Source organism: Monodelphis domestica, chromosome 2 (genome assembly GCF_027887165.1).
Source record: "Monodelphis domestica isolate mMonDom1 chromosome 2, mMonDom1.pri, whole genome shotgun sequence".
Classification (NCBI taxonomy): domain Eukaryota; kingdom Metazoa; phylum Chordata; class Mammalia; order Didelphimorphia; family Didelphidae; genus Monodelphis; species Monodelphis domestica.
In genome coordinates, this window is record NC_077228.1 from 106,465,990 (window position 1) to 106,537,703 (window position 71,714).

Genomic DNA, 71,714 nt, shown 5'->3' on the forward strand with positions numbered 1-71,714 from the left:
AGCCCCTGGTATAACTACGATAGCCTCTAAAGTGTGTGCAACCTGCCCCAACTGCCAAGCATATAACCAACATGTCTTTCATGGCAAAGCCTTTGGTGGGCACCCTCTGACTTACACCCCTTTTGAACATCTACAAATTAATTTCATTACAATGCCAAAGGCTGGACATTATAACTTTTGTCTGGTCATAGTAGATCAATTGACCAGATGGCCAGAATCATTTCCTATTGCCTGAGTCACAGTAGCTTTTATTGCCAAGGTACTCTTGAAAGAGATTATTCCTTGCTTTGGCCTGCCAGCACAAATTGATTTGGACAGGGGAACCCATTTTACCAATTCGGTCTTGTCCCAGATTTATTCCTGTTTGGGGATAACTCCTAAATTCCATGTACCATATCATCCCCAGAACTCAGGCCAAGTTGAAAGAATTAACAGAGAACTTAAAACTGTAATTGGCAAATTATGCACTGAAACCCATTTTAAATGGCCTGAAGCTCTCCCTCTAGTTTTATTTTATCTCCAAAGCAGGCCTATGAGAGATCTACACATCTTACCATTTGAGATGCTTTTTGGACATTCCCCCTTAGCCTTTTTCTCCTGCATATACATCACTTTTAGGTGGGGACACTTCTATTGCTTCCTATATACAGGAGTTGCAGATAAAATTGCGAGAAATCCATGAATGCAGAGCTACAGTACAAGCAGGACCAATAGACTTTTCACTTCATGACCTAAACCCAGGAGACAAGGTGTACATAAAGAATTTCCAGTGCACTGGAGCAACTCAGCCTGCCTGGGAATGTCCATTTCAAGTTCTGTTAACTGTGAACTTTAGATTACTCTACCCTACTTAATCTAACAAAATCAGGAATGTCTACACTCATGCTTAAGGATTAAGTATTTAGGAGGATGGCCCATGACAGACACGTGACAAATGACAATTTTTTCCCAAAGTTTAATTTTTTCTTCTATTTGTTTTTCCTTTTTTATGATTTTGATTTACTTTTGACATGATTTATACACCCTATAACTCAACCATGTATCCTGAGTTGATCTGGGTGTTGGTCAACACCCTCCTCAGGAGGATTGTATAATTTTCATAAAATCCAAAATTAAAAAAAAAATTTTTTTTTGAGAAAAATTTCAGGAAAAAAGTTTGCTGACTCCTTGAATATAAAATGAACTGTTTGGAGAAAGTGCCACAAAGAAACCTCCACTGCATCAGAAGATCCAGAATGAACTTTGTGATGCAAATTGACTGAACTGAAGGGGGCTGAACACATTTATTCTGAATGTAAACTCTTGTGCCAAAAGGGACTACCCCCAATTGACTTTTTGTCAATGTACCTAGCAAACATTGGTTCTGTTCTTTCTCTTCCATTTCCCTCTTATCTCTAACTATTGTAGTTTCCTCAGAAAAGTGCAATATTGTATTCGCCTTTAGTTAGAAGATTTTTAGAGATATAAGATAGTTATGTTTAAATGATCTATTGGGGAGACTAGTCTCCCAAAGAATCACAGGAGTGATTGTGAAGATGGGATTGACTCTCCCCTTGCCTACTTTAAAATTTAATCAACCAAAATCATAGACACTTCTACTTAACACTAAGTAGGGAAGGTCTGCAAGCCACTTACTAAAGTGGGTGGCAACTCCAGAAGTGATCCAGATCACCCCCTGGATAGTGCTAAGCAAATTTAAAGACTGCAGTTGGTCCCCACAAAGTGGAGGAAGGTACAGGAAGTGACATAAAAAAGGACTATAAAAGATGATGAACTTCCTATGCAAGGGATCTTTATCCTGAATTTTAGGGTTGAAGGAGCTTGGACTGGGACTGAGGCTCTTGGATTGCTTATGGTAAGACTGCTCCTGGACCTTCTCCCTTTGGATCTCCTACTGGTGAATAAAAAGTTGACCTTCCTTTCCTGGCTTCTGGAGAGATTAGTTCTGGAGAGCCCCCCCCCCCCCTTCTTGGAGAAGGCCATGTGGGTTGAACCCTTGCTTAATTCAACACCAAGTCCTCTTGCTGAGAAGTTAACAAGCCCTGTGTGGGTTAAGCTGGAGACCAGAGCAACATTTAGGGTGATAAGTGAGACTTCTTACTCTACCCTCTCTTTCATTTCTCTACTTTCACTCTCTCCACCTTTTTTGTAAATAAAAGCTGCTAAAAGTCATTTGACTTGGGTTTTATTAATTTTAAAATCAGCGACCACAGTATTATCTTAAAATTCTTATATATTTTAGTAAAACCCTTAATTAAATTCCTTTCAAGGGACAATGGAAAGGCACATAGTAAGTGTGAGTAAGTAGCAACATATAATCAATGAAGAAAAGTAAGAGTGAGTGATGTAAACAGAAAATGTTATGACAAAAAGAGGAAAAATGTCTGATCACATGGTGAGATCACAGGGTGACAGTTGGACAACTCAAATGCTCCACTGGTAGCCTCATGATTTGGGGAGAAATTGAGAAATACTTCCAATATTGTGAGTGAACCCCCTTTGGTGAACTTTTGTAAGGATATGTATGTATATTGCATAGAATGGGTATGCATGGATTGGTTGTGATCTGTAATTGTTTTTAAACTCTTACCTTCCATCTTGGAATCAATACTGGGTATTGGTTAAAAGGCAGAAGATTGATAAGGGCTAGGCAACGAGGGTCAAATGACTTGCCAGGGTCATACAGCTAGGAAGTATCTGAGGCCAGATTTGAACCCAGGATCTCCCATCTTTGGGCCTGGCTCTCAATCCACTGAGCCAGCTAGCTGCCCCTGTGATGTATAATTATTAGATGGAACTCTTAATGAAAACACAGGTCCATTTGAGAATTGAATATTTGAGTTGAGTATATGAAGAAGAATAATGTGTAAATAAAAGCCCTTGAAAAGTAGGCTGCATCCAAGTTGTAAAGAGTTTTTAATACCAACAAGAAGAGTTTGTATTTTGTCATAGAAGCTATAGAGACCCACTGGAACTTCAAGCAAAACTTCTAATTCCAACTGCTCCCCAGGGCTTGAAGGAGGCTAGATGAGCCTCAATCTTCAATGTCTATACACAAAGCCTCTTTCTAATTCTTTTCTTTCGTCTTACCTTTGGGTAAGGACATATACTTGTGAGAAAGTCCAAAACCATACTGGAAGAATGCTCTAGTAGAGACAGAGATCACATGGTTTATTAAGGGCAAGGGTCTGACTATTCCAGAGATCATACACGAAAGGGGTCAAACTTTGGCATTAAGTGTAATTTTGCTAGTTTCATGCAGACATTTTAGGTCTTGTCCTTGAGTTGATTTGAAAGGTCCCTTGGACTATTAGGGTGGATGAAAAGAATTTCCTAGTTTTAGTTTCCTTTGTAGTTTTATTATGAATAGTTCCTGAAGTGATTTGAAGGGGACTTGGGCTAATCATCCAGGTATATTATAATAGTTAAAAGGAATTTTGAACCATCATTCAAAGAAGAAATTGGGCTGGTAAAGTCTGAGCAACAGCAAAGCAGTAAGGCAGTAAAAAGGGATAAGAATTTTTCTACCCACATAATTGCTGGCTGGGTATAGCTGTCTGGGGGCAACATCACAAAAGAACTGAAGATAGTCCCTAGTATTATAAACTAAAGAATCTGTAAATATCTTTCTCTTCTTGACCCCTCCTTCCCTAATGGTGGGAAGAAGCACCATCACAGTTGAAGACTTACATATGGTAAGAGAGAACAGGAGCAGCTCAGCAAAGAAACCACATAGCAGGTATCCAGCAGGTGGCAGCAGAAAGCACCTTAGTAGAGATACCCTACAGGGATCTGCAGAGAACCATTTGACAGAGACACACAGGAGAAGGTAATGGGGCAGTTAGGAAGCACTGGAGACATGGGTTGCCTGGGTCACTGGTATTTGCCAGCCACATGTGTCCTCCATGTGTGTATACCCATCCTGTTTGGCCAAATATTAGCTATACCTGTACTCTACCCTGATAGTGTGGTAACCTGTAGGAAAACATACTCCTATTTTTATGGGGAAGGTGGGGGGAATCTTCCTCCTCATTTATTTTGCTATCTTGTTGGATTAAATGTTTTGTATTTGAACTAATGTGTCATCTCACTGGCCCATCAAAAGTAAACACATGGAGGTGCAGTGGGGATTATGTGGAGGGGCAGTGCATGAGATAAATAGATTAGATGATGACCATGCCTTGTCCCTAGGACAGCTTTATGGGGGTCCATTATGAGAAGGATCTGGAGTACTTCATAGAAAAAGGAATTGGATCTCTGTGGCACTTCTAGCTCTAACATTCTATGTTTCTATGAGTGGTTCTTTGGAGAAGATTATTTGAATCCTGAAATTAATAAAATGTGGTCAAGGTCTCATTTGGGGAATTTACATGGTGGCATTCACCTAGTAATTAAATTTGTGTGTGTTTGAAATGGGATGAGCTTGTGGAGAAAGTGTTGTTGACAGAGAGCATTCATTGATATCCACTTGGACTCCAGAACAAGGAGTTCAAATTTTGATGCTACACTGTTTTTGCTGTATGACCTTGGAGAGTGTCTTGTTCTCTGTGTGTGGGTCACAAACTCTTTGTCAGATGACCTGATTTCAGTACACTATCTCTTAGCTTCTATTTAATTTATTTAGTCCATCCTGTCACCTCTTCAAGAACATGACAGCAATTGCTATCCCTGTTCAGAGGATACATGAAAATCCCAGTTGCCTTGGGCTGGCCAAAAAGAAAGCAATTCTTTGAATCAGAATTAGTTAGTCTGGCTAAGAACCCAGCTGTCTTGCTCATGCTCCTGCCCAGCCTATGGGTGAGGTTTCTTTGCATGCTTCTTTCTTCTTGTAATTCAGTTTGTTTTCAAAACATGGACCATGCATGGTCTCTCCAGAACCAACTACAGCAGAAGGAAATGTTATTAAATTTGGGTCCGTTAGAAGGCATGATGTGTGAGGATTAATTCTTTGGAAGTTTTGGCTGCCAAATAAAGACTTTATTGTTGTCATTCCCCCCATTTCCTAGATCCCTCCCTCCGTGCCTTCTTCCATCCTTCCCTCCCTCTCTCCTTTCCTCCCTCCCTTCTTCCCACCCCCTCCCCTCCCCAATAGGATCAGGAGGAGTAGAAACAGGGCAAACACACGAAGAGATCAGAACTTCGAGCAGGCAGCTCACTGCTCCGAGCTCCGCTGAAGGGTGGGGGAGGAAAAGGAGGAAAAAGACACTTTCCTGGGATTTATACACAGAGCTAAGAGGAAGGGCGGGTGTACACAGGTAAGACCCAACAGGTGGACCACGGGGTGGGGGGAAAGGGAACAATTTATAGAGCAGTCTCCCCTCTAGCAAATTTCCTGATCTTTCCAACTTGGTAACCCAAGATGATAACAGTAATCTCTAACCTCTTTTTTCTTCCCTGATTCCTTCTTTCTATCCTGCCTTCAGCCTTTCCCCTTCTCTCCTTTTTTCTTTCTTTCTCTCTATTATCCTAAAGTTTAGTTTCCCTCATTCCTCCCCCCACAACTCTCCCTACTTGTGTTTGTCTCCCTCTTCCTCACCCTACAATCATTGATCTGTTTGTTTCAAAAGTAAAGCTTTCTTGGCACAGTGTGTGTGTGTGTGTGTGTGTGTGTGTGTGTGTGTGTCTCAGGGCTCCATGAAATATTTCTACAAATCAGGTGTTTCCATAGAAACATGGCTAGAAAGCCTGCTTCCCTATACCTTCCACACATTCTCTCTCTCTGTCTCTGTCTCTGTCTGTCTGTCTCTGTCTCTCTGTCTATCTCTGCCTCTCTCTGTCTCTGTCTCTCTCTGTCTCTGTCTCTGTGTCTCTGTCTCTCTCTGTCTGTGTCTCTGTGTCTCTGTCTCTCTCTGTCTCTGTGTCTCTGTGTCTCTGTCTCGTCTCTGTCTCTCTGTCTCTGTCTCTCTGTCTCTGTCTCTCTGTCTCTGTCTCTCTCTCTCTCTCTCTCTCTCTCTCTCTCTCTCTCTCTCTCTCTATTTCTCTGTCTCTGTCTCTCTGACACACACACACACAGAAGCTATACTTTCACCCACCCCCACCCAAGCACATACAAAGTCACATGTATCTTGTACATCCACCTTGGTCCTCTGATTTCTCTTGACATTCTGAGCTGGGCTATATAGCACACACACACACACACACACACACACACACACACACACACACACACACACACACACAGAGTCTCCCTCACTCCTGAACACACACCCACATTCTCTGCGTCTGTCTGTCCATCTTACACTTGTACACTTCTCTTAATCTGTAAAAGCAAAAGAAAGAGAGGGAAGAGAACCTTCCCACTGAAACTCAGGACAGAGAAGAAAGTGGGGGAGTCTTGAGACCAGGCAGAGCTGGGAGGAGATGAGCTGAGTGTCTAATTATGGAGGAAGAAGGAAAGAAAGTCCTCGGAATCTTCACAAATTCTCGCAGTCAGCCCTGCGACTTTACCTGCCTCTCTTTTCCAAACTACTTTTATTCTGTCAAAAATGAAAGTGACTTCCAAGCCATGGCTCACTCCTGAATTCTCTTCTTTCTAGCTCAGGAGGGATTAACCTTTTCTTACCTGGTAACCAGAAAAGGCAATATTGGTTGTTGCCATCTACCCCACACATCTACACCGAGTTCTCTACTGGTCTAGGTGAGTCTCAAGATAGAGAAAGAGGACAGGCAGAGAAGGGAGACACTGGAATGAGGCACTGAGGACCTCCCCTCCCCCAGCCTTAATTAATATCATAGTTTCATGGATTTAGAGGGGATTTCAGAGATGACATAGTCATCTAATCATCAAGCTGGAAGGGTCCTTAGAGGCCACTTAATCCCCTCACTTACAAATCAGGAAACACTGAGGCACATTACAAAGGAACATTGGGGAGAAGTGCTAATCATTTTATAGGCGAGAAAATGGAGGCCCAGAGAATCAGTCACTTATTCAAAGCAAATCATATATGAGATTTGAATCTGGGTCCTCTGATTCCAAAAATGAAAGAATATATAGCTATACATTTTCTTGAACGTTTAAAGGTTCGTCTATTGAGGTAACTTAAATGGGGCTCTTTTGAGAGAGAACAGCATAGGCAAACCCTCAGAATGGGGCTCTTTGAGAGGAGGGGAGAAGGAGAATTGATTCCATGATGGGTGGGCTGTAGCCAGAGGGAGAAACTGGGATTTGCCACATGCTTCCCTGCCCAGTTCCACCCAAGCATTGAAAGCTAGTTGCTTAGCCACAGTAAGTAAGAAAGCCCTCCTAATTCAACTCTATAGAACTGACTTCCTTACACCTGCCAATCTTCTCTTCCCCAGCCCCCAAGGGTTTGAGAACACAGAGAGGTCCCATCCCTTCCCCTCCAATTACAGCTGCTCCAAAGGGTTCTTGTAACCTACAAATGGTGGCTTATTGAGCACCATGTCTTTAGCATTCATGAAATGTTCTGCCATGGGAGTGACCAAAGGGATCCTGTCATTCAATGGTAAATGATTAGGGTTGGAGGGGAGGGACAGAATCTCTCTACCATTCCTTAAGAAGAACCACAAAATGGTATCTAATGTACCAACATGGGTAGGGATCAGAGAAGGGGTACTCTGGTAAAAAATAGTAGGAATTGATGGGCCAAGGTTGGGAGGGGTCTCAAAAGAACATAGTATTCATTCCCTTGCTACAGGATAGACTTGTCCTTTAACCATCAGTAATATGCAAGAAACAGAATATTAGTAGGAGTATTAGAGGAGTAAGAAGACCAATTTTCTCATCCTCCCATAGTTGTGTGATCTTGGGCAAGTTCTCTTCCTTCCTTCCTTCCTTCCTTCCTTTCTTCCTTCCTTCCTTCCTTCCTTTCTCTCTCTCTCTCTCTCTTTCTTTCCACCCCATCTGTCTCTCTGTCCCCTTCCTTCCTTCCTTCCTTCCTTCCTTCCTTCCTTCCTTCCTTCCTTCCTTCCTTCCTTCCTTCCTTCCTTCCTTCCTTCCTTCCTTCCTTCCTTCCTTCCTTCCTTCCTTTCTCTCTCTCTTTCTTTCTTTCTTCCTTCCCACCCCATCTCTGTCTCTCTGTCCCTCTCTCTGCCTCCCTCTCAAAACTTTATTTTCTGACTTTTTAAAAAAAATTTAAGTTTATTTATTTAATTTAGAATATTTTTCTAAGGTTACATGAATCATATTCTTTCCCTCCCCTCCTCCAACCCCCCCTCCCGTTACCTCCTGTCTTAATAACAACTCTAAACCCAAAGGGCAAGGGCCAGGCAAACAGGGTTGAGTGACTTGCCCCGAGTCACACAGATAGGAAGTGTCTGTGGCCACATTTGAATCCATTTCCTTCTGACTCTAGGCCTGACACTCTATCCATTGGGCCATATAGCTCCCCTCTTGGGCAAGTTCTTAACATCTCTGAGCTTTTGTGTCCTAATCTGTAAAATGAGATAATGAAGCCCTACATCCTTGGGCTGTGTTAAGAATCAAAGATAATATATGAAAGTGCTTTGAAAATTATAAAGTGCTGCACCAGTGCAACAGATTGTTATTACTACTACTACTATTAATGACAAGATCATAATAATAACCACCCATGAGAAAAAGAATAGAAGGAATTAGTGCTTTGGAATCTTGCTAAATTCTTCTAGGTTTTCACAATTTCTTCTGTAGCCTTGAAATCTAGGGGGATGGGAAGACAAAAAGGTGGCCTGGAAAGATTGACAAAGAATGTTCCCCTCTTAGGAGCAGCTAGACTGGGGAGGGCAAAAATAACCCACAGAACTATTAAGTGTTTAAATGCTCAAAGGACTATTTCCAAAGCTTCTCCCCATCTCCTCCATCCCTCCACAAGAAAAACTTGTCATTGGTCCTATGCCACTGTTCTTAGGCAAACTTGATCCTGTTTACAATTCTCTCTGGCAGGCCCAGGGAAGAGGGAGAAAATGTCTCCAGAATCATGTGTATTTAGGGTCGAATTTTTTGCTCTGCAATACATAGTTAGAGCTCTAATCTCGATTGAGCCACAGCAAGTGAGATAGAAAGGGAAGCTTTAGCCCCATTTTTTTTAAATTGATAAAGCTGCAGGAACTCCAAGAAGTGAGTTAATTTGTCCAAGGGCTTATAGACTAATAAGATTTTGAGTTAGAAAGAGAAATCAGAGAATATGTAGTCTAAGTCTTCATTTTACATTATAATAAACTGAGACCCAGAAAAGATCCAAAGTCACAGCTTGGGGTTGAAACCAATACAGGAACCCAGGCCTTAGGATTTCCAGGTTAATGGGTTTTCAAAAAACAAACAAACAAACAAAAAACAAACCAAAAAAAAGTGCTTCCTCCTTTAGTTGGGGCTAAGCACTTACAACACAATTTAGCAAACCCCTATTAAGTACCTACAAGGTATAAGACAATATTCTAGGGATATAAAGAAGAGAAAGAAACTAGCATTTATTATATGCCTACGATGTGCCAGGTACTGTGCTAAGCACTTTTCAACAATTGTCTCATTGTTCCTCACAACAACCCCAGGAGAGAGGTGCTATTATTGTTCCCATTTTATAATCAAGGGAAGCAAGATGAACAGAGATAAGTGGCTTGCCCAGAGTCACACAGTGTCTGTGGTCAAATTTGAACTCAGATCTTCCTGACTTCAAGAAGACAAAATGAAAATAATTCCTGACCTTGTGTATTTTATATTCTGCAGGGTTAAATATTGATTCATTTGAATTTGTTTTATTAATAGAAGTGATAGCAAAGCCACATCAAAAAATGTTATGGAGGCAGCTAGGTGGCTCAGTGGATTGAGAACCAGGCCCAAGGATGGGAGGTCTGGGTCCAAATATGAACACTGGCATCCTTGATATGTGACTCTGGGAGAGTCATTTAACCCCCATTGCCTAGTCCTTACTGCTCTTCTGCTTTGGAACCAATACACAGTATTGATTCTAAGATGGAAGGTAAAGGTTAAAAAAAAAAAGAATATGTCATGTTCATGGAACCCTTCGCATCAGCTCCTTCTTAATTCTTCCAGTTCTGGCTGGAGTTATAGTAGACTGATGGATAAAGATAAATTGATACACCCATCAAATATGCAAATAACACAAAACTGCAAAGGCTAGCTAACACAGCAGATGACACGGTCCAAAGAATCTTGATAGGCTAGAGCCCTGGGCTGATGGCATCTTATAGAGATGAATGTAGACTATTATTACGTTTGGGCACCAAAAAAAAAATCAGTTTCACAAATTTAAGATAGAGAAGGCATAGCTAGACATAGGTAGACTTCATGCAGAGGACTGGATTCAGTTCCGGACCACATCATTTATTTTATTTTTTGTCCTCAAAGGGCTTACATTTTTTTTTCAAGACCCATTTCCATGCACTAGGATGATCGTTTATAGTCTATTTTCCCAGTCATCGCCCCATCCACCAACTGGACCACATCATTTAAGGAGAACAGTTACAAGTCAGAGGATGGACCTACTAGATAATTGCTTATCTAAATTGTTATAATTGGGATTCTTTGGGGGAGGATTTTAGGGGTTGGACAAGATGGCCACTAGGTCCCTTCTATTTTTCCAATTCTGTGAGGGTGGTATGAAGGTGTGAACGGATGCCATTGCTGCCAGAGGCTGCTGGAGGCTGATTGCCATGGGCTGAATAGAGATAGTCAATAAATAAAACTGTCCATTTGGCAGCCATTCTTTCTCATGGATACTTTAGAGAAGAAGGTGAAAGGACCAGGGTGGATCCATACATATTTGGGCAATGAGGCTTGGAACAGAGAAGCTGGGGCTGAAAAGAGAAGGAAAAGGTCATTCAGATCTCCTCTGGGGCAAGCTTCTTGGATGGAGAGAAGCTGGATATTCTCCACTAGAGAGGAGTTGGGTGTGTTAAACAGTGTATTATAGACAGATTCTAACTCAACGGTCATATAAGTTATGCAGGCACGTGAATAAACAACTTGGTAGAAACATAGCCTTTACCCTTGCAATAACCTTATTTCCAACAGCCCACCCTAGACTAAAAACCCAGCCTGGCCCCTGACACTAATGCCCATCTCAATATTAACTCAAACCAGAACCTCAATCCTTTTTTTTTTTATTGAAAAATTTTTATTTAATTAATTTAGAATATTTTTCCATGCTTATATGATTCATGTTCTTTCCCTCCCCTCCTCCAATCCCCCTCCCATAGCCAATGAGCAACTCCACTGGGTTTTACATGTGTCATTGATCCCAACCTATTCCCATATTATTGATATTTTCACTAGGGTGATTGTTGGAGTCTACATCCCCAATCATATCCCCATTGACTCATGTGATCAGTTGTTTTTCTTCTGTGTTTCTGTTCCCACAGTTCTTCCTCTGGATGTAGATAGTGCTTTTTCTCGTAAGATGCTCAGAATTGTCCTGGATCATTTCATTGCTACTAGTAGAGAAGTCCATTACATTCGACTGTACCACAGTGTATCTATCTCTGTGTATAATGTTCTCCTGGCAGAATCTCAATCCTAATGCCAAATATAAGATCAAATCCAAGTCTCAACCTAAAGTCCACTCCTAATTGCAATCCAAAAGTTTCCACTGATGCTTAGTAACTGTGTCACCTTGGGCAAATCATTTCCTCTATGGTTCCTCCCAGCTCTAGATCTGCTTCTCTGATCCTTTGATCTTACAATGCTTTGGCATTAGGGAAACAGGGGGCCCAGAGTTAAGCTTTGCCATAGTTTTTAAATGTATCTGAAAGTGTCAGATCATCCTAGTCTTCTGACATCAAGACCAATGCTTTTTTCTACCATGCTGCTTTAAAAAATAAACAAGAAACCATACCCTACCCTCTATCCTTTATTTCAAACCCATCACAGCCTTAACCCAAATCCCATCTGTCACCTTAGCCCTGGCCCAAGCAGTCAGACAAGGTCAGAGAAGAGAGAGGTTCCCCCCAATCCCAAAGCTGGTTTGGATTCCAGACCTCTCTAAACGGACCGAATTGAACATTTTAAAGTACCTATTATGTGTTAGGGTACTTCCCAAATATATTTCATATGATATATTTCAAATATATATTTCATTTGGTCCTTGAAGCAACCCTGAGAGGTACGTGCTATTATTATTGCTATTTTACAGACAAGGAAACTGAGGCAGAATTGGGCACTAGTATTTGAACTCAGGTCTTCCAAACTGTATCCCAGTGTTCTAGTCACACTATAGCTGCCTAACTGATATTGGATTTGAAAGATTTTTTTGCAAACTTCTTTAAAGGGGTGAATTTAAATCTGGAGGCTACTTTTTCCCCCACAAAAACTGACTGAATGCTTAGTGTGGGTCAGGCACTGGGGTAGGACTTGGGGATATAAGCATAAAAACAAGATCATCTTTGTCCTCACGGAGTTTATAATTACATTTAATGTAAAGAAATATATTGTATACATATATAATAGCAAATAGAGTATGATAGGAGCAAAGGATAAAGAAAAGGTGCTGCTATAGGAAAATCTGAGGAAGAAGAGAGATTGTTTTTAACTCAGATAGCAGTTTTTTACTTGGGATCCACAGATAAATTTAATGAACTTAAATGAAAAAAAAACAAACTATGGTTTTCTATTCCACTAATGTTGAATGGAAATTTAGCATTTCCTTCAATTATGAATACAGGTAACAAGTATTATTCTGATGAATCTATGGGCTTTGTAATATGCCTAGAATATAGTAAGCTAAGTGTTTATTGAAAGACACAAAGAAGGCTAAGAATTCCTGAACTAGGGAAGCAGACAAGATTTCAAGTGACATTGAACTGGGCATTGAAAGAAAATGTCAATAAATGTACAAGAGCAGGGGAGATATTCCAGGTAGGGGAAACAGTCTGTACAAATGAGGTGGGAGACTGAAGGAGGTGATGAAGGGACAGTTAACAGCATGTGGCTAAATCATAGGTTACATGAAGGGAACGAATAGAAAATAAGGCTGGGCATCAAGCCAAACCAAGAAGCAGTTATTAAGTGCTTACAATGTAACAGATACTGCTAAGTACTGGGAGCACAAATATAAATAGAAAGAAGTATATAGTAGGTCAGCTAGATGACTTGGGGATAGAAAGCCAGCCCTAGAGACTAGAGGTCCTAGGTTCAAATTTGACTTTGGTTAATAACCAGCTGTGTGACCTTGGGCAAGTCATTTAACCCCAATTGCCTGGCCCTTACCACTCTTCTGCCTTGGAACCCATGATAAGAAGATAAGGATTTTAAAAACCGGTTAGGGGTAGGAAATGGTAAGAGATGTACAGAGAATAGTCAGGAGAATGAGACATGGTTTGCCTGGATATTGTTTTTAGTCAATTAGTCATGACTCCTTTTGGGTTTTCTTAGCAGAGATCCTAGAGTGGTTTGCCATTTCCTTCTTCAGATCATTTTGCAGATGAGGAAACTGAGGCAAACAGAGTAAAGTAATTTGCCCAGGGTCATACAGCTAGGAAGTGTTGGAAGTCAAATTTGAACACAGCTCCTCCTGACTCCAAGACTGGCACTTTATCCATTGAACCACCCAGCTGCCCTGGTTTGCCTGCCCAACCCTCCTTAAATGGAATTTCTGAGAGTAGTTATTCAATCAGAGAAGGAGCTCTCAGGAGAAAGGGACTTCCAAAGTACAGAAAGGAAGGTTGGATCCATATTGAGGAATTCATTAAATGCTGGGCTAAGGAGGCTGAAATTTATTCTATAGGCAATAGGGATCCACTATAGGTGTTTTAGTAACTAATGAAGCAAAAGGGTCAGATTTGTCTGAACACTCCTCTATTGCCTGTAAAACACTCCACTGAAATCTTTATGATCCTTTAAGCCCTTGATGAAATGCAACCTATTCCATGAAGCCTGCCCTGACCACCCCTGCTACAAGTGGATCCTTTTTTTCTTACATTATCCTTAAGCACTTGGGCTGTTTTCCTTTCTCTCTTATTACCACATACTTGTCCTATCCTCACCTCTTTCTAAGTGCCCATTAAATCTGCAATGAATGAAATTCTCTGAAGGCTATATTTTTAGTTTAAAATATTAATTTATAAATCTGCTGCCCAAAAAAATCCAACTAGGTAATGAACTTCCTTACAATCTAAACAATTGCCACAGACTCAAATCGTGTGTGTGTGTGTGTGTGTGTGTGTGTGTGTGTGTGTGTGTGTGTGTGTGTGTGTGTGTGTGTGTGTGTGAGAGAGAGAGAGAGAGAGAGAGAGAGAGAGAGAGAGAGAGAGAGAGAGAGAGAGAGAGAGAGAGAGAGAGACTGGCCAAAAAGCCAACTTCCTATAGTTCAATATATATTCCTTCTGGTCATCACTCAGACCTTCCCTGGGATATCTGGTTGGAGAATAGTCATGAAAGGAATAGTTTTAGACACCTCAACTCCTCCCTTCAAATTTCATCGCAGGAAAAGGCAGGTCTGGAGAGGACACCAAGAGGACCTCTTCCTCCCTGCCAAGCAGCTACAAGTACATACTTCCCCCAATGTGGAGGCTGCCTAGCCTACCTCTTTACCTAACCAAGTCTTGGTTTACAGAAAAATAAGGAGCCAGTGTCTACTCTGCCAGTTTTTACATCTAGAAGAAAGAAGGGCAGACCCAACCCAGTGACATAGGCTGAGGCAGTCAGAGATGGTTTTGTAGTTTTTAAAATGATGTTCTCCTTGGGGAGGAGGTGCCAAAGTGGGAACCACTTCTCAAAAAATAGCCCAATTCATGATGACTTTTCCCTAGATCTCAAGCCCCTTGAGGGGAGGGACTGGACTGTTTTGCAATTTTTGTAATTGCCAACACCTGGCAGAATTTCTGGTTCACAATTGGAGCTTGTTAAATGTTGATTGACTCTGAATTGGGAAGGCAATGTAAAAGCTGCTAAATGAAAAATAAGCTAAAAAATTTGGAAAGCTCAGTGAATTAGGTCTGATGGAAAAAAATCAGAACAAAAAAACTACTGCAAGCAGCCAACAAACAACTATTGAGCATTTAGTGCATGCAGAGCTCCATAGGAAGCACAGGGTGGGACAGCAAGGGGGGAAAAAAAGGGCATCCTTGGCCTCCAAAAGCTTATCTGCTGAACCAGAGATTCTTAGCCATTTTCCCATGGATCAAACCCTTGGGCAGTCTGGTATAGTTTAGGGACCCTTTCCTCTCAGAATAATGTTTTTAAGGATAAATAAAATACATAGGATTACAAGGGAAATCAATTCTACTGGTATATAAATATAATTTTTCACCCATTGAAGTTCACAGACCCCTTAAAATGTATAAGAACCCCTGATCACGAAAAAAAAAACCAGGGGCTTTGAGTCCTAGGGAGAGGGCTTCTTGGTCTTTAGGGAGCCATCTCATTGCCTCCTCCTCAGAGTCCAGCATCTGAGATTTAGGGCAGTAAGCTGACGTTGCCTCTGAAATGTCTGTCTTGTCAGATAATTCTCCTTCTAGAGCCAAGCTGGAGGAGAAAGGGGCGGTGACTTGCCAGAAAAACCTCAGGAGGGAGCAATGTGTCCTGAGCAAAAGCAACAGAAATAATGGGTCTAATGGGACCTGGAGGGATGGGAGAAGGGGAGAGGATAAACTCTCAGGTTCCCATGGTTAAGAGCAAGAGCAGCTTTTCCCTCTGTAGGCAGCTTTTCCTGGGAGGCATCCCATTTGCTCTGGGAGGACTCAGGAACCTTCTGGAGTGTGGAGATGAGAGAGAAGGAGAAGGATTATAAAGGAATCTAGGCAGGGAAAATCTGGAGCATCATTCCAATACTCTCGAGGTTGCCTAAGGACTGGTGGCATTGGGAGAAAGAGATAGGGAGGACACCCCAAAAGGGAGAATTGGAAGTAATGAGTGGAAATTTGCAGAGGCCAGTTTTGACCCAATGTAACAAGGAGAGCTCTCCAAAAGGGCAATGGGCTGCAAGTTGGAAGGCTGTCCATTTGGGGAGGTATTTAAGTACAGGGGATGGATGCTTTTCAGAGTTTTGGGCAAGGAATTCCTCTTTAGGGATGGGTTAGGTCAGATGATTTCTGAGTCCTCATTCAACTTTGAGATTCTAATATTTCTATAAGAGGGTCCAATAGTTCAATAGCTCTGGGCTGTGGCACAAAAAAAGAGAGAGTAATGAAAACCTCCAGCCACACTGGTGCTGAGGTTTGGGTGAAGTGCTGGCCTCCTTTCTGTCTCAGAGCTGAGATGAAAATGTGACAGGGTCCCAGGAAGGCAGAAAGATTCTGGAGGTTAGAATAGAAATAAAAAGCAATTTGAATAAGGCTACATCTAAGAAGGACTGCTGGTTTCAGAATTATAGATTTGGAGTGGGAAGGAGCTTTCAAAACCGTCCAGTCCTGCTCCTTCATTTAAAAAAACTGTTTTTAATTTAAAATTTTTTAACCCTTACCTTCCATCATAGAATCAATACTGTGTATTGGTTCCAAGGCAGAAGAGTGGTAAGATCTAGGTGATGGGCATTAAGTGACTTTACCAGGGTCATGCAGCCAGGAAGTGTGTGAAGTCAAATTGGAATCCAGGACCTCCCATCTCTGACCCTAGCTTTCAATCCACTGAGCCACCCAGCTGCCCCCAGCTCCCTCATTAAAAACAAAACAAAAAACCTGCCCTCTCCTTTTGTCTTAGAATCCACACTAATTATTAGTTCTTAACAAGAGTGGTAAGAGGTGGGCAATTGAGGGTAAGTGACTTGCCCAGGGTCATGCAGCCAGAAAGTTTCTGAGGCCACATTTGAACCCAGGGCTATCCATCTCTTTGTCTGGCCCTTTGTCCACTGAGCCCCCTAGCTAGCTGCCCTTTAGCCCTCTCATTTTACAGATGTGAAAACTGAAGCATAGAGCAGTTATGGGATATATTATTTTATATGGGATTACTTAGCTAGTGAAGTTTGCAGGTTTTCCTCACTCTGAATCCAGGATCCTACCATCCAAGAAAGTTAAATTCTTTATCTTTGGCAATGGACCACTTTGGCAGTCTAGTAGAAGAACCTGTGATCTTTTCTCACAATAATTTTTTAATATAATTTTATTTTTAAAAAAAATTTTCAGTGGCTACATAATTCATTTTCTCTCCCTCCCCTCTTCCCTCCCTCCTCTCAGAGCTGACAAGCACTTCCCCTGGATTATACACATGTTATCACTCAAAACCTATTTCCATATCTTAGAATAATATTTTAAAAGCATAAAATAAAGTCCGCACAACTATAAAGGAAACCAATTGTAGTGAAATGCAATTATCAAAAGATTTTTTAAAACAAGTTCATGGATCCTGGGTTAAAAATGGCTGCACTGAGCCAAACTTTAGCCACATTAATCCTACCAATCATTTTACTTTATAAATAAAGAAACTGACGAGAGAAAGGAAATTGCATTTACAAGTGGGCCCATGATTCTCCTCCTGGTTCCCATCCTTCCCATCTAGTCAATAGCAGGCCTGATCAGATAAGGAGCTGCTGAGAGGTTGTCAGACCTGGAAGGGCAGTTGGAGGCTGTCAGAGATGACATGCCAAAAGCAAAAGGTCACAGAGAGCTGGTTAGTTCCAGCCATGAGACAAGAACCCTTCCGTTTTCTGATGTCCGCCCAGGTCTTTCCTTTTTTTGCTACTCCATATAAGGATTCCAGATGCCCAAGTTACCTTGGCTCATCCTCACTTTTAAGTAGCACCTGTCTGTCAGCTCAGTTTTGTGTGTTTTGCCATAATCTTAGAAGTATAGCAACAATAACTGTCATTTACATGGCACTTTATTTATTTACAGGTTACATTGCCTCTTTAGTTGTTTATTTGAGTGGGGAATTCTTTAAAAAAAATTTAAAAGTTTCATTAAAATTCCCAGATATCGTTTAAGAATGCAGAGAACTTTTCATACATTGATCTTATTTAAGGCTCACAAGGCAGTGATGAAATTGGTACTCCAGTGTTCATAGGAGGACACCTTAGAGGTATGAGAGACTTTAGAAGGTATCGAATTCAACTTCTTCCTGAGAAGACCCAGAGAGGTTAAGTGATTTACCCTTGGTCACACAGCTGGTAAGAGTCAGAACCCTGAACTAGATCTCTTTGGACCTGAAGGGATCTTCTAGTCCTAATCCCTCATTTGATAGAGAAGGAAACAGAAGCCCAGAGTAAGGAGTGATTTGCCCAAGTTACATGGAGAGTTACTATCCTTTCACATGCTTGGTTTGGTACCTAGGGCTTAGTGAAAAAAAATGTTGGTGGCAAGAGAATGGAGGGGAAGTAGGGAAATGATCACCAAAGATGGGGACTCGTTGGGGGGTGGGGGGAACACTTTGAAAGAAGCTGAAGAAATTATCCTGGAATCCAGAACATGCCTTCTCCCTCTTACTTAGACATATTGTGTATGTTCGTGGACATTTATGTATATATGTGAGAATGCATATGTGCCTGTGGGGGGCATATGTTGGGGTGCACATAGATGAGGAGGGTGAGTCAATGCACGTGGTTATGTGGTAGGAGAGTCTGTGACCCCAGCCTTGGAAGCGGGGCAGTGCATCTCTGGAGTCACCATGTGAGTGGCCAGTCATTCCTTTGATTACAACCAGCTGGAAGACATGTTATAGAGAAGGGGAGGAGGAAGAATGATCAGATGGAAGCTGAGAATTAAGAGGAGAGGAGAAGAAAGAAGTGGGGGGATGAGGAGAGAGACAGAGAGAAAGAGAGAGAGACAGAGACAGAAAAAGAGAGGGGGGGAGGGAGGGGGAAGAATAAGGGAGAGAGGAGACAGAAAAGAGATTAAGAGAAAAGAGTCAGAAAGAGAGGAAGAGGAAGGAGAGGGAAGGGCAAGGAAAAGAGAAGACAAAAAGAAAGATAAAAAAGAGAAAAGTCCACTGCTAACAGTTGTCACCATGCCCAGGAATGATGTAGGGACTTACACAACTCTGCCCCCATTTTTAAAAAAAATTATTTTTTTCTGCCTAACCCTTACTGCATTTCTCCCTTGCACTGATGTTTAGTCTCAATTCTAAGGCAGAAGACAAGAGTTTAAAAAAAAAGAGGGAAAGGACTTTCAAAGACTTGGTTCAAATCTTGATTCTGCTACTAAATTTGTATGACCTTGGGCAAGTATGTTAACCTTCATGAGTCTCAGCTTCCTCACCAATAAACTACATTGTTGTACTAGAAAAAAAATTATTTTTTTTTCAATGAATAAACATTCATTTCTTTTCCCTCCCATATCTACCCCTCTTGGGGGGGGGGGCGGGTCGAAGGAAGGAAGAAAAACAAAATCCTTTTAGTGAATATGCATAGTCACGTAAATTCCTAACGACCAGAGTTGGTTTTAGCCTTATTATATTCCAAGGTATAGCAGAGATAGCAGAGACTCTCCACTGTACCTGTGGCTCCTCAAGGACCACAGACTAGAAAGGGGTTTTGGAGGAAACTGGCAAAAGTTGAGGTCTGTCTGGGGAGCAGCTAAATGGTCCAATGGATAGAGTGATAGGCCTGGAGTCAGGAAGACTATATCTTCCTGATTTCCAATCTGATCTCAGACACTGACTAGCTGTGTGACCCTGAGCAAGTCACTTAACCCTGTTTACCTCAGTTTCCTCTTCTGTCAAATGAGCTAGAAGAGTAAATGGCAACCCACTCCAGTATCTTTGCCAAGAAAAATCCCAAAACATGGTCACAAAAGTTGGGCAAACCTGAAAAATGACTGCACAACGAGAAAGAAAAAAGGAGATTTGGATAGAACCCTTGACTAAAGGAGGGATGCTCTAGGGTCTGTACAAAGAAGCAAAAGGGAATAGAGCATGGAATGGACTGATGGTAGACATCTGGGAAGAGATTCTTCATGTCCTTTTCCAGATACCTCATCGATTCTGGGAAAGTTTCTCAACTCAGGCAAGGAGGAGAGAGCAGGGAATGTGGGTTGAAAGTCTGCTGTTTTACCAGTACCCTCATCCTTATTGACATTTCCCCACCATCTGTTGGACAGAAGCCACAGGGTGTTCTCTGGGGGGTTGTCTGGGCATTCAGAAGCAGCTGCCAGCTGGCAGGAAAAACCCACAGAGCACTGGCGGCACTCCTCTCCTCTCTTCTGTGGAGCTCCTTTCTCTTCTCTACCATGGCAGCCACCACCAAAACTGGGTAGCTCAGAGGTCTGGCTTGTGGAGGAGCTAGTATATGTGAGCAGCCTTGTAGGACTAGCCATGGTGGGAGGAGATGATGGAGAGGGATGGCCTACTTGCATAGGTAAGCTCTTCTTTGGGCTAGTCTTGGCACCCGAGCAAAGAGACCCATTCTTGGCTCTGCCACCCACTTTTCTGAGGTCTCCCAGTTGGTCCCTTCTTGGAGGGATCCTCTGTTGGTCTATCAATAAGTTTTTCAGGGCCCATGAAAGGGGAAGGATGAGTTTGGAGAAAAGGCCTTTTGGGAAAGTTAGAAGGATGTCATGAGTGCTGATGGAGATAATCAATAACCAGGTCACCAAGCCTTTGAAAAACAGCCCTTTTTCCTTACAGCTCCTGTATTATGAGGCAGCCAACACTCCTAAGATCTTCCCTTGTTATTCCTGTTCTAATGAATACTATTTGGCCACCTTCCTCCAGCTCTTTTCTTTGTTCCTCCCACCTCTGCTCCTCCTAAACTTCTGAGCTTAAAGAGAAAATGCACTGGAGGAGAGGCAGGACAGGAACCAATGCCAAAGGAGGCAGTTCAGTCCTTGAGGGGGCTTGCATCTATCATCCCACTGGATGGATAGCAGGACTGATCCTACAGAGAAATCAACCCAATTCAATCCAAGAAGCATTTATCAAAGTTATTAAGACAAAACAAAAACAATCCCTCCACTTGTATCCTAGGATAGATATAATATGCAAGTTGATAAGCATAAATACCATAATGAGAAGAGAAAGCACTGCAAGTCAGAGGCATAATTGGCATAATTATGAAACATACTCGTTTCTCTGATTGGAATTAAGCATCAGCTACTCAACTTCCTTTTTTTTTCTTTCCCTCAAAGAAGCATTTAATAGTTTAGATGCAACATGACTTTCAAGAGGCTCTTGGGTAAATCCCAGTGGTTAGAGAGGGGGAGAAAGCAGGGCTAGGAATCCTAGAATCCTTAGGCTAGTAAAAACCTCAAGGGTTCAGTCAATTGGCCCCTCTCTCTGATTTTAGACAGCACCAGGAGCCTTTCTTGTATCAAAAGTCCATTGGTGGAATGGAACTCCCACCTCTCCTCAGGCCCCCAAGCCTATGTTCTTCCACTGCTGATGGCCAGAAAGTGTTTTTCATGACATCTACCTTCATTTCTCCTGCTATAATGGCCCATTTTCTCTTTCTTTTCCTTGTAGAGATGTAGCACAGCAATCCCAGGTCAGAAGGATTGAAAGGACCTTTTCTATCTCACATCATTCTGTTTGTTTTTCCTAGGAACATGATGTCTGAAGGAAATTGTGCGTCTGTGTGCTACGGGCAGAGACTGGGGCTCTGTGAGCCAAGTGGGAGGGGAATAGAGCTGCCCTGAGCAGTGTGGTGGATGGGTAGATTCCTACAGTACCTTTTCCGAGGGCCTGGGAGTCAGGAGACCCAGAGTCTAATTCCAGTTCTGTTAACTAATTCACTGTGGAACTTTGATAAAGTCATCTCCATTCTCCAGGTCTAAGTTGCCTCATCTATAAAAGGAAGTGGTTCGCCTTTTGTTTTTGTATCATGGACCACTTGATAATCCATTGTCATGGATGCCTTCTCAGGATGTTTTTTTTTTTTTAAACCCTTACCTTCTGTCTTAGAATCAATACTGTGTAAGGGGTAAGGGTTAGGCAATGGTAGTTGAGTGACTTGCCCAGGGTCACATAGCTAGGAAGTGTCTGAGGCACAGGACCTTCCATCTCTAGGCTTGGCTGCTCTCTATCCACTGAATCATCCAGCTTCCCCATCAGAATGTTTTAAGATGGTTTTTGTTCAGGTGTGACCCCATTTGGTGTTTTCTTGGCAGAGATACTGGAGCAGTTTGCCATTTCCTACTCCAGCTCATTTTACAAATGAGAAACTGAGGCAAACAGGGTTAAATGACTTACCCAGGGTCACACAGCTAGTCTGAGGCTGGATTTGAACACATGAAAATGAATCTTCCTGATTCTAAGTCCATTACTCTAGCCACTGTACCACCTAGTTGCCCATGTTTTTAAATGTGCAAAATGAAATATATAGGAGTCCAAAGGAAATCAAAGGCTAATGAAGATAAAGATGTAATTTTTTTCTCATTGAAGTCCACAGACCCCCTGAAATGTATCCACTTACCCCTTGGGGATCCAGGAACCTCAGGTTCAGAACCTTGGAGTTGGATGACCTTTAAGGTCTCTGGGGGTGATCATACCTTGTGATTCAGAGCACTACACACCACTCCTCTCTCAGGGGGTTGGGAGGGAGAGACGATTTTCCTATGTCACAGATAGGCAGATAGAAGATTAAATGATATTTATGGAACTTTGGAGAAGAGCAAAGACTCCTGATTCCTAATGGGCTAATACCAACCACCCCAGAGCAAACCAGGAACATTCCTAGGAGGTTAGAGTCCCTGGTGAGGGTCTCCAGGGCCTCAGGCTCTTCTTCTTTTTTCTTTTCTGTAGAAAATGCAGTTTCCCTTCTGATCCCTCGTTCTGCCTTTGGCCAGTGCTTCACTATGGGATGAGTCCCCTCCCATTGTCTTCTAGACAGCTACAGAGAAAAACACGTTTGGAGGTCTTTTGGGCTAAGCTGCCTTAGTCTAGCCTGTTTAATTTGCCAGTGACCCTTCTGTTTCTCTCTCCTGCAGGTGAATGCCCTGGACCATGAAGCCCTCTCTCTGCTGGGCCCTCCTTCTCCTCTTCATCTTATTCTTGGGAGCCCATAGCCAAAACAGTCCCCCCAGAAGGCGGCCTAAACCCAGGCCCAAACCCAGGCCTACACCCCGATTCCCTCCTGCTGGTTTCAAAGAGCCCTCTGAACCAACAGACCTTCCTCCTCCCCTTCCCCCGGGACCCCCGTCCGTCTTTCCTGATTGCCCTAGAGAATGCTTCTGTCCCCCAGATTTCCCTTCAGCCCTGTACTGTGACAGTCGCAACCTCCGAAAGGTGCCCGTCATCCCGCCCCGAATTCACTATCTCTACCTTCAGAACAATTTCATCACAGACCTCCCCATAGAGTCCTTCAGGAACGCCACCGGCCTGAGATGGGTCAACCTAGACAACAACCGCATCCGCAAGATAGACCAGAAGGTGTTGGAGAAGCTGGAGAGTTTGGTCTTCCTCTACATGGAGAGGAACCAGCTCCAAGAGGTCCCTTCAGCCCTGCCCCGAAAGCTGGAGCAGCTGAGGCTCAGCCAGAACCAAATCAGCAAAATCCCCTCCGGGGCTTTTAACAAGCTGGAGAACCTGGTGCTCTTAGACCTGCACCACAACAAGCTCAGCGATGGTGTCTTCAAGGCGGATACCTTCCAAGGCCTCAAGAGCCTCATGCAGCTCAACCTGGCTCACAACATCCTGAGGAAGATGCCGCCCAAGGTCCCCACAGCCATCCACCAGCTCTTCCTGGACAGCAACAACATTGAGAACATCCCCAACGGCTACTTCAAGGGCTTTCCCAACCTCTCTTTTATCCGGCTCAACTACAACCAGCTGTCTGACAAGGGGCTCCCCAAGAACTCCTTCAATATTTCCAACCTGTTGGTCCTCCACCTGTCTCACAACAAGCTTAGCCATGTACCGGCCATCAACAACCGGCTGGAACACCTGTATCTCAACAACAATGAGATTCAGAGTAAGTGATGGATGACATGAGGGGAATAGGCATGAGTGATGAGGGTGGAAGATCCGACAATAAGCAATTATATGTCTACTATGTGCCAGGCACTGTGTCGAGGCAGGCAAGTTTCATATTAAGGACTTACTGTGTGCCAGGTATTGTGCTAAGGCTGGCAGACAACAAGAATTTATTAAGTGTTTACAACGTGCCAAGCACTGTGCGAGGGAGAGAGACAGAGACAGGGACAGACAGAGACAGAGAAAAACAGAGACAGAGAAACAGAGTGGGGGGAGTCAAAGAAGAAACAGAAACAGAGACAGAGGAGAGAGAGAGAGAGAGAGAGAGAGAGAGAGAGAGAGAGAGAGAGAGAGAGAGAGAGAGAGAGAGAGAGAGAGAGAGAGAGAGAAACAGAGAGAGAGAAACAGAGAAAGAGTCAGAGACAGGAAAGAGACAGAGGAGAGAGAGAGAGAGAGAGAGAGAGAGAGAGAGAGAGAGAGAGAGAGAGAGAGAGAGAGAGAGAGAGAGAACAGAGAAAGAGTCAGAGACAGGAAAGAGACAGAGGAGAGAGAGAGAGAGAGAGAGAGAGAGAGAGAGAGAGAGAGAGAGAGAGAGAGAGAGAGAGAGAGAGAGAGAGAGAATCCAAGATTAGGGAGGTGATAGTCCTATCATACTCATCTCTAGTCAAACTATTTCTTGAGCATTGTGTTTATTTTAGAAAGTAAATTGATAAGATAGAGAATACCCAATAAAGGCAGTCAGGATGTAAAGGGTCCTGAGATTATGTCCTATGAAAATTGATTGCAGAAACTCCAAATGTTTAGTCTTAGAGATGGAAAGATTTGACCCAGGGAGAATGTCTATCTTCAGCATCTGCAGAACTGTCATGTGGAAGATGGATTACAATTGCTTTGCTTGGCCGTAGAGGGCAGAACAAGGAACAATATGGCTAGAAAGTGCAAAGGAGCAAAGTTAGGCTGGATGCCATGAAAAACTCATTGACTATTAGAGCTGTCCAAAAGTAGAGGTAGCTTCTTTACTTGTAGTTATAGTCCCCAGAAAGTAGTGGATTGCTTCTCTCAGCATTCTAGAGGTAGTCCTGAGGGATCATGGCTTCTAACACTGAAGCTCTTGAGCCCCCACCAGTGTGGTCCCCATAGTCAATTTGCTAATTGAATTCCGTTAACTTTTGGAGAGGGTATATTAAGAAGAATTGGTACAAAAAAACATTCTTTTATAAGTTATTTGTCTCTCCTTGCACTCACAAAGTACTTGGAAGCTTTTTAAAAAATCCATAACGAGAATTTTTATGGTTTCAAAGAGGCACAGTTCCTGAAACTGTCATTTAAAAAATCTGTCTTCAGGTGTTTCCTTTACATCAACAAACACAACTCTGGTAGCCATTGCTACCGCCTTGAGTCCTCTCTGGGTCTTCCAAATTTACCAGGTCACCTACACTCCCAGCTCAGAATACTCATTCACTTAAGATCAGGAAATAATAACCACAAAACAAACAGAGACAATATGTGTTCAAAGCTGCATCAGAATTTTAGGGCAGTTCTCCTCCCTTCCCCTAGCAAAATAGTTTTCCTTGTGCCAAGTCACCAAGAAAAAAGGAGACTGGGAGAGCAGCGGTTTTTAACTTGTATGTGCACATTCAGTTCTGCCTGCTCTCCTCCTGAGTTATCTGTTCTCCTGGCTCCACAGCCAAGTGGCAGACTTTTCATCATAACATAATACCAGCCTTTCAGTCACTCATGACTGCAAGTAGGCTTACCAGTTTCTACATGATTGTTTAAACTGAAATCTGGCAGAGGATATCTGCTGAGGATTCAAGGGCTAGATGGAACTAAGCAAGGCATCTCTGGTCCTCATATGGCTAGATGGTTAATCTACCTGTGCAAGGTAGAGAAATTAATGGGGGCACCTATTAGGGGAATCAGGAAAGGTTTCACTCAAGACTTTGACTTTGAAGAGAGAGAGAGAGGAGGAGCAGAGGTGAGTAGAGGGCATATCCTGGGGTGCAGTCTAGAAAAAGCTGCTGAGATAGGGCACGGAATGCTGTGTATGGGGAATGGCATCTCCACTCCTTCGGCTGGAACTAGATTGGAGAAGGGAAGAACCATTTATAGATACCTATTCTTTGCCAGGCACTACTTTTTTTTGTGATTGATGTTGTTTTTTTAATAAATATTTTATTTGGTCACAGCCCCCGCCCTAATTCAGATTCTAATCACCTCTTGCTTGGACTTATTACAATATCTGGGTTTTTTTAAACCCTTGCCTTCTGTGTTAGAATTGATACTGTGCATTGGTTTCAAGACAGAAGAGTGATAAGGGTTAGGCAATGGGGGTTAAGTTACTTGCCCAGGGTCATACAGCTAGGAAATGTCTGAGGCCAGATTTGAGCCTGAGTCCTCTTGTCTTCAGGCCTGGCTTTTTATCCACTGAGCCACCCAGCTGCCCCTGCACTACCTCTTCATTGGTCTCCCTCCATTCAGTATCTTACCTTTCTAATTCATCTTCCATAGAGCTTAATTTTATTTATTAAAATTTTTATTAGTTATTTATTAATACTATTAATATTAGTGTTTATTAATACTCCTAAAGTACAGTCTGACCATGTCACTCCCATGATCAGGAAGCGTAAAAGGCCACTCTATTATCTCTAGGATAAGATATAAACTTCTCTGTACAAGGAATTTATATTTAAAGTCAGTATGACTCCAACCTCTGTTTCCTGACTGATCTCACTTACTTCCCCTCAGGCATTCTACCTTCATACACACATTTCAGCTCCCACTTCTGTGTCTTTGTATAGCTGTGCCTCTTTACCTCTGCCTCATAGAATCCCTCACTTTCTTCAAAGCACAGCTTATCTGATGCCCTCTACAAGATGCCTTTCCTTATCTTCCATAGTTATTCCTGCCCTTCCCCTTCAAATGCATTGATTTATTCCATTTGCACTTTGCGTGATACTTTTTGCATTATATGGTGTGTTCTTGTTGGACTATGTGTTTCTTTTCCCAGTCAAATGCAACAACTTGAGATCAAGGACTAGTTTGTTTATGCCTTTGTGTCCCAGCAATGAGCATGGTGGGAGCTCCATTAATGCTTGTAGAACAGAATTGAAGGCAACAACTGTTGTCCAGGAGCCCTGCTGAGAGTATCGAGACCCTCTCCTATTCTGAGATTGCCTTGAGGCAGCATGTGAAAACCAGGACAGAAGGAGTCTCTGTGTTGCTGTTCAAGCTGGCCCATTATACTGTAATTACAGAGCCAAGAGGATTGGAGCCAGGAGAGCAGATGAAACTCCTGCTTAGCCAAGCAGGGAGGCCCTTGGGGTCTGGTCCCTTCCAGGTAGCTTCCCTTATGTGTTTATACTTGTGTCCTCCTGTGTTGTTTAAGTCCCTTGAGGAAGTCCATACACTAGGTCCTACTCTAAGCTGTTTGAGGTCTAAGAATCAGAGAACGTCAAAGGGATGTCTGACGATAACTGTCATAAAGTCAGCCCTAGTGATGTCCATGATAATATCCACTGAGTCCTCTGGTAACCAAATGATGCTGTGAATAGAGCACTGGATCTAGAGTCAAGAAGACTTGAATTCGGGTCTAGTCTCAGACATTTCTTAATTGCGTGACCCTGGGCAAGTCCCTTAACCTGTGACTGCCTTAATTTAATCATCTGTAAAATGGAGATAATAAAGCTCCTACCTCACTGGGCTAGTGGGAGGATCAAAAGAGATATATTTATAAAGTACCTGGCGCAGTGCCTAGCAAATAGTAGGTGCTTAATGAATGTGTATTCCCAACCCCCTTCTCTTTTCTTTCTAATGTGCCTAGATCAGAAGGTATAAGACCCTGGCAATAACACCCCATGAAATCTGCTTCGCCTCCTCTTAAGGTCTTAGTGAGTACTAACCAGTGCGAGGGCGGAGGGAACTCCTAGGTTACACTCACTAAACCCTCTCATGCTTTCCCCAGCAATGATGCCATTGCACCCAAGCCTGTGATTGTATCTCCTCCTACATTCTTGGGAAAATGGAGTACCGATTTTAACTTAGGGAGGGGAGGCTCTGCCATCTGATCTGACAGATGAATCCATGATCTTCCATTAGAACACAGACCAGTGATATTTATTATTAGAAAATTGGAAGAAGTTGTAATGATAGAGCAGCTCCCTTGATGCACGAGGACTACCATGAACAGAGAATTCCTTTCTGTTATACTCAGTCATTCAGATATGTCTGACTCATCATGACCCCATAGATCCACTTTCTATGAGGTTTTCTTGGCAAAGATACTGGAGTGGTTTACCATTTTCCTCTTCAGCTCATTTGACAGATGAGGAAACTGAGGCAAACCCATTTAAGTGACTTGCCCTGGGTCACATGGCTAGTAAATGTCTGAGGCTGAATCCAAGCTCATTTCCTCTTGACTTCATGCCCAGTGCTCTATCCATTGAGCAACCCAACTATCTCTAGTTTCCTTCAGATCAGGACTCAGATACCAGCCCTTACAGGCCTTTTCTCACCTCTATGATTATGACTATCCTCTCCTCATCCAAATGTATTCTATTTACTCTGTGTACATTCTGTATGTACTGTGCTTTAAGGCCATTGATGCTTGTTCAAATTTGGAATGCCTCCTAAGAAGCAGGGTGCCAGAGACGCCTAAGTAGCATAGTATATAGTGTCAGGCAGACCTGGGTTCAAATCTGACCTCAGACACTTCTTAGCTATGTGACCCTAGCCAGTAACTTAACCCCCATTTCCCTTTCTTGCTCTTCTGTCTTAGAACTGATACTAAGTCCAAAAGTAAGCTTTTTTCTTTTTTAAAGAAGAAGCAGAGGGGGCAGGTGGGTGGCTCAGTGGATTGAGAGTCAGACCCAGAGACGGGAGGTCTTGGGTTCAAATCGAACCTCAGACATTTCCTAGGTGTGTGACCCTGGGCAAGTCACTCAATCCCTATTGCCTAGCCCTTACCCTCTTCTGCCTTGGAACCAAAGCACAGAATTGATTCTAAGATTATTATTATGTTATCAAAAAAAGAAGAAGAGTCCTGCAGATTCAATATAAAGCATAGGTTGGGATTCAGGGCTGTTACTCATGTCAATGAATGATTCCTATTAACAAAGAAACAACTAGATCTGAGAGGAGGCCATGCTGATAGGAATCTTTAAAAGGAATTAAATTGGCATCTCTGAAACTGGCAAGGCACCCCAATCCAAATAACTCCATGGGTCTGATGCACAGACAGGATGTTCATGCAGTTAAATCAATGGAAGAAGTAGCAAGCTCTGAAACAAAAAGAGTAGGAGGAAGGAGCTGTAGATGAATGAGCAAGAAAATCCTGAGTCCATGTAGCTAAGGGTCAGCCATCAGTTTCAAGCTTCTCAGAACTAGTGACACCAAGTCCACCACAGGCTATCTTTCAGGTGTAATGTCCCTGATCACTTAACCTTTGGGCTGTTGTCAGATCCAGGGTTAGAGTCAGTAGAAGGGAATCCTGGGGAAAGTATGAACCATTTGGGTTTAGTCATATGAATGGCTCAGAGATTTCTTTACCTCTGATTGTGGCTCTACTGGGCCCACTAAGACCCATAGTTTTAGTGTGGCACCCTTGTCATAGGGCAGCTAGGTGGCAGAGAGTGGATAGAGTGCTGGACCTAGAGCAGGAAGACTCATCTTCCTGAGTAAAATTTGGCTTCAGACACTTGGGAGCTGTGTGACCTTAGGCAAGTTACTTAACTTTGCTTGCCTCCATTTCCTTATCTGACAAATGAACTAGAGAGGAAAGGCAAACCACTCTATTTTTTTTGCCAAAAAAAAAAACACCCCAACCCAAATGGGATCACAAAGAGTCAGACAAAGAGTCAGAAAAATGACTAAACAACAACAAAGTCTAGATGAAGTCAGCTGAAATAAAGAAAATATGTCATTAGGAGAAAGGTGCCTAATTCAGAACATCTAGCCCTAATGCTCTCAGGTCAATAGTAGGGATGATAAAAGTAGACAATATCTCTAGAATCAAGACTATTTCTGATCAGATTTAGCCCAGGAGCAGATATGTTGAACAGAGGGGAACTAGTGAGACAGGTAGACAGTCAATGGTCTACAAGAGAAAAGAGCTAGCCACCATAGACTATCTTTGGGGTACTATGCTATTAGAAACATGTACAGGGTGTAAGGATAATTTTAGTGTTGTGACTTGAAAAATCTAAATTAATTTGGTCGCCAGGGAAAATTCCCAAATAATAAAGTACCCAAGTCAGTTGGAAATTATGGTGATTTAATTAATATAGAGAGAAGGAATTAAGGAAAAGAGAGAGAGAGAGAGAGAGAGAGAGAGAGAGAGAGAGAGAGAGAGAGAGAGAGAGAGAGAGAGAGAGAGAGAGTTAATTTAAACTGCTCTGGTTCTGGCTGAGCCAGGCAGTTGTTAAAGGCCTTGGCCAAAGTGGCCTCCCTGAGCCCAAGGGAAAGGGAGTCAGTCTTATCACTCACCACTGTCTCAAGGAAGCTGTCTGAGGGAGATCCTCCAGGCTGAGTTTCAGTCCTGAACTGAACTCACTCAATTCCGAACTGAATTGACTCAACTGACCTTTCTAGCCTCCTTGTAAAGAAATTTTCTCTTATGTCACCTCCCCTAAATTTTCACGTCTACCAATCACAGTAGAAGCTTTTCTCCAGGACTGCCCATTCTTTAGTTCTCACCTTCTTTGATTAGATTTTCTCCAGGACTATCCACTCTAGTTCTCACCTTCTCTGGTTAGATTATATCTTCTGAGCTACTTCACACTTTTTTGTTAAGCTTACCTTTTGTGAGTTACTTGACCTTTTTGTGATTAATTTAACCTTTATAGATACTTAACACCTTTTTGTATTAGATCTAAAAAGACTTAGCTTAAAGTTCTAACTTCACTATAAGGTATGAGTTAAGTACTTTCATTGTTCAATCAGGAGTTTACAACTTTATCTTCCCCTAAAGTACTGTCTAAGTAGGGTGGAGTAGTTTTTAAAATTCACAAGGGGGAGCTAAGGTGCAGAACCTTGAAGCATATGGAGAAGTAGCTCTTCATAGCCTATTCCCTTTTGCCACTTTGTGTCGGAGATAATATTATAATATGGAGTCATCGTTTCCTAACTTTAGCCCTCAGTCAACTTGCCATATATTCATGGCACTTCACCAGGGACATGGATAATAGGGACCACAAACACAAACACACAAAGAAAGCTACCCATCCTCATCTTCAAGTCACTCAGTTATCCTTATTGCATCAGTTTTTCTACTGTAATTATTTTCTCCATTTCAGTCCCAATCCATGCCTACTATCTTCCTCCCTCAACTTATCCTCTTGTCCTCTCTCTTTTTCTCTCCATAGAAATCAATGGAACCCAGATCTGCCCCAACAACCTGGTTGCATTCCATGACTTCTCCTCTGACTTGGAAAATGTGCCACACCTCCGCTACCTTCGATTAGATGGGAACCAGCTGAAGCCTCCTATCCCACTGGACCTGATGATGTGCTTCCGGCTCCTGCAGTCTGTGATCATCTAACTCCCACCTTGATGCCAAATGGACTTCTCTGAAGAGACTTGAATACATCTCAGTCAGGGGCAGCTATGCTGCCACTTCCTGACTTGTTCCATTGCCTTTTCTACCTTCTCTGAGCTTATCCTTTTCCACTCATGTAGGGTACCCTTTGGAACAAAGGAGGACAGCTCCACATCCCTTGTATCTCACTTCCCTTGTGTGGGAATATGAAGTCAAAGAACTTACTGTTGTTCTATGAGGTTCAAAGAACTGTCCCACACACATAAACCCCAACCCCAAATTTCTTGCTAGATGTAGCCTCCTTTTTTCTAGGAGCTTCTTCCCCAACCTGGAAATATCAAATTATATATGCTTTACTAACCTCCTTCTGCCTCTCCTCTGGTCTCACTCCCTTCCTGACCTCATCATCCCAATAATGAACTGACTCATGAAAATGGCATCCAAATTATTAACCTTGACCTAGGAGAGAAGATGTGTCTTCCCAAGCAAGTGTAGATAACATCTTTTATAAATGTCCATCAATCAGCTCTGGCCCAGAAGAGAGAAGAAATTGTTATCATATCATCTCTTCTATTGCTTCCTTCTTTCAGGATTATGTAGGGTTTCTGCAGCCCCACCTATTTCCTTTTCCCCTCCCAATTGGCATCAAGCCCAAAATGAGAAGGCATTTGCCACATTGCCAGAGCCTCTTTTTTAATGGAAAAAAAACATGAAAAAAATGGCTAAGAACTTCTCCTAGAAAGAAGAAATAGCAAGAGCCAGGCTCAGGCAATTTTATATCTTTCTGGTTAATTTTTGCAAAGAGCACACAGTGTCTGTCACGATGTCAGTTGAGGATCTGTTTGCACTTTCTGAGAACTGTAGACTAGAAGCTCCTTCCTCCTCCCATATGCATATACTTTCACACTTTAAAGGGTGTTGAGAAAGCATAAAAGCAGAGAAAGAGCAGTAGAGGAAAAGGGAGGTGGGAGGAGAGAATTAAAAAGTATTTAGATGGAATGGGGTGGTGGGGTTGGGTAAAGCAGAGTACAGGAATAGAAGTGGGATTTATATAAGAGCAGAGTTCCAAATCCCTTTTGACCACCCATGGAGGGATGTCTAATGCCTTTAAAGCATTTTTCAGTTCTCACAATATTGGGCTTGGTCATTCACCTCTGCCAGTTTTATCATCTGGTATCTGTCTATGTGGTTCTGTATTAGCCAAATTAGCAACTGGAGACTGCTACCACCAACCCAATATTTCTACTGCTCAGAATATAGCAGAGAAACTAGGGAGAAGGGGAGGGACAACTGGATACCTCCCAGAAGCCTCTTCCATCAAGTGGAAATGCACCTCCCTGTCTAAGCTGAGACACATTACTGACACCTAGTGGCCAGTGGAGATCAGCTCTGTGAGTTTCATTCTTCCTTGACTTGGTGCACTTGGTCTCTTTCTTGTTCTTTGTCATGGTCAGTATAAACTCTGGTCATGTGTTGGTTTTTTTGAAAGGTCCTAGCCAGGGACAATTTCTGACTTCAAAGTGACAGAGGGGCATATGTATCATAGCCTCCCATCGTGCCCACCTCTTGGAAAGACATGGGAATCTTTGAGCATTTGCTTTTCCTGTTTATGATTGTCATAAAAGACATCATAGAGAAATGGTGCCTAAAATTAGCCAGGTTATGACAACAACTTCCAGGTCAGGGGTACCTGAGCAGCATGGATTCTCTTTTTCCAGCATTGATCCTATAACTCAAACTGTGAATCTGAGACCTCCAGTTTGGGATCTACTTTTTCCATCTGTTTCAGGATCTATTTTGAGAACTTATTATAAAAATCCAATTGGGATCAGGAGGAAACTAATTAAAAATCTCCTCCTCCTCCTCTAATGACTGATTTTTTAATGGGATAGGTCCTAAGCTTCCATCCCCCTTCTTAGTAATTTATTCCCTCTTCCCTTGCCTAATAGCCATCTTCTACTCTGAGGGCCTCCCCCCTTTCTTTCCCTCCCATTCCTTTCTTCTTGCCTGGCATTCAGGTAAAGTCCTTGGCTGGTCTTCAAGGTATACCTGGGATGTTGACAAGAGTACCTCAGTCTTCCTTCCTTTGGAGAAGGTCCTTCTCTCCTGGTTGTTACTATCTCTCCTAAGTTTCCTGTTAGATGATCATGCTCTACTTTTTTTTTATTACAAAGCTATTACCCATTTTGTCACATTGCTTCAAATAAGCATAGTTCATTCTGCATGTGGATCTCTTATTTTCCCTATTCTTCCACTCCCACCATCTCCTGAGCTCCTTCTTTCAAATGATGTCCCATGCACACTTGGAAAATTCTCTTCTACTCTTTTATAGGTAGAATATTTTTAATCTTCCAGGACCAAACACTACCAGTTATTAATTCCTCCCATATCTATGTCATTGCTCACCCAGAGTCATTTTTTATCCCTCCTTTCTCCTCCATTTGATAAAGGGAAGATTACATTTTAAATCTCCTCAGTGACTTCCTATCCACTGAAAGATCCCATCTGTAAAGCTTGTGGCAGAATTATCATTTCAAATTGCTTAGGCAAAATATTTTATCTCTTCAAGATTTGTTTTAATAAAACCCATGAGTTGAAGAAAATCAGAAAGGTCCTCCAGTCCAACCACTATGTCAAGATCCCCATAACCTCTGCTGTAGGAGCACCTCAAGAAGATGTTGTCAAGAAACTATCTGTCTCTGACCTTATAAAAGAGCCATTATCCCTCAACTTTGTCTTTTAAAGAGCTTGAAGAACAAACTGATGCACGATTTCATGAAGGAATGGATCACAGACATAAAGGGGAAACAATTTAGGAAACACCAGACCTATCTTCCATCTTCAAGTTATACTATTCTTCCACAGAGATCTCACTTGATGCTCTTCGACTCTTTCTTTTCAAAATAAATTTTCTAGTCATAGTAGTAAGACTATTCATTTAGGAATACAAGTCCTGCAGGCAGCCTCAAAGTTGAAAAGAGCCTAATTAGAGCTACTCACTTAATTGGCATGCATTTCAACCACTCCACCTTCTTGATTATGGTGGTTTATTTTACTGAAAGATAAATACCTTCTTTAAGAACCCAGGTCCGTCTATCCTTTGCTTAAATACATCTGGTGACAGAGAACTAAGTACCCACTTTTTAGATAGCCCTAATTGCTTGGAAATTCACCTTCTATTGAACTGTTCTGCTCTTCATAATATCAGTGGAATCCTAATCTTGCTCTCTAGGACCAAAAAGAATAAGTCCAATCCCTCTTCCCCATGACAATCCTTATAATATTTGAAAATGGTTATTCCCCCCTCCCAAATCATCTTCAGTCCAAACATCACTAATTTCTTCAAGCTTTCTTCATACAATATCATTTTTAATCTTTCTCCCATCCTGGGTACACCTCTCTGCACACACTATAGTTTGCTAGTGTACCTCTTTAAATTTATCACCCAGAACTGAACCTATTGTTTCAAATGTGATCTGACAAAAAAAGATTAGAGCAGGAGTTTCACTATCCCTCTTCTGGGCCCCATCTCCTCTTGAGGCAATCTAATGCCCTATTTGCTTTTTGGTTTCTGAATCATTTCATTGACTCTCAATGAGTTTGCCATTCACTAAATCTCCAAATCTTCATGCAAGCTGCTCTTCACATGCCTGCCACATTTTGTATGAAAATGTAAGACTTTACATTTTTCTCAATTAAATTTCAAGTTAGAGTTGATCTGTTATCACAGTGTCTTGAGGTCTCTTTGTCTCTGATTTTTTAATGCAATGCATTTGCTTTCCCTCTCAGCTTCATAAGAACCTCAGCAAATTTGGTAAGCATGCCATCTATGCCTTTCTTCTTATAAAACTATTGAACCCAACAGCACCAAGGGCAGATCCTTCTAGCAAGCTACTTAAAAGATTTCTTCCTGTGTTGACATCAATTCATTAATCAACACTCATTAGGTCTGGTCTTTCAGTCAGTTATGAATTCACCTAAATGCTCTTTAGTGAGCCCAGATATTTCTCAATATTGTCCACACGAATATCATCAGACCCTGAAATCCAGATATGTTGTAACTAGTATATTTTCCTGATCTCTCAGTCTATTTAGTAACACTTTCCAAAAAGAGAATGATGTGATTTGTCCTTAGTGAATCCAAACTTGGTTCAACTGACAGAACAATCCATTTAATAACCTGTTCTAGAATTCTGTCACTGCACTCATTGGCCTATAGTTTTCAAAGTCCACTTTTTGGAAAACTGAGACATTTGAGCATCTCCCATTATAGCACTTCTCCTATCCTCCTTGATTCAAAGACTATTATTGACAGTCACACACACACACACACACACACACACACACACACACACACGAAATATAGAGATCCTCTGGGATATAACTATGCAAAGCAAATCTATTTTCTTATTTGTAAAATTATGAGATTGCAATACATTGCCAATATCTACCCATTCTAGAATCTTCTTTGACTTTGGGTTTTAAATATTCCTTTGGCTAGATCTGTAATATAGGATGATGGGGTTTGAAAATTCTACAACATATATAATGTTAGAACTGCAAGGAACCTTAGAGGTCATCTTGTCTATCTCCATTTTTTTTTACAGATGAGGAAACTAAGAGATGAAATGTCCTACCAACATAGCTAGTGATAGAACTAGGACTGGAAACCAGTTATCCTGACTCCCAGTCTAGTGCTCATTATTATACCACACTTCCATTTTTCCATCCCCTCCTGCCACTGTTAGGCATTTCTTGGTAGCTTTGGTATAGGCAACCCACATTTTCTCATGATGGGAGGATAAACTTCTATAATAGTAAATCTTCTGAGCTACATCCATGCCCGTTCCTAGTGTCTACACAGGGCACCCCCAATTCCTTTCACTTCTTTTGTCCTTTCTGGCTTGGTACTTTAGGAATTTACCCAAAGTGGGACCAAGGAACCATACTTCATAATTCATCCAGCTATTGTGCTTTCCTGACATATCTTCAACCTTGCTGACAGTAGGTACTTAATAAATGCTATGGATTGAATTTAGAGTGAATTGAGTGTATCCTAGCATCTGGTTTTCTTGCTTCTTATCACAGAATCAGGAGGCAAACCTGATGTCCAACTACATTACTGGGAGAGGATGTAGAAAACAATATGGGAATGGGAACTATAGGCTTTCAGCATACAGTCCTCTCTGTGTAACTTGTGAAAAATGTTTCCCAGTGATAAAAATGCCTTATTCTCTTTCACCATCATTCCATGGTGTATCCTGGGTGACATTCATCCTAACCCCCAACACTGTTGTCCAATAGGGCCCTACCCTGAACACTAGTATGGGAATGGAAAGAGCCTGGTAGAGGAGAGAATAGGCTATGAAGGAGAGGGGTGTCACTGTTCTGTGAAGCCCTAAATGTGATGAAGAACATAGGCCACAGAGGATGGGGACACATCAATACTGAGTTGTCTATATAGAACATGTCTATGACAGAGAGAAAACAAGTGAAAGTTAATGTTGTGAATAATCTCTCTTTAATCAATATATTTATCATAAAGACCAGCCACTGTATTCATGTCACTGAACTGAACCCTAATAGGATAATTAAAGAGAATTCACAGAATTTGGTCCCTGCCTTGGAGAAATTTCCAAAGTATCTCCTTTCTCTCTCTTCTTTTTATCTCCATCCCCTGTCCCATATGTCAAATCCAGGTGCCATTTCACAGAAGATTTCTTATCCTGGCTTCCCTTTGTAGATTCAAATCTATTCTTCTGCCTCCAATGAGTTCATCCTAGACTCCTGCTTAAAGTCAATTTAATACTGAGCTTATCAGCAGCCCGATGCTATGGTTAGGTCAAGATCCTTCCTTTTTATATTCCTTGAAACCTCTTGCCCTCAAGTAAAGCACAATTCCCATGGTCCCTGGGGGGGGGAGGGAAGGAGGGATCTCTGCATGCCTCATGCAAATCAGAGCTGATTGATTTGGGCATAAACATAAGCCTCATGGCACTGTGTTTCTCCTTCTCCTCCTCCTTCTCCTCCTCCTTCTCCTCCTCCTCCTCCTCCTTTTCCTCTTCCTTCTCCTTCTCTTCCTCCTGAATCTATGCCCTGTCTCCCAATAGCAGTAGTAAGTTGGACAGCTTCAGAGATAAGCAGGCTCTAGAGGCAATCACATCTATTGCTTTCCCTCAGATACCCTTAACTTCCACATCCTCATTGACAAAAGCCTCTGTGAAGTAAATATACAAATATAACACATGCATGTACTTATCCATTGTACATGTATCTACTCTTGATGGTCTTGCTAACTATGTGAAGTTATTTTCCCTTCTCAGCCTCCATATGAGTGAAAATAAATCTGTATGAAAGGAATCCTGCCTGAGGTTGTTGGTATTGGTAAGTCATATCCTGCCTCTCATGTCTTCCAGGGAGACAATAGGTACAAAAATCCCAAGTTTGAAGAGTCCATAGAAATAAAGACACATGGACATGATAGATAAGAATAGACTCCTGACCCTATATCTATTAAGTCACCTTGCTGTCCCTCTATACAGTCATTTCTTCACAAATAAGGCCCTAGTTAAAGAAATCAATGAACAAAACCAGCAGGATATTACTCAATGCTATATTGTTTGGTATGGATTTGTAGTAATTAAAATAGTGGAAGACATAAACTGTGGCAGTTAAAAAAGTGTTTTGGCTTAAATTGTGACCACAGAAAATATGGTTTCAAGACAGTGTCTTGTTTTAAATCAAATATAAGGTGGTTGCCAGGGAAAAATTCCCAATTATTAAATATACCCAAGTCAGCTGGGTTTTATAGAGATTTTAATTCATACAAATGAGGAATTAAAGAAAGGGGGATGGAGAAAAAAAGGAAATAATGAGAAAAGAGCTATACCAGCCTACGTCAGCATGAGCTAGCCTAAGCTGAAAACCCTAAGAGAGGGATCAGTCAGTCTTTTATCAACTCACCACAAGATCTCTGAAACAGTTCCTGAGAGAGTCCTGAGAGAGAGAGAGAGAGAGAGAGAGAGAGAGAGAGAGAGAGAGAGAGAGAGAGAGACAGAGAGAGAGAGAGACAGAGAGAGAGAGAGAGAGAGAGAGACAGAGAGAGAGAGACAGAGAGAGAGAGAGACAGAGAGAGACAGAGAGAGAGAGACAGACAGAGACAGAGACAGAGACAGAGAGGGAGAGAGACAGAGAGAGAGACAGAGAGAGAGACAGAGACAGAGACAGACATAGAGAGAGACAGACAAGAGAGACAGACAGACAGAGAGAGAGACAGACAGAGAGAGAGACAGAGACAGAGACAGAGAGAAAGAGAGAGAGAGAGAGAGAGTCCAGAGGGACAGAGTCTCCTCAGAGGGAGCTCCAGCAAGAGAGCCCTTGCTCCCAGTTTCTCGGCTCCTTTTAAAGGGAATTTTCTCCTATGTCACCTCCCCTAAGTTCTCACATCTACCAATCACAGTAGATATTTTCCAAAGGACAGACCATTCTTAATTCACACCTAAGAAGGCTAAACTTTTGAGTAATTCAAGCCTGAGTAAGTTCTCACCTCTGCTTTTTGCAAGTTCACAAGTTGCCTGACCTTTATAGGTACTTAGCATCCTTTTGTATTAGATCTAAAAATATGCACAGCTTAAGAACTTTTGCCTTACTATAAGTATGGGTTTAAGTATTTTTCATTGTTCAGCAAGGAGTTTCTTCCCCTAAAGCAGGCTTAAGTAGGGGTGGAGTAGAGATCTCACATTCCTGATCTAAGTTCCTTCATTGTTTAAATGGGAAATGGTCTTAATCAAACCTTATGAAGTAGGGTCTAAGACTTTTTAAGGTTCACAGATTACAAGCGAGGTCCATCCAGTGACCTCTCTGAGGACCCAGGGTTATCTCTCTGCTCATATGTAATGACCCAGTTAGATACAGGAGATGAGAAACACCATGTATTCAACTCACATATGCAAGCATCACACACAGTGATCTGCCATAGTGCCGTGGTTCATTTATTATATAGGTTTTTTGGTACATGCTTCTTTGACACATAATCAGTCTTCTACAGATGTGACATTCTACATTCTGATTGGATATTATCAAATTACCTAAACAACACTCTTGTGATGTTACTACAATAAAGAATTTGGTGATCATTTACTACATTTCTACAACACTCTGTAATAGATAGGAATAATGTGAATAAAGCCATTTGTAGATTAGTACCTCTTGACCTGCTGAGAGAATCATTGTGCTTTTGATCAACTTTTACTATTAATCACAATTGCTTGGGAGATGAATAACAAAACATCTCCATATTTAGGTGTGAGGACTTAAAGCAGACCAGTTTGGGGGTTTTCCTCAATTTACAAGTTCTGTTTTTCTTGTGTTAATTTGAAGTGCCTAGCAACATTGCCTGGTTTCTGTTCATCAACAAATTCATTGGAGTGTGATAACTGTAGGAAAAATTTATTATGGTGCTCAAGCATTTGGCCAGTGTTTATTGTCAGGCTTTGAAGTGTATCTTGTGCTTGAGAAAGGAGGGGTTATGTGAAATAATCTTTGGGCTTTAATTCTGTCATTGCAACCTTTTGGGGGTACTAATCTAGGAGGATTAAAGTGGGGTATATATTTATTGATCCTATAAGTATGTGCTCTCATTATTTCTCCTGTATTGAGGAGAGATTAGTAATCATGGCAAGTCCATTAGTGGGGGAAGTTGGGGAGAGAAGTCACAGAGGGGGATCAGTAGGGGCCTCATTCTCTGGGGGCTGCTTTGCAGACCCAATTTCCCCAGACTGTGATCTTGTCAGCCAGTCAGGGTATGATGGCCTCTAGCAGATTACAAATGCTATCAAAGTCTAGAAAAGGAAAAATCTCTTTGGCTTGGATGTTCTGGTAGTGGAAAGGACCCTTTCAAAAAGACAGGAGACTTTGATTCTTTTAGAAACACAAAGCAGAGGAGATGAATACTTTCTGTAGAAGACTAATGGAATTCTGGGATTAGACCAAATATGTCTGTCCTATTTTCTCTCTCCCCTTCCTTTCACCCTCTCATCTCAAGCACATGTCAGTGTCTGTCTTTATATTCTTTTCTTTTAAAATAAATTTATATTGTTTACTTGTTACATTAAAATACCCAGATAACTCCCCTTTCCTCTCTCACATTGGAGAAGGCATCATATGAAAAAAAGAAATATGTATGTAGAAAAATACATCTTGCTTGGTTTCTATTTATCAGTTATTTCTCTGGAGGTGGACATACACAAATTAATTCTTCGTTATTTCTATTGTTGTATATAATGCACTTGTTTCTGCTCATTTCACTCTTCATAATTTCTTGTAGGTCTTTCCATTTTTTTAAACCCTTACCTTCCATCTTGGAATCAATACTGTGTATTGGTTCTAAGGCAGAAGAGTGGTAAGAGGGGCTAGGCAATGGGGGTTAAGTGACTTTCCCAGGGTCATACATTTGAACCCCAGATCTCCCATCTCTAGGTCTGCTCTCAATCCACTGAGCCACCTAGTTGCCCCCTTTCCATGTTTTTTTTTTCTAAAATGAACCAATTCATCATTTCTTATGGCACAGTAGTATTCCATCACAATCATTTGCCACAACTTGTTTAGATACTTCCCAATTTATGGTCATTCCCTCAGTTCCCAGTTCTTTGCATCACAAAGAATGCTGCTAGAAATATTTTAGAACACAGTTTCATTTCCTTTTCCCCTGATCATGTTAGGAAATAAACCTAATAATGATATTACTGGGTCAGAATTTTATCAGTTGCTCATATAGAGATTTCATATCTAAACTATATAGAAAACTTGGTCAAAGTTGAAGAACAGGAACATTCCTCACCTTTACAATAGCAGAGAATGCCTCTATACCATGCAAAGGGCAGGAAGGATCTCAAACATTCCTCCCCATCCCCATTTCAAGTCAAATTAAATCAATAAGCATTTATTAAGTGACTACCATGTGCTGTGTACTATATTATGTGAAGCCTTGATTATACAAAGAAGAGTAAAACTCATCCTGGCCCTCAAGGAGTGCATTATACTAGAATGAGAGACAGTAGGGAAAACAATTGTGCATAAACAAGATATATGGAAGATAAAATTGGAGGTGCTAACATGAAGGAGAACAAGGAAAGGCTTTCATGGAAGGAAGGATTTTAGGTGAGATCTGCAGGAGTTAGGTTCAGGGAAGCAGGAGATGGAATGAGGAGGGGGAACATGCCAAGAACAGAGGCCAGCCATTTCCAAGGGGCAGCTGTCAGAGAAGGGGCAGCTAGCCAGACTTCTTTCCACACTGCCACCTCTGCTCCATCAGCCAGGATCCTGTCCCTCCTAATGAGGGCTCTAGATCTGAACCTGCCTTCCCACTTCTTGCCCTCTGGCTCTCCTGCTCAGCAGGACCAGTGCTTCTAGGGTCAGATCAGACATTCCTCACACATGCACATGCCATTCCTATATTGTCCTTCACCACACGTCCACATAACCCTCCTCACCTCCCAGAAAATGTGTGGAAGTCAGAGAGACTGATTGATTGTGAAGGTGGATATTGGTGGTGGTGGTGGTGTGTGTGTGTGTGTGTGTGTGTGTGTGTGAGAGAGAGAGAGAGAGAGAGAGAGAGAGAGAGAGAGAGAGAGAGAGAGAGAGAGAGAGAGAGAGAGAGAAAGAGAGAGAGAGAAAGAGAGAGATTGGGAGAGAGGGAGAGAGAGAGAGAGAGAGAGAGAGAGAGAGAGACAGAGAGAGAGAGAGACAGAGAGACAGAGAGACAGAGAGACAGAGAGAGAGAGAGAGAAAGAGAGAGAGAGAGAGAGAGAGAGAGAGAGAGAGAGAGAGAGAGAGAGAGAGAGAGAGAGAGAGAGAGAGAGAGAGAGAGGAGGGGGGACAAGCATAAGATTTTGTCAAGCTATGGATAATTGCAAGGAGGGTGTGGGAGCTTGCCTATGTGAGTGACAGGGTGTTTGTGCAGCAAATTCGTGTCTTCTTTTGCGTGTGTGGGAGAGAGCCATTAGGAGGGCAGGGCAGAGGCATATGAGAAAGAGACACAGAGGGTGGGGGGGAGGAGGGAGGGAGGGAGAGAAGGAGAGTTGTTGAGAAGAGAGGAAAGTATTGGGGAGAAGACAGTTGACTGCCACCCAGTCTGCACAGGTCTTTCCTTCTGCCCAAGGAGAGTCCTTGATAGCTAGTTCCTCCCAATGAAAAGCTTCTAGAGCCATAAGGGAATCATGCTACTCTGATTACCAGGTTCAAGTTCCAGACTAACTCCCCCCCCCCAATACCAGCTGATGCCCATAAATGAATCAACAAGCCATCTGGTTAGAGGGTTCCTAGCCATAGTGAGAGGTACTAGAGTGTTATGAGAATCTCCCTAGACCAGAAAGTAGGAGCCTAAGGTGCTAGCCCAGGTCTGTCACATTTAGCTAGTTAGATGACCTTGGGCAAGTCTTTCTACCTCCCCAGACTTTGGTGTCCTCATCCAGAAAAATATAAGATTGATTTCTATGCTGCCTTCCAGCTCTGAAACTTTTTTTTGAAAATTTTATTTAATTAGTCAATTTAGAACTTTATTCCTTGCTTACAAGAATCATATTCTCCCTCCCCCACCCTTCCCATAGCTGATGTGCAATTCCACTGGGTTTTGCATGTGTCCTTGATCAGAACCTATTTCCGTGTTGCTGATGTTTGCACTAGGATGATCATTTCAGCTCTGAAATTTTATGATAAGCTCCCAGGAAGAGCCAGAAAGGAGTGTAAACTGGTACAAAAGGCTATTAAAAGTATCATCAGAACAGTTTCTATAGGCTCATGAGCCCTTGATGATCATTTCAGCTCTTCTAGATGGATGATGGGAAGCAGGTAGTACAGGGCTACTGGGGAGGAAAGGAGAGGAAAAAAGGTGCATGGATCAAATGAAATCTCTCCCCATGCAAAGAAAGGACTTTCAGGGAGGGAAGCTTCATGACCTCTTTCAGAAACTCCCAGTAGTATCTCCAAGCATTTCCAATAAGTAAATCCTTCTTAGTATCTAACATGAATTCTTCCTGCTGCCATTACAGGCTATTTCATCTCCTTCTGTACTTGGGCAAAATGAGAAAATGGATTCACTATCCACTTCGTTATTACATCATTCTCTTCTGTGTTTAATGCCAGGCTTTTTATCCTGTCCTTGGGAGAACTGTTGACTCCCAGAATTAGAGGCTCCTTCTATACAGTTCTAGGTTAGGGGAGGGCCAGGATTCCCATGGTTCTCAATAAGTTACTTACTACATCCATCTAGTACTTTACAGTTTATTAGTCTCAAGAAACATGATGGAGCAGCCTTGAAACTTCCAGGCTGGAGAAAACCCAAGAATTGAATATTTTCAAAAGAAAACCTGCAGAGAGAGTGGGAAACTTGAGACTTGGATTCCTGGGACCACTTGTCTCCAGTTTTGTGATGTGGAATCCTCCCAGTCTCAGACAAAACCTCCCCAAGTGCTTCCCTCTCCTTGGAGCCTTAGCTCCAGACTGGATGCCCCATCCAAAAGCGGAAAGAACGACCAACAAAGAGATAGATAAAGAAAGAGATTCAAAGAGGTACAGAGACACTCAAGACAGAGAGACAGAGACAGAGAGGGTAATTCTCTCCAATTAAGCAAAGGAATGGATGGGGGATCCAATGGGGGTTGGGAACCATGGGGGAGGAAGATGGCTGGAAAGGTAGAGATGATTGGATGGCTGTAATGATAAAAGTTCTGATTGGTCACACTTCTGGCTTGGCTGGCACCTTTTACCCCTCCTCTCCTGGCCTCTCCACACAGCTCCAAAACCCCACACCAGTCAACCTTTCTATCCTAATCCATCAGCTCTGTAGAAACCACAGGGCTCCCAGTCCAGGACAGAAAAGGTAGGCCAAGTTCTGCTGGGTTTGGGGCTGGGGGGTGTCTCTAGTTCATTTTGAAAAGAGAAGGAGGTTGTTTCAAAGACTGCAAAGGATTTTTCCAAGATTACTGACATTAGGGTAGAGGCTACCCGATGGACCATAAACTCTTTCTCTAGATTTTTTTTCTTAAGGTCATTTGAAAATTGGCTGGGAAAGGAGGGGATGGGAAGAGGTGAGGGAAGGAAGCCCTCTTATTGCTGTATGGAGCTGACCCAGAAAGGGCAGGAGTAAAAGGACCCAGTTTGTGTTTTCTCTTTGCTGGTTTTATTGGTGGACTAGCGTGCCTGAAGTACAGCTGGGGTGAGTGGGTCCTCAGGTTTACATAGATATATATTCAACTCATAGAAGAATATAGACACGTCATACATGTGCTATGTACACAAGTGAATTACATTTAAAATTGTATTGACATGTAAAATCAGGAAAAGATTATTCTTAAAAAAATTATTCAGAGTCCCCCCAAAGTGAATTACTCTTCTGTTCATCTACATTTTGGACCCCTGCCCAATCACATACACACATTTCACATGCACATGACCACATATGAAGCATGAAGACATCAAACATATACCAACATACACACGGAGATACATGTACATAGAATCTCATCTCTGAGTTTATTTATTGTATCGGTGTACATATTAGCACAGTGCCTGGCACATAATAAGTGCCTATGTTGTCTGACCAAATGTATGTGGCAATATATGTATGGTATTGTTCATTTATAGTCTCTGTGCATCTAAGTATGTATATTATATGTATATATATGTTTATGCTGGGCATATTTCTGTATGTCGCCTTTACTCTCTGGTAGATATTTTCAGTGCATGCCTATCTACATTTGAAATATTGAGTATTATATATTTATGGCCCCAAGATAGAATGTCAGGTTCAGGGAACAGGTAGTAGACCAGTTTGGCTGAGACACAAAGATCCTGAAGGAGAGTATTGTCTGAAAAGTTAAGTGGAAGGCAGCCTGTAGAGTCTCAATTTTCCCAGTAAAGGAGGAGGTGAGGTCTTTCCCTGAGAGCAGAGTGGGGAAGAGCAGAAAGGAGGCTTGGAGGCTTAGGGAGGAAAGAAGTGGGTTTAATCAGCATCTCTATCCAGGGAAATCATCAATCTATATATCCAATCCGCTGATGTCACCTGCATCACCAATTATCCGCAGAACAATTCAGAAGAGACCTCCCCATGGCAACCCAACTTAAAACCACCAAAACAGAATTTATTCCTCTCCCTTCTCACCTAAAATCCTCTCCTCTACCAAATGTCTTCATTTCCTATTGAGGACAACAATATTCCTCTCACATCCTCAGTTAGTTTTCCTTGACTCCTTGCTCTCATTCAACCCACGTAGCCAATGCATCATTGCCAAAGCTTGCAATTTCTACTTCTGTAGCATCTCTCAAACCTGATCCTTTCTCTCTCTTCACATAGCTATCACTTTAGTTTAGGTCTCATAGCTTCTTTTATTTTTTTAAACTCTTGCCTTATGACTTTGAATCAGTATTAAGTGTCAGTTCCAAGGCAGAAGGGCAGTAAGATCTAGGGAACTGAGGTTAAATGACTTGCCCAAGGTCACACAGTTAGGAAATGTCTGAGGCCAGATTTGAACTCAGGTATGACTCCAAACGCAATAATTTATCCACTGAGCCACCAGCTACAATTTCCTTTTGTTTTTTAACCCTTACCTTCTATCTTAGAATAGATATTTAGTATTGAGGCAGTGCTTCCTGCCCCGCTCTGTTTTCCCCATCTATCATTTCAGCTGTGGGTTCACTTTCTTTTCTTCTTAGGCTTGACCATCAAGTTGATGAACTTAACTATGCATTGCCCTACTGCCTTGAATCTCGTGTTCCCTTGTCCTTATTGCTGCACCATCTGCCTTGCCCACTTTTCATGACCTTTACTTTCTGTTCAAGTAACAACTCTAAGATAGAAGGGTAAGGGCTAGGCAATTGGGGCTAAGTGACTTGCCCAGGGTCACATAGCTAGGAAGTATCTAAGACCAGATTTGAATCCAGGTCCTGCCCACTCCAGGCCTGACTCTCTCCCCACCAAACCATCTACCTGCCTCTTCATAACCTCTTTCCTGGACTGTCACATTGTTCTCATAATTGTTTTTTCTGTCTCAAATGTCTGCCCATCCCAATCCCTCCTTCACCTAGATGCCCAAGTGGTTTTCTTCAGGTATACACCAAACCATGATACCCTTCTATGGGCTAAATCCTAGTCACCATCTATTGTTATTAGAATAAAATTTAAGTTCCTCCTTTTGGCTTTTATGGCCCTTTCAAATTTGGCCCCAACTTATGTTTCCAGTCTCATTAAATATTACTCTACTCTCTGTACTCTCTTTCCAAAATTTCCTTCTCTCTATTCCTCATACACAATACTCTATCTTCCCATGAGGCATCATCCTCCCTGCCAAGAATGTACTTGATCCTCACTTCAGCCTCAAAGAATCTCCCATTTTATTTAAGATATCACTCGAGGGGCAGCTAGGTGCCTCAGCAGATAGATAGCCAAGCCGGAGAAAGGAGGTCCATAGTTCAAATATGGCCCTAGGCACTTCTAAGATGCATGAACCTTAGCAACTCAGAGTTGTTACTTGAACAGAAAGTTAAAAAAAATAATAATGGGCAAAGCAGATGGTGGAGTCTGGCAAGGTATGAGCAGTGATAAGGACAATAGAACAGAAGATTGAAGGCTGGAGAGCAATACATAGTTAAGATGGCCATGCCCAAGAAGAAAAGAATGTGAAACTACAACAGAGATGATAGACTGGGAAAACAGGAGACAATGAAGTAAAAGTCTAATCAACAAGGATTTTTTTAAGAGCCTACAGGAATCTAAACTTTTGGGATAAGAATTCACAATTTGACAAAAACTGTTGGGGGAAATTGGAAAACTATGGTAAAATTTAGGTTTAGATCAATATCTCACACCCTATCCCAAGAGAAGTTCAAAATGGACATATGACTTAAATATAAAGATATTATTAATTAGGTGAACAGAGAATTGTATACCTGTCAGATCTATGGGGAAGGGAAAAATTTAAGACAAGCAAGAGTTAGAGAACATTTCAAGATGTAAAATGAATAATTTTAATTATATTAAGTTAAAAAGTGTTTGTACAAACAAAACCAATGCAACCAAAATTAGAAGGGAAGTAACAAACTGGGGGGGGGGGATTATAACAAATTTCACTGACAAAGGTCTAATTTCTCAAATATATAAGGAGCTAAGACAAATTTACAAGAAATCAAGCCATCCCCCAATTAACAAATGGTCAAGGGATATGAATAGGTGGTTTTCAGATGAAGAAATCCCAACTATCAATAATCATATGAAAAAGTGTTCTAAATCCCTCCTTATGAGAGAGATGCAAATCAAAACAACTCTGAGTTACTACCTCACACTTAGTAATAAGACAGTAAAGGAAAATAATAAGTACTGGAGGGGATGTGGCAAAATTGGAACACTAATGCATTACTCGTGGAGTTGTGAATTGATTGAACCATTCTGGAAGGCAATTTGGAACTATGCCCCAAAAGTATAAATTAATGCATGCCCTTTGATCCAGCAATATCACTTCTAGGTTTTTATCCCAAAGAGATAAAAAAATGTGAATGGACCTGTTTGTATAAAAATATTTATAGCCTGATTTTTGTGGTGACAAAAATGAGGGGATGTCCTTCAATTGGGGAATGGCTGAACAAATTGTGGCATGTGATGGTGATGGACTACTATCATGCTATAAGGAATAGTGAATTGCTTGATTTGTATAAGAACTGGAAGGACCTATATGAACTGATGCAAAGTGAAATGAGCAGAACCAGGAGAACATTATACAGTCACTGAAACATTGTGGGACAACCAAATGTAATAAACTTTGCTACTAATATAATGCAATGATCCAGGACAATCCTGAGGGACTTATGAGAAACAACGCTATCCACCTCTAGAGAAAGAACTGTGGGAATAGAAATGCAGAAGAGAACATATGATTTATCACTTGTTTATTTGGGTATATGATTTGGGGTTTGGGTTTTAAAAGATTATTACAAAAATGAATAATATGGAAATAGGTTTTGAGTTATAATATATGTATAACCCAGTGGAATTGCTTGTCAGCTCCAGGAGGGAGAAGGGGAGAGAAGAGGGAGACAACATGAATCATGTAACCATGGAAAAACTTTTAATAAAATAAAATAAATAGATGGGGGAGGGAGTAGAGACCGAAAAATTTTGAAAAAAAATTTTTAATTACTTAAAAATAAATAAAGCAAGAAATTTGAAACAAAAAAAGAGCCTATGGGGGCAGCTAGGTAGCACCTTGGATAAAGAGCCAGACCTAGAGAAGGAAGGTCCAGGGTTAAAATCTGACTCAGACATTTGCTAGCTGTGTGACCCTGGGTAAATCGCTTAATCTCAATTGCCTAGATCTTATTGCTCTTCTTCTTAAAATTGATACTTAATATCAATTGTAAGACAGAAGGTGAGGGTTTGAAAAAAAAAGCCTCCTTGTGCAAAGCACTCTAGCCAGTGGAAGGGAAAGAGTAGTTAGGGAAAAGACTAGGGAGAGGTAGGACTGAGTTGGATGGGACTGAAATAATAGAGAATGATAGTAAGAGAAGGGGTGGTTTGCCTCATGAGTCAATCATACTCTAAACATTTACTAAGCACTTATGTATTAAGTCTTGTATTTAACAAAGGATTATTGATTTAAGTTGCAAAGGCAAATATGAGGCAGTCCCTATTCTTTAGGAGCTTACCCTCTATCAATAGCAGTGGATCATCACCAGATGACATGTTTTTTAATTACTATATAAGGCTTAAAGCATCAGAAAGGATTTTGTAAGCCACAGGACTGGGGAAACCCAGATTCCTATCATTCAGGTCTTTTTCTGACAGAGAGCAACTTCAGAACATACTATCTCAAACAGGGCTTGACAAGATATGCAGTGAAGACTAGTGCCTGTTATGTGAAGGCTTGCCAATGCCCGTTCAAGATTCCTTTCCTCCTTTGGTGTCTACTTGCACTTGTAGCCTGTCTCTGTAGATGTGAAAAACCAGTTGATAGTAACTGATGGGCATCAGACCTGTCAGTGAATTAGAGGTGTCTCCTCCAAGCCTTTTCCAGCAGAAAGGGTGGACAAGAACAATTTGTTCCAATGGCCACGAAGGCAGCTGAAGCAGGTACTGTGGAGTGCTTAGAGCTTGGTTAGACATCAAAGAAATCAAGATGATCCACTGCATCCTGAGCCATACCAATCAGATTGGTATTTTGTCACTTGACTTTGACGACTTTGGAAGAGAGAGTTGGGTTGATGACTTTGCTTGACTCTGTCTCACTTGAATCCAATTTATATACAAATCAAAAGGCATGACCAGTGATGTCATTGTGGTCCTCTTCGAGTATGAAGGACGACAACCACCACTTAAAACACAATTAAAGGAGATGAAAGCAATAAAGGAGATGAAAGCAATTTCAGGTCACACAAGTGGATTGGGAAACATATGGTATCAAATCTTCAAAACAACTTACTAAACTCACCTTAGGACTGTATTTGTGGGATTCATATCAGAGCTGGGACCTGAAAGAATGACTGTGGTATAAGACTGTAATGAAATACTATTGTGCTATGTGGAATGATGAGCAGGATGCTTTCAGGAAAACTTGGAAAAGCTACATGAATATAAGATGCAAAGTGAAGGGAGCAGCACCAGGAGAACATCATACACAGTGACAGCAATACTGTACAATGAACAAATGTGAATAACTTAGCTAATCTCAGCAATACAGCAACCCAAAAGATTCATGATGAAAAATGTCATCTGCCTCTATGGAGACTCTTTCTTTCTTTCTTTCTTTCTTTCTTTCTTTCTTTCTTTCTTTCTTTCTTTCTTTCTTTCTTTCTTTCTTTCTTTCTTTCTTTCTTTCTTTCTTTCTTTCTTTCTTTCTTTCTTTCTTTCTTTCTTTCTTTCTTTCTTTCTTTCTTTCTTTCTTTCTTTCTTTCTTTCTTTCTTTCTTTCTTTCTTTCTTTCTTTCTTTTCCTTCTTTCTTTCTTTTTCCTTCTTTCTTTCTTTTTCCTTCTTTCTTTCTTTTTCCTTCTTTCTTTCTTTCTTTCTTTCTTTTTCCTTCTTTCTTTCTTTCTTTCTTTTTCCTTCTTTCTTTCTTTCTTCCTCTTCTTCCTCTTCTTCCTCTTCTTCTTCTTCTTCCTCTTCTTCTTCTTCTTCTTCTTCTTCTTCCTCTTCTTCTTCTTCTTCTTCTTCTTCTTCTTCTTCTTCCTCTTCCTCTTCCTCTTCTTCTTTCTCTTCCTCTTCTTCTAATTCTTATCCTCATTTTACATATATGTTAAATGTATGTTTAATTGAGTTGGGTCAACCTCTTCTTCCCTTTCCCCACTGAAGCACCATGAGGATCTCTGCCATTTGGGGGCTGATAGCCCTAGTAATATGGAAGACAGAGGCTATGCCACCCAGAATAGAAGGAGGGAGAAAGCAGGAGCAACCCCGAGATGAAGGAACATCCTATGATAGTCTAGAGCTGGGGAGCTATGACCCGAATCTGGATAATTATGACCTGAGCAACTATGAAGAACGAGCTATAAAGAATGACTACGGAGAGCCAACCCCAAAGGTGAGACTCACAGAGATGGGACTGGTTGTCAAGTCTGTCTAGGGCTAAGATGCCAGATGCCTGAATCCCATTCCTAGCTCTCTATGTAATGGATATTGTCCTCTTGTTTCCTCTCTGTGCAATAAAGGAGATCCTTCAGGGTACACTGGGGGTTATGTGCCTGAAATGAGATTTAGCAGTTTGAGAACAATGAACCCTAATTTGCTTTGTCAATTGACACCAAATTTAGTAGGGCCTTTTCCTCTTTTTTTCCTTTTCAACTTCCTCCAAGTAAAACTGCAAAGTCTTTCTTATTGGGGATCAGGAAGTAGTAGAAAAATGCCTTCATACTGTCACAGCTCCTTTTCATCTGGTCTAAGTTTCTTTTCCTGTCTGATTTTTTTCCTTTTAATATGAGAGGTTCCATGGTACAGTAGAAAGGAGAACTGGATTTAGAATCAAAGGACCAGGGCATCATTGTCAACTCATTATCTATGTGACCTTAAACAAGTTATTTTTCTTTTTTCTGGGTCTCAGTTTCCTCATCTGCACCAACTAGGTATCACAGTGCACTGGGCCTGGAGTCAGGAAGACCTGAGTTCAAATCTTGTCTTGGACACTTACTAGCTATGTGACTGGGCAAATCACTTAACATCTATCTGCCTCTGCTTCCTCCTTTGTCAAAGAGGAATAATAATAACACCTACTTCCAAAGAATATTGTTAGGATTAAAATGAAATAATGTCTGTAAAGCACATTATAAATCTTAAAGTGCTATAGAAGACTATTGTTATTATTAAAATGAGGGGGGTTGGACCAGAAGGCCTCTAATGTCCATTCCAGTTTCCATCTTTGATCCTGATTAGAGTCCTGGCTCTGGTCTTATTGACTGTGTAGCCACAGGCAAGTCACTTATGTCTGTGAGCCTTAGTGTATTCATCTGTAAAATAGAAGGCATGAGCATCTTCAAACTTCCTGGGAAGAAGTGGGGAGAGAAATACCCAGAAATTATTGCTATGCAAACAAAGAAAATCAATAGAATTTTACCTTTTTTTTTTAATCTGTCCTAACTACCCTTACCTACTTCTGTGTGGCACTTGTGCTGTGTCTCAGACCAAAGTGGACACCTTGATCCCTTCAACCATGAGTGTCTTCACCAAGAGAGTGATGGCCACCATGGCCCCAAGAACAGGGACTTCGGTCACCAAGCCTTCCATATCTGATCTGCTTAACTTGCTAACTGCTATGGGTGAGTACCTGGTCATAGTAAGACATAGCTGGGAAATGTGAGAAACTGAAGTCACTCTTAGCAGTGGCTGAGCCAGTGTTTATGAGGTGTCAGAGAGAGACACACAGAGGGAGACAGGGATAGAGACAGAGACAGAGAGAGATAGAAAGACAGAGACAGAAAGAGACAGATAAACAGAGGCAGACACACACACACAGAAGAAGGAAAAGAGAGACCACAAAGGGAAAAGACATATTTGATCCCTCTGCCAGTCCATTTAAAGAGCATGAAGACCAAGGCATGGTCAGAAGACTCCAAAGTCAGTAAAAGGCACCAGCAGAACCATCTAGGCTTAATTAACAGGGACCCAAGAGGAACAGGAGTGAACAGTAATTAGATAAGTGACCATTAAAAGCCTGTAAAAGAAGATAAATACCTTTATGATTGCCATTTAGGAGTGGTAGCAAATGGAGCTGTTGACTTGGAAAATGATGGCACTTTAGCTTTTCAGTTATTCTTGACCCTCCATCCTTCCCTCTTTCCATGTACCAGCTCCAAATATTGGTGGCCAGAAGCTGGTCACTGTATGATAAGGAGGAAATAGGCAGGAAGGGCAGGGGATGGGAAATCAATTATTCAGTCAATCAGCATTCATTAAACTCTATTCTAAGAACTGTGCTAAGTGAAGATGATCCAAAGAAAAGGCAAAATCAATGTCTGCCCTTAAGTAGTTTACAGTTTACTGGGGAAAACATACTTGAATGGATAGCTAGGAGATATATCCAAAATAGATGGAAGGTAACTTTAGAAGGAAAGGCGCTATTAGTGCCAGCATCAAGAAGGACCTCCCATGGGAGGTAATCTCTCTTTTAGCTGTCTTGTGAGCTTCCTCTGGGACATTTTCTCCTGGAGGGGATTTGGAGCTGTCTAGCTGTCAGAGGCAAGGGGCCTGGTGGTGGTATCAGGGGATATAGGCAGGCAGGGACTAACAGAGAATGGACACCTTAAGTTATGAAAGGAATAACCATAATATAAGCATTTGCACTAAGAAAGGGGCATGGTGACAATCCAGGGAAATATTCCATGGGGTGTCTGGAACCTACAAATGGCATCACTCCTGGGGTTCTCCTAGAAGAATTCCAGTAGAATATAAACTATGAGGCAGGGATTTTTTTTTTGGTCTCTGTATACCCAGTGCCTTGAACAGAGATGGGCACATAGGGGCAGTCAAGTAAATGCTTGTGGAATGAATGAATGAGAGAGGAGTAAGGGCCACTGGAAGGGCTCTAAAAATGGATCTTCTTTATCCTCTATACTTTGGCCCTCTGTCTGACCTAGGATTGCCTACCTGCTTGGTCTGCGTGTGCCTTGGCACCTCTGTGTACTGTGATGATGCTGACCTGGAGCGTATCCCTCCTCTGCCTCAAGAAACAACTTATTTTTATGCCCGCTTTAATCATATCAGTCGTATCCAGTCAGAAGATTTCAAAGGGCTAAGTATGCCATTGGGAATATGGATGAGGGAAGGAGAAGGGAGAAAAAATTGCTGGAGAAGGAACTAATGTCATTTTTTTCTGTTTGTCTAGTAAAATATGCTAGAATAAAGAACACCACTCCATTCTTCACAAACTCAAGCCTTAGTTTATCCTTCTATAAAATGGGAATAATGTAGGATTTTCTCAAGTGCCTCAAGTTATGTTATTGACTTATTATTCCCCATTCTGCCAGAAGCCTTAGGAAGTCTAAAAAGAAAGAGTATTCATTCCTTTCTGAGACCCAAGGCACAGAGAAATTAAACAACTTTCGCAAGGTAAACAGAAGGTTGTCCTTAGGCCAGTCAGTCAGCCAGTAATATTTGTTAAATGCTTAGTATGCAAATAGGAAAAAGAAAGACTGTCCCTGCTCTCAAGGAGCTTACAATCCTAATGGGAGAAAACAACACCCACAAAAGAAAACTAACAAGGTTTGGGGGGAAGAGAAAGTACCTGGTACAGTCCTGGTGGAGAAGTCCAAAAGAAAATAGGTGGGAACTGTGGCAAACCAATTCAACAAATGTTTATTAATTGCCTTCTAACTTACCTGTGTTAAGCACTGAGGATCCAAAAGAAAAGGCAACCCCCTCCCCACACCCCAAATCAAACAACCCATCCCAACTCCCAAGCAGCTCATAGTTTAATGAAGGAAACAACCTGCAAACAAGATATACTTATAATTGAAGATATTTTCAAAGGGAAGGGTAGATGTGCTTCTTGCACAAGATAAAATTTTAGCTGGGACTTGGAGGAAGACAAGAAATCCAGGAGATGGAGATGAGAGGGGAGAACATTCCAAGTATGTAAGACAGCCAGTGAAAATACCCAGTCAGGCTATGGAGTGTAATGCTTAAGGATTACCACAGAACTTAGTACCAAAAGTCTTGGGTTCCTCCCAGATCCAACATTTACTAATAATGTGACCCTGGACAAGTCTCTGGTAGATTTGTGGTAAAAGTACTAGATTTGTCAGAAGACCTTTGCCACTTAGCAAGTGACCTTAGGAAAGTTTCTTCCCATGTCAGGGCCTTGGTTTCCCCAAATGTAAAATGAAGGGTTTGAACTAGATGATCTCTAAGGTCCTATTCAGTATTAAATCCTAGCTTTCCCTCCATTCCTCAGTTTCCTCAAATGCAAACTGAGGACGATAATTTTTATAATCCATTTTATGGATAATTATATAATCCAACAGGGTTGTTGTGAGAAATGTTTCAGAAAATGTGATGATGGTTTACATAAATGTAAACTAGTATGTCTTTGCCTGAGTAGGACTGTCTTGGGGACAGTCGGGCATCTATTTTACTGCAAATATTTTCAGAGAGAAATTCTAGAATATTGTACAGAGTCAGAAATTTCTCTTCATTTCTTTCTACTACATGAAGTCTATTTTTACTGCTTTAGTTCTGGGTGGAGAAGAAGAGCTAACCAACATCTTTCTAGTGAGTCTGAATGAGGGGGAGATCACATAAGGTTTCCCCCCCTTTTTAGGGTTAGAGTTCCCATTTTCCCCTCTATTGTCTCCAACCACGGTTACATTTTTTTCTTCCATATCTCAATAGGAAAATTAAAGCGGATTGACCTCACCAGCAACTCCATCTCCACCATTGAAGATGATGCTCTCCAGCTGCTACCTGCCTTACAGGAACTGATCATTCCTGAGAACAAGCTGATATTTCTGCCCAAGCTACCTGGCAGTGTCGTGAGGCTGGATGCCCAGTTCAATAACCTTCGAGGCTCAGGGATCCTACCAGAGAGCTTTAAAGTGAGTCAGTACCCTTGGCTCCCCTTCCTCAACAACTGTCTCTCTCTCTCTAAAGATATATATATATATATATATATATATCCCTCTCTCCCTCCCTCTCTCTCTCACTCTCTCTCTCTCTCCTCTCTCTCCCTCTCTCCCTCTCTCTCCCTCTCTCTCTCTCTCTCTCTCTCTCTCTCTCTCTCTCTCTCTCTCTCTCTCTCTCTCTCTCTCTCTCTCTCTCTCTCTCTCTCTCTCCCTCCCTTCCCCCCCCTCTCTCTCTGGCTCTCTCACTCTCTTTCACACACACATATGCACACATATAGCTATGTTATGTAAATATGAGTGATTACTGATACAATAATGTCCTTGTGGGTACTCTGCTTTCCATCATTCTCCAAACTGCCCAGGGGATAGTCATACTTTGTACAATCTGCCATTCTTCCATAAATGCAGATCATCACACACCTATACCTCCTCATCCTATGTGATTCTTTTCCATATTCTCTGATAGGCCCTCTACTGAGGATTAACCTGCCCATTGTTTTAAAGGCTTCCCTTTAGATCAGCATTTTAAAAATTATTTTTTCTTGTGACACCTTTACTCTCTGAAAAACTAATGAGGATCCCCCAGAAGTTTTTGTTTACATGAGTTACATCTATCAGTATTATAGCAGTCCGACCAGTGGGTGCTACATAAATTTTTTCCTTAGTGGGTGAGAAAGGAGTCTGAGGAAAATGGGTGATAAATCAAGACACACAGACAAGTTAATTGATATGGGGAGCGGCGCTGGCCCCTGATAATATTTTCCCTTGAAAATTAGTTAAAGGAAAATATGAGAAACAAGAGAACACGTGGAAGTAAGAATTCCTAGATAGGAATGAGGGTTGGAGAAGAGGATCAAGATGATCAAGGGGGAGAATAGGGAATCAAGAGAGCAACCAGCCCCAGCTTCCTCACCTTTATTCAGGTGTGGATTGGGAGGTGTTCAATGAATATGTAACAAAGCATAGGTGATTGACATTGGTTGAAATGATAATGACAACAACAAGGAGGCCCTGTGCTAAGTTAATGCCCTTGCTTTGAACAAAGGCAGTGTGGCCAAGTCAAGAGCCAGCTCACAAATCATACTCTGACTATCAAGAGGTTTGACCATGTGCCTAGTAATGCAATATCAATATATCAATCATACTTCTTAGATGCTTATATGTCTGGAATGCTACAAGTATTTATATCATATTAGAAATTAAAACTGATAAAATTTTAAAATATTCATTAACTAATTAAAAAAGAACAAATAAATCCATTATATATTAATATGTTTTTGTAAAAAAATAACTATATTTTCTAAAACCAAAAAGAATGAGAATAGCATTGTTTTACATATTTTGATAAATCTCTTTAATGTCTTTTATAATGGAAGATGGCCAGATTTCCCTATCTGCTTATGCATTCAATTTAATATGACATGTTTTGGTTAAAGTATATGAAGAAAAGTCAGGCTCAGATATGTAGTTGGAAAAAGAAGAGCACTTTAATAGGTAAATAATGTCTTAATGTTATTAAGAAACCCATTTTGACCTCAAGGACCTCTTGAATGGGTATCAGAGACTTCCCACAGGGGTTTCAAGAACCATACTTTGAGAACAGTTACTCTGGATCCTAGGATTTATATAGAACCCCAGTGGTCATCTAGTCCAATCAATTCATTTTGCAAATGAGAAAAATCAGGCCCAGAGAGGGCCAATGACATCAGTAGTCAATGGCAGAATGAGAACTAGAACCCTGGTCCTTGAATTTCCAATCCAACATTTTTTCCTCAGCAGGATATCTGTTAGACTTTGCTCTGTGTGAGCAGCCCACCTTCCTTCCTGTTCACCCATTTTCTTGATGATATCCCTGCTACCAATTTTTGTGTATAGGTATCACTGAAAATAAGTTATAGCCTAATTGTGTTTCTTCTTTGCCTTTTAATACTTTAATAGTTATGTATTCTAAGATTCACAATGAGATGATGGACCTTTGTTTAAGAGGACATTTGATATGCCACTTGGGGAAAATCCCTTTAGTCAATAGAAACTATCTTCTTTCCTAACGAGACCCATGGTAGTTAACTGCCTCTTTCTTTTTCTTTTTTTAACTCTTTCATTTTGTATTAGAATCTCTACCTTTTATTAGTTCCAAGGCAGAAGATGGGGATTAAGTGACTTGCCCACAGTCACACAGCTAGGAAGTATCTAAAGTCACATTTGAACCCAGGGCCTCCAATTTCCAGAAGTGACTCTCTATCCACTGAGCCACCTAAGGGACCCCTGCCCAGTTGTCTTAATGTCCCCTAGCATCTCCCACTAAGACCTGGAGCCCCCAGGGCACGACTTCCCTTTATCTCCCCAGGAACTGAAGAAGTTGGAGTTTCTCTACCTATCAGACAACGAGATGGACTACATCCCTGTGCCCCTGCCCTCAAGCCTTCGTTCTCTGCACTTGCAGGTGAGAACTCAGAGCAGGAGGGGATTGAATTGGAAAACAGAACTACCTGGCAATGAGGGGTCCCAGATGCTTACAAGGGGTTTATTCTCCTTCCTTGGAGAAAAGCTCTTCTGGGGAGTTGTTCTATTGTTCTTTCTTTATTCTCTTCCCCATTTCTCTCCTAGCTCTTCCTACTTCTCCCCTAACTTTTTCTCCCATTTCTTTCCTTTTCTTTCTCCCTTCTTCTTTCTATCTCTTTGCATCATCCAGGAATCTCAAGGTATCAGGCAGGTTTTATCAGCTAGGTGTTGTGGTGGATAGAGAGTTGGACGTGGAGACAGGAAAAACCCTTTGAACCCAAGTTCAAATCCTGTGTCTTCAGACACTTACCAGCTGTGTGGCCCGAGGGAGTCTCTTAGAATCAGGGATAATAGGAGCACCTACTTTACATAGTTGTTGGGAAGATCAAATGGAACAACATGTAAAGTGCTTTGCAAACCTTAAAATTCGATGTATGTGCTGATTACTATTCTCTCTCCTTTTTCCTCCATCTTGTATTAAAGAATGTCTGGAATCTAAATTCTAAAGCTCAGCGGTGCAGATCTACTTTGGCAGGGTATCTCTCCTCAGTGGAAGTCCTTGACACCGATGATATCACTGGTCTTGATTTTTAAAAGTCTTTCCTGCATCTCTTTCTTAATTCCTTTCTTCCCACCAACTCCCTCAACTCATATCACTCATCCCATCCCATCTTCCCCTTTTGTTGTGGGAGAGCTTGAGATTGAGACCCTGGGTGGGGAAGGTTTGCTCCTACAAGAATGACAGGCTCCAAGTATTATCCTTAAAATAGACATTTTTAAAGTTAAATGACTGGGAGTTGGGTGCTCTCCCACAACACTTTCTCTTCTGTCCTGCTCTCAGGTCAGCTTCTCTACTTTCTGTTTTCCCTCTTCTTTTTCTCTTCTCTTCTCCTTCTCCTTTTTGCTCTCATCCCTATGTCCCTGCTGGCTGTCTGGCCTTCCCATGCCTCTGTGCATGACATGGCCCTGAACCCTAATGCGGACAATTCTCATTAGTGACATCCTTTAATGGAATGGACATGTCTAATCTGTTCCCTGAGTCCCTTTCCTCTGGGAATATCTCTGAGCTTCTCTCCCACTCAATCTTGCTTGGAGCCATAAGTAGTCAAAATTGTGCCTGGGGCAAATTAAATTGGGGGTTGGGGAATGGTGGAGCAGAGCAGAGTATATTCTGACTGTGGGCACAGTTTGTGCCAGAAGGGAATAACCCATCCCCCAGGGAATCTTGGACCTTATCCTGTTGATTAAGGTGAAAGTAGGACCCCTTGGAGATGTGACTCTCCAGAAGGCTATAAGGTGTTCAGCAGGGTTGTTAGTTATCTCATGGAGGATGTAAAAGCCACTGGATAATTAGGGGAAGCATTTATAGAGCATTATACGGTTTGCAAAGCACTCTAACTATGCCTTCTTTTGATTCTCAGAGCAATCCTGAGAGAAAGGTGTTCATATTAGCCCCATTTAACAGAAAAGGAAACTAAGAAAGATTGTGACTGCCATATAGTCCCATGATTAACAACTGCCTACAGTAGGATTTGAACTCTGGTCTGCCCCTTTCCTAATTCCAGCTTCCTATCCACCCCATCTCTTAGCTGTGTAGTACTGGGCTAGATTGCAGAACTGGAGTCAAGAACACTTGGATTCAACTGACTGTGGGACCTGGCAAGCCATGCCAATCTATGGGCTTGTTTTTATATTTCTAAAATGAGGGGAATGGGTTCATTCCAGCTCTAAAGCTGTACTCCTGTGATCTAGGATCTAGTTTTCTCTGAATGTCTTCCTGGCCTTGGAATTATTTGTGAGAAACACTGAGGAACAAACATTGTTCCTGGGAAAACAATGTTCCCTCCTCCCCCCACCCCAGTCTCCTTTTCCCTCTAACCTTGCCCTTTATCTCTCTCTCTCTCCTCATTTTTCTCATCATTTCCCTTAGCTCAGAGAACTCAAGAAGCAGCCAGTGGTAAACAGTTCCTTCTCCCCTTAGACAGACTCTCCAGGGAATAGAAAGGAGAGGGAGTAAGGTATTCAGCATACAATGGCCCCTGTTTCTAGCCAGAATCAGATCTGGCCCAGTGAATTCCTTGGAACCCAGGTAGGCAAGCAAGCAGTTGCTTTACTGAGATATAAAGGCTGTAACTCTTCAAGCAGCTAGTAAGCAACAGCTCCCCATGCTCATCCTGTTACCTGGCAATGAGAGAACCTCCTCCCGGTACCCACCCATCCTCACTTTTAAGATTCTCCCCATTATACAACTAGGGAAACTGAGGAAGAGGACACAGAAACATACCCAACTCTACACCACAAGATAGTGTGACAGGATTGAACCCAGTTACCCTTGGGTTTTGTCAAGTCCAGTCCACAAACATTTATCAAGTACCTACCATTTGCAATGTCAAATGAGCTGGAGAAGGACATGGCAACCCACTCCAGTATCTTTGCCAAGAAAACCCTAAATGGGGTCAGGAAGAATCCGACACAACTGAAACTACTGAACAACAATAATAGCCTCCCAAGATTGTTGCAGGAAAGCATTCTGTAAACCTCCAAACCCTCTAGAAATGCAAGTTATTCTATTTTCTCAGAACAATCACATCCAGAAGATTCAGGAAGGCACCTTCTGTGATGCAGAGGACCACAAGTATGTCCGAAGGGTCCTAGAAGACATCCGCCTAGATGGCAATCCCATCAACCTCAGCCTCACTCCCAATGCCTATTTCTGCCTGCCCCGACTCCCCATAGGCAGCTACATTTAACAGAACCTCTATGGTGCTTGGTTGCTTCATCTGTAAAATGAAAATAATGCTGTTTTACCAGGCACTCCATCTTATGATTCCTTTCATCCTAATCTCCAGGGCTTAATACATTTCTGTATATAATGAATACTCAATAAATATTGTTTATCAATGATATGAGCATGAAGCTCCTCTCTGGACATCAATTTCCTTCTTTAGAATGAGGATATTGGGGGACAGCTGGATGGCTCAGTGTTTTAAGAGCCAGGTCTAGAGGTGGGAAGTCCTGGGTTCAAATCTGACCTCAGACTCTTCCTAGCTGTGTGACCCTGGGCAAGTCACTTAACCCCCATTGCCTTAGCCCTTATTGTTCTTCTGCTTTGGAACCAATATACAATATTGATTCTAAGACCAAAGGTAAGCGTTTAAAAATAAAATAAAATGAGGATGCTGGACTAGATCTCTAAGATCCCTTTCCTGAGGAGTCATCATGGTGTAATGCAGTGGTCCCCAACATTTTTTTGTTCCTTGGACCCCTACTGACAACAACAAAAATGAATTGTGAATCCCCAGGGTAATTTAATATACTATTCATAATATTTTTAAACAATTATTGACTGCTTAAGCCACCATTAAAGAAGGATTAGTTTGATCCCCTTGAGCCATCATAGAGAATCGTATTGGAAACACTAAATGGGAAGGAGGGAGCTCTGATCTTGGAGTCAGGTGACAGGAGTTCAAATCTCTCCTCTGCTACCCTGTGATCTCTTATATAGATATATAGAGCAAGTCTATATATCTCTTTGGGTCTCAATTCATTCCTCAGTAAAATGAGGGAGGGAGTGTGTGTAGAAGACAGTTCTAATTTCATCTTTTGCTGGAATCCTTTTCTTCTCCCTCTTCTAGTTACTTCTGCTTTCCCCTATGAGACTCCCTTGCATCTAATTTATATCTCTATATATTATATATACACCCACTTATTTTCATATTTGTCTCACCTTTAAAATGGAAGCTCCTTCAGGGCAGGAACTCATTTTTGCCTCTTTTTGTATTCCCAGCACTTAACATTGTGTCTAGCAGAAAGTAAACTCTTAATAAATGCTTGCTGACGGGCTAACTGACAAGATGACTTGTGTAGTCCCTTCTAGATCTAGATCTGTCCTTTTATGGCAGAGCAGATAGGTGGTTAAGTGATTAGAGCACTGGGCTTGCAGTCAGGAAGACCTGAATTGAAACCCAGCCTCAGATACTTACTAGCTGTGTGACCCTGGGAAAGTCACTTAATCCTGTTTGCCTCAGTTTCCTCATCAGTCAGATGGACTAGAGAAGGAAATGACAAAGGGCTTCAATATTTTTGCCAAGAAAATCCCAGATAGGGTCACAAAGAGATAGACTTGACTGAAGTGACTGAACAACAATGATCCCTCTGAAGACAGAAAACTAGATCAGAAAATATCTTGATGCCCTTACATATGTAACCTGTCCCAACCACCTTTTCCTTTTCCCTACCCCCAGTAAAAAAGAAGCCTTATGGGGAACTGAGCTTCCTCTAAAGTGGTCTTATCTAGCTTCTTGTCTACAAATAGGGCAGTTGGTATGCAAAATTTCTATTGTGCTGCTCACCAAAATTCTCTCTCATCGTTAAATTATCTTCTGCCAGGGATATCAGAAAACAGAATAACTTACATTCACAAACCTTTACCATTGCAAAGCATAACTTATTTACATGATCTCATTTCTGTGAGTCATTTAGGAAGTCCAAATATTGTTATTCCCATTTTACAGGAAAAGAAACTGAAGTCCAGAGAAGACTTGCCCCAAGTCACATAGTTAGTAAGGAGAAAAAGTAGGATTTGAATTTAGGTCTTCTGACTCCCTGAGTCCTTTCTGGTTTATCATGCTAAATGAATAAAGAAAAGAAAGTTCTTTCCTCTCACCCTTATTCTCATTCATCTCCTGCCTTGATATTTCAGAGGTTCATCCTAATTTCTTTCAGATCCTGGGACAGAATTTGGCTGCCTCAAATCATTCCCAAGAAGGAGGCTAATCCTTTTCTTTATTTACATTCCATCCAGTTCTGTTCTTTTATGAATCTGTTTTTAGTCAGAGTAGTTGTGTTTAAATTCCCAAGTTCCACTATATACTTACCTTGTGACTCTGGGCAAATCATTTACCCTACCAGGGCCTCAGTTTCCCCATTTGTAAAATGGAGGGTTTGGGCTAGATGACCTGTAAGGCCCCTCCCAGATCTAAATCTTAACCTCTTGAGTCTATGCAGAGAGCCTCCTTTCCATCTTTGGTAGCTATTCTTTTCACCTGATTTCCTCCTCCTTGTTACAGAGGAAAGAACTCTGCCTCTTGGAATCAGAGGTATTTGGTTGTGATCCTATTTTTGCCATTTAGTACCTGTGTCACTTTGGGCAAAGCCCTTTTGACTTTACCGGGCCTCCATTTCCTCATCTGTAAAATAAAGACTTTTTATTAGAATTGCTGGATGGTCTCCTGGTTCCTTTCTAGCTTAAGGGCTATGGGATCCTATGATTCCACGATATCTCACCTTGACCCACTAGGGGGAGACAATGTGAAAAGATGAAGAAAGAGAATTTTATCTATGTCACTTACCTACAAGTCTTCGACCTGGATTCAGGCTCCTTAGCCATCACAGAGAATCTTATTGGAAATACTAAATGGGAAGGAGGGAGCTCTGCTCTTGGAATCAGGTGACAGGGGTTCAAATCTCTCCTCTGCTACCCTGTGATCTTGAGCAAGTCTATACATCTCTTTGGGTCTCAACTCATTCCTCAGTAAAATGAGGGAGGGAGTATGTGTAGAAGACAGATCAAATTTCATCTTTTGCTGGAATCCTTTCCTGCTCCCTCTTCCAGTTACAAATCACCATGATTTGTCCACTGGGTCCTCACCCCTTGAACCAACCAAAGTAAAGGAGGTGATGGGAAACCTAGAGAAATGTTGGCTCCAACAAGGGGCCATTGTACATAACCAGACTGGACAGAAGGATGGGCATTTTAGAGGTGAACTGGAAGTTGGGAATGGGGGAGTAGGGAAAGTGGTGGGAAGCTGAGAGGTCCTAGATGATTTGCTCTGGCAGCCACTATAGCCATAGGGCTCTCCTGCTTACTAAGGGACAGTATGTTTATTGAGGGATCTTTGGGAGATCTACTTGAAGGACACTAACGGAAAGGTGGGAGTGAAGGAAGAGAGACCAAGAGGTCATTTGGAGATGTTTCCATATTGTGCCTTGGCCCCTAGGTCAAAATGGAGGACTGGATTGGAAAAAAAGGGAACAATCCTCAACTCTTGGTTAGCTTTCTCTCAGACCAGTAGAGATATCCATGAACGATTCATAATTCTAGTTTAACTTTTCTTCTTTCCCCCTCTTCACAGAATTCTTGGGCAGCTGTTGCCTATTTCTCTCTCCTATGCTCTGTTTTTCTCTCTCCCTACTTTTATTCCTTTGTGTTGTAATTCAATCAATCCTGTCTGACTCTCTGTGACCCCATTTTGAGGTTTTCTTGGCAAAGGTACTGGAATGGTTTGCCATTTCCTTCTCCAGTTTGTTTTTAATACTGATGAAACGGAGGGGAAAGGAGTTAGCTGACTTGCCCAGGGTCACATAGCTAGTAAATATCTGAGGCTGGAACTCAAAAAAAGGTATCCTTCCTGACTCTAGGCCCAGCACACTATCCACTGCACCAGCTACCTGCCCTTTAAATTGGAAGACTCTATTTCAAGAAGCCCATCTCACTTAAATTACCAAGGAAAGTATTTTGATCCTAGGACAAGGCCAGGGCTAGTGGTCCCCACTGCAGATGCTAGACCCTTCTCAAAAGAGCTTTTGCTTTACATTAAAAAAACAACAACAATATGGAGTGGGATATAGAGGAGAGTAACTAGATTGTGGAGGATGCTAGAGAATATACCATATGAGAATTGCTTGAAAGGATTTTTAGCCTGGAGAAAGGAACCCTGAAGGGGCAAATGATCCCAGTCTTCAAGTATGTGAAAGGCTGCCTGGTAGAAGAGGGTTTAGTCTTGTCTTTTTTGTCTTCTGATGACCAAACTAGGAATATTGGATGGAGATTTCAGAAAGGCAGATTTAGACTCTAGGTATTGGGAGAAGTCAACTTTCTGACTAAGACTCACAAAAGTAGAATGGGCTTCCTCAGGAGAAGGTGAGTTCTCAGTCTTGACAAAGGTCTTCTGAGTGAACAATTATCTCTCTACTCTCACCCCCAGGGTATTTATATAAAAGACTCATACCACGTCAAGGAGCCCATCTCACTTAACTTGCTAAGGCAAGTATATTGGTCCTGGGACAAGGACAAGACTTGGCTCCCTTTTTGGGTGCTGTCCTCTTCTCAAATATCATAGAGGGAATACTTACTCATTTGGATATTTGGGAGAGAATCCCTTCTAATGCTATGATTCTGTACATTCCTTTGTCCAGGAAGTGAATGGGTCCCCTGTGGACAGATGGACTCTGTCTAAAGAGACAAGGAAAGGAAATTGGAGGAGGTTCCAGGTGACAGGACACGGGGAGGGTACTAGACGTCCTTGCAGGTCTGGAATTAGCTGAGTTGAGAAAACAGAGATGAAGGATCCCTAGCAGTAGTCTGGGAAAGTCCTTCAATAAGTGGTTTTAATATTTTCCTATCAGTTCTTCCCAGTAACACAGCTGTTTCAAAATGCAGGTATTCTGGCTGAGGCCAGTCAGAGGTAAAAATTGGGTAAAACGCTATATATTGCCAGAACATAAAAAAGAAGAGGGAGAAACCAGGAATGGGAATGGGAAGGAGGGATAGCAGGGTGAGGGGAGGAGCCCTAAAATACCTCAGGATAGTTTCTTTACTGGGGTATCCCCAGCCAAAAACTCTCTGTTGCTTTCCCTATGGCCCTACTGCTTAGCCCAGCTGTCTCTTAGTAATCTCCTCCACAGTTTCTGAATGGGGATTCCCAGGTGTCCGATTTCCCTACTGGTTCTGTGGCTCAGTCAGTGATTAGGAAACCTTGCATCTGTCACACCCTGTCATCCAGTGGGGGCAGAAATCTGGGCCTGCAGCTGTTCTGTTTGGACCGGCCCAGCTGTAAGCATTGTCCTCAACCTGCTCACCCAGAAAGAGTAATAGAACATAGCAGGTAAGGGCCCAGGGATCTGATTTCATTCTGTCAGGGTCCCATTACTCACTATTTCAGAAGTTAGTCTGAGACTTGATTCTCTAAGAGCAAGAAAGAAGTCACAGGCCACTGGCAAGATGATGGGCCAGAAGTAAAGATACCGAGGGAAAGAATGTAATGTTAGGATGGAGATTTTGACCAGACTGTCATTTGGGAAACCAGGAAACCATTTCAATTTTACTTCAAGTGCACCTTCCCCAGGAATCCTTCCATTATTGACCCCTGCCATCTCTTCTGGGAACCCTTTTGATCATTCTCTCTCTCTCCATCTATCTCTGCTTTTTTTTGACTCTGGCTTTGTCTTGCTCTTGTCTCTGTGTCTCTGTCCCCTTTATATTCATTCTTTCCCTATAAACTAGACCCTTCCTCGATCTGTACCAATATGCCTACATCTTCCCAATTCTTAAAAAAATACTCCTTTCCTGCTATTGTACCATATCTTTGCTTCCTGTCACAAACTCTTAGAAAAAAAACATTTCAACACTCATTGCTGCCTCTACTCTCACCTCCCATGCATTTCTTAAACCCTTCTGATCTGGCTTCTAATTCTTCCTCTAAATTTATCAATTATTTCTTACTTAATTTTATGGCCGTTGCTCATTCCTTATTTATCTTGATTTATCTGAAGCTTTTGGCACTACTGAAAAGCTACTTTTCTTAAATAATTTCTTTCCTCTTGCATTTGGCTCTTCTGATTCTTTTCTTATTCGTGAGATCCTTCTCAGTCTCTTCTCATGGTGTGGTCTAGTGGAAAAGAGGGCTGTCTTAGAGGACCTGAATTCAAATCCTAGCTCTTCCACTTTTCCTTTTGATGTTTCAGGTTCCTTTCCTGCAAAATGATAGGGTTGGATTAGATGGCTGCCTTTACTAGATCCAGATCTATGATCCTAAACACTAAATGTAGGTGCCCCCCAAGGCTCTGTCCAGAGTCCTGTTCTCTCCTCTCTCTACATCCACTCTCTTGGTGACCTTGACACCTCCCATAGATTCAGTTTTCATCTTTATATAGGTGATTCCCAAAGCTATCAAACCCTGAGCTCTTTCCTGAACTCTAATTCCTCATGATCAATTATCTTCTGGACATCGCTCATGGGTGCTTTGAAGGTATCTTAAATGCAATATGTCCAAAATGGATTTCATTATCTTTCCTCCAAAGCACTTCCCTATTTCTATTGAGGGTAGCATTTTCCCATTACCAAGGTTTGCAACCTTAACTTAACTTTGATTTGACCCTCTCTGACTCTCTTACCACTAATATCCAAATTGTTACTAAATCATTTGACTCTAGCCCTAACATCTTTTCCAGTCATCCTGGCTTCCTCATTCACAAGACCCCCCACCCTAGTTCAGGTTTGAACTTCATACTTGTTCATTTGAAGTACACACTTCAAATTAACCAACTCTTGTAGATCTTGAAGGATTTCCTTGGAGATCATCCAAAGACAACCCTCTTTTCTACTAGAGGATTCCAACATTCCAACAAAGGAGACTGGGAAGGATCCCACACATAGAAGGGGAAGGAGTAGAGCCAAATGTAAGGGAAGAAAAATCCAAGAAGAGTAGTTCACAAGAGTACAAGAGTTTCCTAAATGTTTCTCTACTTCTAAACTCTTTCCTCTTCAATTTATCCTTCACATAATTGCCAAAATGAACTTGATAGAGCATATGTAGGACCATGTTATATTTTTGAGTGTGCTTAAAAGATTTCAGTGACTCTGTTGTCTTTAGGATAAAGTACACACTCGTCTGCCTGTAATGTAAAGCCCTTCATGGTCTCCCTCCATACAGCATATGGGTCTAGACCTAATTCATATTACTAACCTTTAAATGCTCCACATTTCAACCAAACACATCTATTTTCACTTCTCTGAATCGGGCTTTCCATTTCCAGCCACTATGCTTTTATCAGGCTGACATTTTTGCCTAGAACATGCTCAATCCTTACCTTCCATACTAAACCTTACTATAAGGATTTTACAATCCTTAACTTGTTTCAAGATTCAGCTTAGGTATCAATTTCCTTCACAAAGTCTTTTTTGATCTCCCTAGTTAGTCTTTTTTCCCTTCTTAAATTATCTTGTATCTATATTATTATATAAGACACAACAAGTGACCCTTAATGGAGTAATCCTCCCTTGTTTCAAGTGCCCACATTGGTGTGACAAGAAAGCTGTTTATTGGAAGAAACTTAAGAATGAAGTAGTACAATAATACTGAATAAAGGGTTTTTTTTAAGTTCAACATATCTTCAATAATGGTATTGAGTTATTGAAATAAAGCAAGTGCCAATTTGTATTATACATATTACAATTTTTTAAAAAATCACAGTTATTTATGTTTTGCATGACTGTACATATATAATCTATATCAAAGTGCTTTTCTCCTCAAGGAGGGGGGAAGGAGAGGGAATTTGAAATGCAAAAATTATTTCTAAAATGTTAAAAATAATTTTTACATGCATATGAGAAATAAAAACATTCATTAAAATATTTTCTTTCAAAACCAAATTGCCTCCAAGTTATTTTTTATTTCTGTGTGCTAGTGTTTTCTAAAATATCCAAATCTCTATAGTTTCTTGCCACAGAAAAAAACAAGAAATGTCTTTTATTCTTTAGCAGTCAACACAAGTTAGCACATGGCTCAAGAAGGGCATGTTTTTGTTGACTTGGAGTCAGGAAATCCATTTTCTTGGGCAGAAGATTCATAACCTCCAAGAATTTCAGTTATTCCATGAGGAACCCTGTCCATGCGGGCAGGGACCCAGGAGATCAGCTAGGCACAGAGGGAACTGGCATCCAGGGTGAGATCTGAAGTTAATCCAGCCCCAAGGGAGCTGCAGTAGATCTCCATGCTGGTTACTCACAACATTGAAGGGGAAAGGGGGAACAACCGATACATGTTAAAGCATGATTTCCATTTTCTAAGGCATGGTTTTCATTTTGTTGTTGTTTGGTCATTTAAATTGTGTCCAACTCTTTGTGACCCCATTTGGGGTTTTCTTGGCAAAGATACTGGAGTGGTTTGCCATTTCCTTCTCTAGCTCATTTTACAGATGAGGAAACTGAGGCAAGCAGTGTTAAATGACTTACCCAGGATTGTACAGCTAGTATCTGAGGCCAAATTTGAATTTGGGTCTTCCTTACTTCAGGCCCTGCATTCTATATCTACTAAGCCACCTAACTGCCCCATAGTTATTCATAGATTTTCCCTTGAAGGTCTCTGGTCTGTTGAGAGTCATAAGAGATGGTTCCTGTTTATATATGGTAGCAGGGAATGATTTTCTCTTGTTATTTACATTTTTTCTTTGTTATTAAATTGTTTGTGTCTTAAAACCAAGACTTTTTCTCTTGTACTGATGGCTACTATAGAATTTCTAAATTTAAAAAAAAGTTGCATTAATAAGGTATTAGGTTATGATTTGCATAATTAAAGACCCAAAATAGCCCATATTGAACAGGGAAAAGTCATTAAGCCTCAAAACCTTAGAATCTCAAAACTCCAGAACCCGTAAAAAAGTCAACCAGCCCAATTATTTCATTTTATAGATGATGAAACTAAGATCCAGAGAGAAGAATTTTGCCTAAGATCATGCAACCAATTAGTAAGCTAGCTGGGCCTCCTGACTTCAGGTCTAGTTGCTATTCATTTTAGTTTCTTTGTCCTCTCTCTAAAAAGCTTGTTTCCTATCAAACTTTACTGTCCTTCAAGGACTGCATTTGTGGGGTTTTTTTTTCCTTTTTTTCTGAATTTCTCCAAAGCTCCTTGTTTGGGATCCCTATTTAAGAAACTTTATGAGTACTGATTATCTGCTCCTGTGATTCCTAAAATCTTACTGGGAATCTGAGCTGAGAGTTAAAGCAGATAGCAATACAATATTACATTCTTTGATAATTTCGGGAAGTCTGAGTTTTAGAGCCTTAGCATTCTCAGCTACTCTGAAGAATATATAACACTGAACAGGACCATAAGAAAAGCTGGTAGATAAATCATAAATCATTACATCTACACATAAAATGCCATAGCAAATCAAAACATTTATTTAAAATAGAGATAAAGCATAGTGAGATTAAAAACAGATCATAGTGGAGTAAGACCCTGCTAAAGAAGCAAGATCTGATTCTAATTTGTCAAAGAAGGCAAATTACATTTGCACTAGCTACCTCCAAAAAAATTTTCTAAGCTGCTAAAGCTTAAAACAGCACTATTTGGGACACTCTGTATCTATACAAATTTGTACAAAGATACAATATAATTTGAAAGTGAGGGCAGCTGGGTGGCTCAGTGGATTGAGAGCTAGGTTTAAAGACAGGTTCAAATCTGGCCTTCCTAGCTGTGTGACCTTGGGCAAGTCACTTAACCCCCATTGCCTAGCCCTTACCATTCTTCTGACTTGGAACCAAAACATTTATATAGTGCTTTAAGACTTATACAGCTCTTTACATGTTAACTTATGTGATTCTCAGTAGGGAAAGCACTATCATTCCCATTTTACAGATAAGGAGTCTTAAGCTTCCAGGTATAGAACAGGCCCAGAGTCACAGAGCTAGTATCTAAGGTAAAATTTGAACTCATATCTTCCAACACTATCTATTGGGCCACTTAGCTATCTTTAGGCGGAAGCAGAAACAGAGCAAAGGTCCAGTCCGGCAACCCTGCCAAAAGAAGTGACTCCAAAATTCTTGGGAATTTTGGGCCCAAAGGATGTGAAATAATAAGGGGGTTCCTTCTAGACCCAAAATCTCCAATTCACAGCAGGGCTTGTGGACATTCACCTCTATGTATCCTTTCCATGACTAAGCGGCACACACATGGGTACATCTCTGTTGACCTCAGTCCTCCACCTGCCCTCAGACACACAGGCTTGCTCAGCACTCCTGCCTGGCTCCCCCTCCTCTTTGCCTGTCCCAATCCCACCCCTTTCCCATGTTTATGGTACTTCACTTCCCTCCATGAATTCTGTGCTCCAGTCAAACTGGCTGACAAGCTGAGCATCCCACCTCCCATCTCTGTGCCTGGGGTGCAGCCCATATTCTCTTAGTTCATCTTTTAGAATTCCTGACTTCTCTAAAGTTCAGCTCAAGTACCACCTCCTGCCTAAGACCTATTCTGATCCCTCAGGGGCTAATTCTCTTCCAACTGTTTATGTCATCTCTCAGAAAATTACTGTATTGTGTTTTATTGACTTCCCTATTTGTGTGTAACTTCCCAATCCTGTAATGAAAGTTCCTCAAGTTCAGAGACAATTTCATTTTTGTCTTTGTATGCCCAATGTTTACCACAGAGCTCATCACTTGGGAGGCTCCTGAAAATGCTCATCAAATAGAAAAATGAATACGGAGAATAAAAATAGTCATGTGGGATGTGTTTGGAGATTGGCAGGAATGCATGATGAAGCAATGAAGTCATGAGGTCCTGGTCAATTTGTTCCCAGGCTGACCTGAAGAGTTTCAACCAGCCTATGTTTATACAGGCAAAGCTAAGTGGAATGTGTGCCCAAGTGGTTATCTTCCTTGAACAAAAGATCCTGTGATGAAGGGAAATTAAGTATTTAGGGACCCAAATATTGCAGAGTCCACTATGCTGACTGAATTCATTGGGTAACTTCCCTCTATGCCAGGCACCACTTGGAAAGTCAGCTAGAATCATAGCTGGAAGGAAACAGAGATTATTTAGTCCAGTCTTCCTTCCCATTTTACAAATGAGAAAATAGGGACCTATAAAGATGAAATGCCTTATTCGGGGGCATATAGCTAATACACAGCATTACTAAGCTAGAAGCCAAGTTTTGCCACTCCAAGTCTTTTTTAGTCTAGTCATTCCATCAGATTGACTTTCAGGGAGCTCCCATCCTCATAGGAAAGATACAGTTCCTGCCCAGGGATAGGGTATTATTGTTACCATAAATTAAGGGCAGCAGAGCTGGGCGCAGAGAATGCCATAT

The 71,714-nt window shown here is 41.5% G+C and overlaps 2 protein-coding genes across 3 annotated transcripts; both read left to right on the forward strand.

Moving 5' to 3' along the window:
* The first annotated feature begins 5,090 nt into the window (after window positions 1–5,090).
* On the forward strand, window positions 5,091–37,619 carry PRELP (proline and arginine rich end leucine rich repeat protein). Of its 2 annotated transcripts, XM_056815755.1 has the most exons (4): window positions 5,104–5,255; window positions 6,537–6,637; window positions 22,741–23,723; window positions 31,087–37,619. In XM_056815755.1, exons 3-4 carry the CDS (start codon window positions 22,745–22,747, stop codon window positions 31,260–31,262), a joined length of 1,155 nt encoding a protein of 384 aa, XP_056671733.1. In that variant the 5' UTR covers window positions 5,104–5,255; window positions 6,537–6,637; window positions 22,741–22,744; the 3' UTR covers window positions 31,263–37,619. The 2 variants fall into 2 exon arrangements, with proteins under 2 accessions (XP_007481247.1, XP_056671733.1); XM_007481185.2 differs by lacking the exon at window positions 6,537–6,637 and having other exon boundaries at window positions 5,091–5,255.
* Window positions 37,620–50,549: 12,930 nt separating this feature from the next.
* Window positions 50,550–60,642, forward strand: OPTC (opticin). Its single transcript, XM_056814619.1, has 6 exons — window positions 50,550–50,818; window positions 51,911–52,046; window positions 53,289–53,522; window positions 55,117–55,319; window positions 57,694–57,789; window positions 60,428–60,642. Exons 1-6 carry the CDS (start codon window positions 50,594–50,596, stop codon window positions 60,596–60,598), a joined length of 1,065 nt encoding a protein of 354 aa, XP_056670597.1. The 5' UTR covers window positions 50,550–50,593; the 3' UTR covers window positions 60,599–60,642.
* The last annotated feature ends 11,072 nt before the right edge of the window (window positions 60,643–71,714 follow it).

What these genes read in the sequence shown, in the direction of transcription:
- PRELP (XM_007481185.2), top strand. Translation starts at nt 22,745, where the DNA reads ATGCCCTGGACCATGAAGCCCTCTCTCTGCTGGGCCCTCCTTCTCCTC. An exon ending in CAACAACAATGAGATTCAGA is followed by an intron (nt 23,724 to 31,086) that starts GTAAGTGATGGA and finishes TTCTCTCCATAG; the next exon opens with AAATCAATGGAACCCAGATC.
- OPTC (XM_056814619.1), top strand. Translation starts at nt 50,594, where the DNA reads ATGAGGATCTCTGCCATTTGGGGGCTGATAGCCCTAGTAATATGGAAG. An exon ending in ACGGAGAGCCAACCCCAAAG is followed by an intron (nt 50,819 to 51,910) that starts GTGAGACTCACA and finishes GCTGTGTCTCAG; the next exon opens with ACCAAAGTGGACACCTTGAT. An exon ending in TTCGTTCTCTGCACTTGCAG is followed by an intron (nt 57,790 to 60,427) that starts GTGAGAACTCAG and finishes CTATTTTCTCAG; the next exon opens with AACAATCACATCCAGAAGAT.